This window comes from Helicoverpa armigera, chromosome 19, assembly GCF_030705265.1.
Source record: "Helicoverpa armigera isolate CAAS_96S chromosome 19, ASM3070526v1, whole genome shotgun sequence".
NCBI lineage: Eukaryota > Metazoa > Arthropoda > Insecta > Lepidoptera > Noctuidae > Helicoverpa > Helicoverpa armigera.
In genome coordinates, this window is record NC_087138.1 from 9,316,340 (window position 1) to 9,377,828 (window position 61,489).

Genomic DNA, 61,489 nt, shown 5'->3' on the forward strand with positions numbered 1-61,489 from the left:
ATTCATCGAGTGAGCAGAGCTATAGCCGGACTAAGAACAGACTGGATTGCAATGCCTAAAAATATTGAGGAAATGGAAACTGAGGCCAAAAAATTTTATGAAATATGTGCATTTCCTAAAGTAATAGGAACTATAGACTGCACACATATACCAATCAAATCGCCAGGTGGTGCAGATGCAGAAACATATAGAAATAGAAAACAGGTATTTTCTCTTAATGTGCAAGTAATCACAAATGCTGAGATGTACATTACAAATATAGTTGCTAGATGGCCTGGAAGCTGTCACGACAGCCATATTTTCAACAGCAGTGTCATTAAGGGACGCCTAGAAGATGGAGAATTTGATGGTTTTTGGTTACTAGGAGACAAAGGTTATGCCAATAAACCATATTTGCTAACACCTCTACGTAATCCTGTTACAGAAGCTGAAAAACTGTACAATGAAAGTCATATTCGTACTAGAAATATTGTAGAACGCAGTTTTGGTTGTTGGAAAAAAAGGTTTCCTGCAGTGTCATGGAAACTCAGAACAAATACAGCAAGAGCCCAATGTGCTATAGTGGCAATGGCTGTCCTATATAATATTTGCAAGAAATTGAGAGACCCGATGCCAACATGTTACGACTCTGATAATGAATCATCAGATTCTGATGACAATGACCTGACCTCTGCATATGTTAGCCAGCATGACGAGCATAATAGGAATATGCTAATAAATACTTATTTTGATAGATTACATTAAGATAGACTATGTTTTAAATGAATAAATAAAAAAACTTCAAAAATAAAAATGCATTTTATTTTTTTCTCAGTAGAAAACAAAAGTGCATGGCATTTTCAGATTCCCATAATTCAGAAAGATAAGGATTTTGATGAAATTTCTCCTATACAAAAAGTAAAATGTATCTTAAAATTTATTTTTTCTCCTTAAAATATCTATTTCAAGTTTAAGTTTATCCACTTCAAGCTTATGTTTTTCTTCATTGTGCCTCAGTAACTGGCTGTGTAATTCATTTTGGTGACTAATAGATAACTTTATCTTTTCCATCTCCAACTCATGAAGGCCATCTAAAACTGTCAGTTTCTTTTCCCTTAGTGCTTGTTTTATGATATTTTCACTCTTCCCTTGTTTTTTCTTTATGATACCTAAAATTGAAATAAAATATTAGGCTACACACTCAATAATTAAATGGCCTATTAGCGCAGTCGGTGGTAACCCTGCTGATGTACTAGATGGTGTGGGTTCGATCACCACCAAGGAAAACACTTGTGGTGAACTCTGGTGTTTTGTTATATATTTATCTATGTATGTAAGTACAAAGTTTGGCTATAGATTGTCATTTAAAAATACTTACGACTTAGTTGTGGTGCTACTGGTCTCTTTAGTGATGAATGTGGGGCACTAGCATCAAAAACTTCATCTGGGACAATATTTTCAACATTATCAAAACTTTTGTCTTGATCTGTAATAATTGTGTTGACTACAACATCCTGCAAACAAGTTAATATAATTAATTAATGCATCTAATCCAAATACATATTAAATAATTTGGAATACATAAATACCTTGAGTATATTGGGCATGTCATGTTGAATTTCACTATCAGTATTTGTGTCTAGTTTCACTTTCTGTAAAACATTGCTTTTATTATTAATCTTTTCAATTTATTACTAAATCTAAACAGCAGATTGGTGGCAAATAGTTTTGAATAAATAGTGCAATTTATTTATTTTTTAAATTTTTAAACCTACAAGCTTAGTACTTATAAGTTTTATCACAATCACTAAATATTTGTGATGATATGTAGATAACAGGGTCTAAAAATAATCAAATTATCTTTAACAATTCAAACCCTCATTACTTTTTGTATAGGAGGAATTTCATCAAAATCCTTATCTTTGTGAATTATGGGAATCTGAAAAAAAAGAATATATTTTATAGTATCTCCTTTACACCTTATTTATAATCTGCAATAATTTACTCACTGTAACAATGGAATTTGGGGAAATAATGTCATCATCATATATAGCCTCATTTCCATCAATAGATCCAGACATAATGGATCTTAACCAATCAGTAGCATCTTCTGAATCTGGAGGAAGTGAGGGAGGATTTCCTCCACCTGTGCGTCTCATTTCCTGACGTTCTCTACTTGCTACCTGCAAAATATAATTTCTTTGTTATAACATTAGACATAAATTGATTCATGTTTTAGAAGGTGAGATTAGTTCACTTCCAAGCAGCGGAAAGTAGGTAGAATTACCTTCTTTGCAGATCTTTTCATATTTTCAAATTTATATTTTAGCTGCTTCATGTTTCTAGGTACTTGACCAACAGCATTAAATTCCTTTGCGATGCAGTGCCATGCATGGTCTTTTGTTTTGTACTACTCCCATCAGTTTTTACACATAAGTACATTTTATATTTGTCTACAAGTATCTGCAATCGACTAATCTCTTCCTTAGTAAAATTGACACTTCTTTCCCTGTAAAATAACAAATACTTTATTCAATGTGGTAAATAACAATAGGCAGTAAGGAATATACCATGAATTTTTCATATGGATGTTTAATTATGTTATTTCACATAGTTTTTTTTTATTTATTGTATGAACAATTAAATAAAACATTTTCTAAACAATGTTGTATGAATAAAAAGTGTGGACTGAGATATTATTTTATATAGGACCTAAGTAAAACACGCTTGATTTAACTTGCATAGGCTAAAAGTTATAATGTACTAATGTAGTGGCGCACTTTTTATCAGGTATAATAAATTTAACATAAAATTAAACTCACTTTGTCTTGAAGTCATCCATTATTACTATTACAATATCCGTGCTTGATTCGGCAAACAGACGGACACAACAAAAACACAACAATTATAATAACACAAACCTAACCTCACGAAACGAGATTCGTGAAAATAAATTTGACATAAGGCTCACAGTGTTGTCATAACAAATAATTTTCCCCGTCAGTTTTTAGGGATAATTTATCTTTTTATACTGTCAACCCCATTAGCGTTAACTGTTAACAAAAAAATCATGGTGCAACAAACATTTGTAAAGTTCTGTGGTCATCGTTATAGTTACTGCTAAAATTAATCTTAACTATAGCATTAACTACGCCTGTGGTGCAACTCACTCATAATATTTAAATGTCAAAAGTAACAATACACAGGCATTTAAAAAGATATCACTCACTAAGCGATCAGCTCATTTCCAAGCTTCTTTATCATTTAAATAATCAGATATTTTGTAATATCCTTTTTTCAAAAGTTTTGATTTTATATGATTTTTAAATTTCCTGATAGGTAAGTCACGAACCGCTTTGGTAAGTTTATTGTAAAAGTGGTTTAATTATAATGGTATTCAAGGGCAGCCTGCGTTCAAATCTTAATTTACTTAACATTCCATCAAATGTATTCAATGACGACCTCCCAGCTAGCCCACGAGTTGCCTCAGTTTCTTTTAAATAATTTTCTAATGCTGATGTTGTTTTACCATGCTGCCTGGTGCTAGAGTCATCTGGTAATTCAGAAATTTCGGTTGGAGACTCAGATAATGTGAGAGATTGCAACTGCTGGAAAGTCTGCGTTATTAATGCTTTTGCATTCTTCATCATCTCAGCCATAGGACGTCCACTGCTGAACATAGGCCTCCCCCTTTGATCTCCACAGATACCTGTTGGAGGCGACCTGCATCCAGCGTCTTCCGGCGACCTTTATAAGGTCGTCTGTCCACCTTGTTGGTGGACGTCCTACGCTGCGCATGCCAGTCCGTGGTCTCCATTCCAGCACTTTTCGGCCCCATCGGCCATCTGCTCTGCGAGCAATATGGCCTGCCCATTGCCACTTTAACTTGCTAATCCTGTGGGCTATAGCCGTGACTTTGGTTCGTCTACGGATCTCCTCGTAAGTAGTTCAGAACATTAAAATATTCATCATTTTCCGTTGATGTGTCCGAAGCAGTACTATCGTTTTGTGGCGATGCGACACTAGTCGTTGGAGTTAATGTGCCCTCGTGATATGCTCTAGACCCAGAGCTCCCAGATGGCTCCTGGTTCCTAGTGTAAATAAACCATTTGTTCCCAACGAGTAACACCCTCAAATGTCACACTGTTAGTCGATGGGATTTTTTTCTGAAAAAATTCCCAACCGGTCACACGACCAGTCACACTGTTACTCGATGGGAATTTCTTCAGAAAAAAATCCCAACCAGTCACACTGTTACTCGATGGGAACACACTGTTACAGAACTTAATGAAAATAAGAATTAAATCGGTTTTTTAAATTTTTATTAAAATCAACAAAATAACAACATTGGTAAATACAGTTACTTAATTACGGACGCTAAACGTTAACATTCGTCATATTGCTAGTAATTCTCATTTTAATGTTTTAGTCATAGTAACAATATCTAAACACAATCGGCCTTATATAATACTAGCTGTTGCCCGCGACTTCGTCTGCGTGGGCAATATAGAATTTCCAATTTCGTTTATTTAATCGTTCAACCCCTGTGAGTGATAGCGTGATAATATATAGCCTATGTGTTGAACCGGCCTCCAGGTAATAGTCATGCAAAATTTGATTTAAATCCATGCAGTACTTTTTGAGATTATCCGGGACAAACATACAGACAAACAGATAAACAGACATACAGACAAAAATTCTAAAAACTACATATTTGGGTTCAGAATCGATCATGGATCACCCCCCAAGTATTCTTTTAAAAAAATATTCAATGTACAGTTTTGACTTTCCTATCATTTTATTATATGTATAGATAACAGAGTAAATCATCACATTTTACAATAATTAACAGTCCTTATTTCTAATATTAATTTGAACCTTTAAAGAAGAATTTTCTAAATATAATCAGCCTTATGTTTGTACCTATATGCATGTATCACAGTAAATCATCACATTTTACAACAATTAACAGTTATTAATTCTAATGTTAATTTGAACTTTAAAGAACAATTTTCTAAATATAATCAGCCTTATGTTTGACCTATATGCATGTATCACAGTAAATCATCACATTTTACAACAATTATAGATAGTTCAACTCAGATTTGCGCGCGGCCCTATGTGTGCGTCGGCTTGTAAATATACAACTTTCATTCGTGTGACAGTGACGTCGTCCGAGCATGACGTGTTCTCATCGCTTTTTGTTATGGGTACAGTCGTTTACGAAAATGTCTAGTTCTTCACGGAGAAAATGTTTAAAGGAGTCAGGTAGCGTTTCAAAAAATGAAACAACATTCAAAGCTTTTTATTATTACATTTTACAGTTTATCATTATTTTCTCATACGGCTTTTCAAATTGACATTGACAGTGTCTAAGAAATAAATGAAGTGATATATCTAAGATGAATTAAATACTCCTTACATATTTTCTAGCTCGGGGTACGCGGACAATAAATAAATGTGTGGACTAAGAATGTAAAAATACCTATAATTTAGTATAATAATGGAAACAAAATGTGTGGGGAATTTAAAAAAATTATATTGCTTCGCATAATGTCGACCAAAATAAGACGGAAATAATGAAACTCATAAATGAACGTTTAAGTCAAATTGATGAAGGGATGTTGGGTAATACTTGTCGACATGTACAAAAGAAAAGAATACTATAGACATTTTGACATGGAGTCAGAATTTATAATTAACATTGGTGAAAGTAGCGAATCCGAAAATTCATCATTTGATTTTTCAAGTAGCGATACAGAATCATTATAAATAAATAAAATAAATTACGTAATAACTGTACTTTAAACAGCCGTATACAACCCCTAAATAACTGTATTTGTACCCGACTGTACCTCTTGTCACGCACACAAAGTCACTGTATATGTACAAGGGTTACCCACACATAGGGCCGCGCGCACGACTGAGTTGAACTTACTATAACAGTTATTAATTCTAATGTTAATTTGAACTTTAAAGAACAATTTTCTAAATATAATCAACCTTATGTTTGTACCTATATGTATGTATCACAGTAAATCACCACATTTTACAATAAGTATCAGTTCTTAATTCTAGTGTCGTAAAATCTCCAAAGCATGGCCAACTGAAATAAGACCTTGTGTTAATTCCAGCTGCACTTCCTGAATAAACTCGTCTCTTGATATAGATTTCTTACCCCGTTTTCTTTTTGACGGTTTGCCTTGTTGTTTCAGAACATTTCTGACAGTATTCTGAGAAGATTCTTCTTCAATTGTGTGCAAGAAATGCATAATATTCGGGTGTTTAGTTCCAATGGTCTTATTTAGTTTATTATGCCAAGATTCGAGTGCATTTGTTGTGCGATGGGCGTCACCAAAAACGCACCACACTTTTAAATATTCCTCACGGAGCCACTGTTTTTCCATGTAGTTAATGAATTCTTTTGTGCCTGTACCTTCACTATCTCCGTATCTAGCAATTATGTAAACCCATCCATTAATTATCTCGTTTTCGGGCAATAATGGAAGAATCGCACTAAGTTCAATTATTCGCACCTCCTTCAAATCTTGTGACGTTCGTGAGGTCATATTCAGGCTTTTTCCTTTTTTAAAAATGGCTTTGTTGTAATGATAATAACAACCTTTTATTATGACTGTTGGAAAGACTTTGATGCGACATGATGATTGATTGATTGATTGATGATGAGACAGGCGTGAGTCTATGTATGTATGTATGTATTTAGGTATTGTAATTTTATTTAATTATTTAAGAATAAAACGTTCAAAGGAGAATCACCAGCAATATGACGAATAAATGTTTTTAAAGTAAAAACCGATTTAATTCTTCTTTTCATTAACTACTGTAATATTGTGACTGGTTGGGAAATTATGTTGTTATTATTATGGACCCTAACAGGCACAGCAGGTAGGACTCAGGAGACTTACACTTAGTTTTTCCTGTAAAAACTTGAGATATCAATAGATTATTAAGTTAACTTTAGTTAAACTTTTGCACAGTTTTTGATCTTTATCTCAGAACGGACAAACATTTCAGCAAAGCTGTCATAGTAAATGTTGTTCTACATAAAAAGGCCTATCCAATGATATGTATGACATGGCTATTGGTGGGGTATACCAGGTCCCATATATTTGTGCCCATTGTCCTTTGGGGGCGGATTGGGTGGTGTGTCCGAAGGAAAAATACTAAGTATTACTGGAGTCAGTGGAACCGTATCTTCATCAGATAATGTCGTAAAGGTTTCTTCTTGCACTGGACTATCAAGAATAAGATCCAAGTTTTCTAAAGGCGAACAAAGGGACCTTGGTTCTGAGCTGAAGTCAGAAGATACATCGTCTTGACGTTCGGTGATGTTTTGAATAATAACTTCGTCTTCAGACGAAGAGCTATCGGTAGATGAGGCCGCTTCTGGTGGAACCAAAGCTAAAATTTGTCTTGCTCTCTGCCATTTTAAGCCTCCCTGGTACTAAGCAAAAAAAAAAACAAACATGCAGCAATCACCAATACCTACATAAGTTAACACAAGTTTTAGTAAAAAACGAGCATATTAGTAATAGCGATATTCATTCATTATTCAGTAATCTAGCTTAGTCGTACATTAGCAAACTTTCAGAACAGTCAATATAAAAACATAATACCGTCAACTCCCATAAATGTAAAAAAAATCACAAAACCTATACAAAGAAAATAATAATTATTCAGTGTTAGTAAAAGCGCGACGTGGCACCCGTGCAACGTACGAAATTAAAAGTACTTATGCTAAACCTTCGCAGTGTCGCAAATGTGCAACGTCGGTAAATACCTGCTTATATTTCATAGTAGAATATGAATTTGACATTGGCGTTATATGACACAATTGTAAACACTCATAAACAATAATATTTCAAATAATAGTTGTCAATAAATGCATAAAAACTATATACGAGCGCAATGTCGACGCGAAACCATTTTGGGCACAACTACGTAATGATGGCGTGAGTTGATTCATTTTTTTTTCATAGAAGGCAGCAGTATATCCATTATTAAAATGTATGTAAATAAGAAAAAATAATGATGGTTCTTGCAATATATTTTTTTCTTTGGATAGTTGCATCGGTGCAACGTTGCGAATTAAAGGGTTAAACTCCTGATTCTTGATATAAACTGTAGTTTTAATTTTCCTTTTAAGATCAACGTCTTAGCTCGTCTTTCACACGTCCTTCCGTTCTCTCGTCCTTGTTCCAAATTGTCACTGACAAGGAACCTTGACCTTTTAGGTTATTGGTTGGTAATCGAATCTGCTGTGCCGGTTTACGACTGTTTCACTCGGCTCGTTTATTGGGTTTAGGTGCGCAGTCCTGTTTACTATATTATGTCTATGTGGCTGCCACATTCGTCAGGTTTACCAACCTCGTAATCACACGTAGTGAAGTTAGCCACGCACATCGCCCGGCGATCATCGGAAACTTTCGGTTTTTCACTCCGCCGTTCACCATTCCTGTCACTCGTTCTTAAACGAACTATTTCACCTTGTTGTTAGTATTGCGTTGAGATATGCCCAAACTCGTTGCATTTGAACAATTTCAGCCCCTTCTCTTTATTTGGACACTGATGAGCAGCTTTATCACTATTGTCTGGCTTCTTATTTCTGTTAAGGTGCGTACGAATAGCGCGTTCCTGTGTTACGCGTAGTTGGGAAACACTGTCCACGCGTACATTGGATACGCGTACAGCTCCTGTACGGACCGCCGCGGCGGCGCGCCGCGAACCTGTACGCGAGGTCAATCGACCCAGAGCGCTCCGCGAGCCCCAGTCATTCGCCATGACTCCGACAAACTTAGCGGTTGCGTGCACCACCACTGCTGCGGCGTTAGTCATTATTCAACACATTTTAAATAAAAAAAGAGAAACAAACGGAAACCTAGATGGTGGATGAAAAAATTGTTTCGGGAAAGATTACAGTGTGGAAATAGGCTAATGGAAGATATAAATTATGAAGAAAGTGGGGACAAAATTTTGTGAGAATGAGTTTGCAAGATTTTGAAATAATTCTTGAAAAGGTTGAACCTGAAATAAAAAAATGAATTAATGGAATGTTCAGTTCATTTGAAATTGCCTTCCATGCATCTTGGCGTAAATCGTTATCAGTTAGTGTGCTATCCCACAAGACCTGGTGAAAATCATAAAGTTGAATCAATCTAATAATATTTTCATTATTGAAACTGGAAGAACACGCGTGTTTATTCATTTTGCCGTCCAAATATAGCGTAGCCGGCCGCGTGCGTCCTCTTTAACGTGCGACCAAAAACCGACTGCGTACGCGTACCCCAAGAGTGAACGCGTAGCTGCAGGTATGGACTAGGCGTTCCGGATACGCGTAAACTGAGTACGCGTACCAGGGTACACGCAATCCGTACGCACCTTTAGAACTTGCACACATCTTTTCCCTCATAACATCGTAAATTTTGATTTTTTCCTTAAGTTCAGAGTACGTTGTAGCGCCATATAACACCAATTTGTTCACTTCCGAGTCGACTATGCCGTCAATAATGTATTTTATAGCGACATAATCAGGCATTTTTCCGCGCTTTCCCATCTCCTTTATAACCAGCATATAATCCAAGCACTTTTCATCTTTCTTCTTTTTCCTAGCCGTCATCATTTCGTGAATGGTTTTGCTATCGATGGAATCAGGAAATTCTTTGATAAAAGCGGTCTTGAGGTCGTTCCAACTTTTGAATGGTTTTTCCGACTTTAACCACAGAGCTGCAGTACCAGTTAAAGACTTCCTGCTGACTATCAGCGTCTGCAATGGCGTCCATTGAAATACTTCTGAGTTTTCGTCGATGTCCTGTGCCCATCTAGCAGCAGAATGTGTTTTATCTTGGCCACTGAACTTGAAGACCAGGTGGTCTGTACCAAATGCAGCCCAATCTCTGCAGAACGGAAGTCTGACCGCGTGGTCGTCTTCTCTGTAGTCGGCTTAGCGACTTTGTCTGCGCCGTTCTTCGCCGCGTCCACCCGTTTGGTCTTGTCTTGTCTGTTTAACTAGCGTTACCGTCTTCGGTTAGCGTTTTTCGTCGTATTTTGAAGCGAGATCGCCAGCCACCACACCGTCTTAGGTACAGGTTTTCTCCGCTCCCGACGTAACGTCGTATTTCGGCTCCGAAATAATACCCTATCCCGGACGAGCCCCCAATACATGTGGGGTAGGGGATATTTCGGCCGAATTAAACACCTGATTCTTGATATAAACTGTAGTTTTAATTTTCCTTTTAAGATCAACATCTTGGCTCGTCTTTCGCACGTCCTTCCGTTCTCTCGTCCTTGTTCCAATTCCTTTCATCCTACAATCTTTAACATTACACTCTTGTCCCTTTCACACCCAATACGTGATCACTTTCACTCTTACTTTATCATGCTTCACATCTGTCATTCATCATTACACATTCCATTACACTCATCTCCCTATTACGTTCCTATATAAATGTAAACTTGAAAGAAAAATAGATTTTTTAGAAATCGATCTTTTAGACCACGATTTTTTTGTAAGCCGATACACTTGACTTACGATTCGAATCGATTTAAATTATACTTTAAGGAAATAAAAAAATCAGTCGATCGATTACAATCAATTGGCCATCCCTATTCTTTGTCGTTTGATGATGGCGGCCATCAATGTTATTTACCTCGTGTGTTCATAAGTTTTGAGACAAACTTTTTACTTATAAAAATAAAAAATATGTTATTGGCTGCTATATTTCTTTTCCTAATTTTGAATTTGGAATGTTAAATTGTAATATCTATGATTTCGGATTATTTTATTTAAATTTTCTCATAATGGAGGGAACAAAAGAATTACGTGTGACCGTCATTTCACTATTTAAGGTGAGAAGAAAACCTATGGACATTTTCCGAAAGCTGAAAAGTTTTGGTGAGAGCCGTAACTTCGTGTATTACACTATTAAACGATACAAGGAGACAAGTTCTTTACAAGATCGGCAAAGAAGTGGTCGTCCACGCTCTGTGAGGACGCCTGCGAACATTAAAATCATCCGAGAGTGACTTCGCCGAAATCCATGTTGCACTCAGAAGAAACTCGCTCTGCAGACCAATATTTCGCGCGTTTCAGTCAACAGAATACTGAAATATGATCTCAAGGTTAAGGCGTATAGTCGTAGGAAAGTACACTTTTTAAACGATCGCCTTCGTCAATTGTGACGCGAACGTTGTCCAATACTGCTTAGGAGGCACGATGCGAGGAAGATACTCTTCACCGACGAGAAAATCTTTACCATCGAAGTAAAGTTCAACCGACAAAAGGATGTCCCAGCTTCAGCACGGAATGTCTCGCGTTCTCATCATCCGGCTAGTGTCATGGTATGGTGGGGAGTTTCGTACGAAGCTGTCACTCAGCTTCATTTCTGCCAACAGGGCGTCAAGGCGAAAGCCAAAAATTATGAAAGTGATATTCTAGAGACTGTTGTGAAACCCCTGTCTAATACTCTATTCCACCACAAGTATTGGGTTTTCCAGCAAGACTCGGCGCCATCCCATAAGGCTAAAACCACCCAAGTTTGGTTGAGGGAAAATGTGCCGGCTTTCATTGCGGCGAACGAATGGCCCTCCTCCAGCACCGACCTCAACCCGCTGGATTATTCTCTATGGACCGATTTAGAGCTCAGAGCCTGCCGAAAGTCCCACCCAAACTTGGAGTCACTTAAGCGAGCTCTTGTCCGAGAAGCGAAGCGAATTCCGCTGGAAAAGATTCGTGCCGCCATTGATGACTGGCCAAATCGTCTAATGTATTAAAAACAGGGGTGGTCATTTTGAATAATAATTATATTTAATTCTTACTTACTATCTACTTAATGTTTACTATTTTTTATTATAAATATAAGTTTATTATTTAAAAAGATATCCAACTTTTATTCTGTCTCAAAACTTATGAACACACGAGGTATTTGCGTAAAATACTTTTTATTTTTCATTTTGGCATACAGCTAGCCCGTGTTACAAAAGTATTTGCAACTAACATAACATAATACATTTTGTTGCATAGGGCCACTTGTCCTTTATTCTATAACAACAGACAACGGACGCAATTTTTTTAAAGGATGGCAAAGTTAGTAACTGTTGCTCTACGACAAAAGACGAAATAAATGTTGAAAACTACAATGAGTGTGACGACGAAAACGAAAGTGATGAGGAAGACGACCACAACGATCAGTTCTTCGGTAGCGATATGCACTTAGATTTGGACGTCGATGGCCTTCTTAATACGGTGAGTAGTGAAATATTTAAGCCACGTGCCATGCTCTGTGCGGCACACACATTACAACTAGTAAAGGATGCTATTGCAGGCAATATAGAAGTACAAATTTGCTTGGAACTAACGAGAAAAGCTGTCAAAAGTTTACGCCGACCTAATATGAAGAATTCATATTATAAAGTTATCAAATTTAAACAAACCTTTAATTGATTGTCCAACTAGATGGACTTCTACATATCAAATGTTAGTTCGAATGGTTTCGCTAAGAGATATATGCGAATGCCACTCCGAAGTATTTTTTCGAGTAATTTTTGGGAACAAATCACAGACTTAGTCACTTGCTTTAAGCCCATAAATGATGCTACATTAGCTCTTCAACGAGAACAACTTACTATTAGCGATTTTTATATGGAATGGCTCAATTGCAAAGCGAAAGTGGAATCCACCCGAATCCCATTTGCAAACGAATTGGCTCATAACATGAAAGCAAGGGAAAGAAATTTGTTAAATACCGATTGAGTATTCGAAAATTTGTATTTAGATGGTCGCCTCAATGTGGTATTATCGGATCAAGAAAGCGCGAAGGCACAAATATTATTATGTGAGGCTTTTAGAACATTAATTATTTTTTTAAGACATTGTCATGCAGCAGGCGTTGACGTAGTAAGTTTGACTTTCGATGGTTGTGCGGCTAACTTGTCTACTGCAGCGGTTCTAGGCTGTAAACTGAGCGTTATTGATAACTTAAAAACTACATTTAAACATCCTAAAACCAATAAAGAAGTTGCACTTTTCCTAGATCCATGCCACATGATTAAATTGGTACGCAACACTTTTGAAGCGAAGTCAGTTATTTTTAATAATGAAAATAAAGAGATAAGGTGGCAACTATTAAAAAATCTTAACAAACTGCAGACAAACCAGGGCTTGAATTTTGCCAACCGACTTACACAACGACACTTAAATTTTCGCAATGAAATTATGAAGGTCAAGTTAGCCACACAACTTTTAAGTAGAAGTGTCGCAAATGCTTTGCAGCTTTGCGAAGAGACACTGCGTTCATCAAATTTTAAAGATTCGGGTCCCACTAGAGACTTCATAATATTATTTAATGACTTGTTTGATGTTTTTAATTCGAGAGCTTGTGACAAATTTGGATTCAAAAAACCTGTTAGTTCAGGTAATGCAAAAGAAATATTTGCTTTTCTAGAAAAACCTAAAAAATATATACTTGAATTGCGTATTTACAATAAAAACAGAATTACCCGACGTGGACATGTTTTTATGAAAATATCTAAAAAGAAGCTCGTGCAATGTAAATCTAAAACTACCTCACCTCGTAACTGACTCATAAGTAAACTGTAAGCACCCTCTCTAGATCTTTGGGCCATAAGTGGATGCTGCCAATAACGTCGAATGTTCTTTCTCCGACGATAGTACCAATACAACACGACAGCGTCCATCCTTGTAGAATAGCGGCGGTATACTGCGAGTTTTCTGTTCACACATCGCATCCAGTAATGACGGATTCGTTGAACGTTATACGGTGCCTATGTGTGAACAGCGCATAAATTTATGACGTATCCGTTAAAAACGTACCAGTAAAACGGACTCCCGTCGTCGATCGTGATCGTGCACGACGTCGTCGATCACATCGCGATCGCTCTCGTTCTCAATCTCACTCGTGAAGTAGGTCTGCTTCGGCGGAAGTCGCGTAGCTGCGTCCGGTGTCGGGCGACTCCGTGGATATTCGTGCCGTTCAGTTGTTCGGATTGTTCGCTCACCGCCGCCGCCATCTTTTCTTGATTGCATGAATGTTTTTGAAGGCATTGCATGCTTCTTATTCGGACATTCTACCAAAATATGCCCAAAATCATTACAATGGAAACATTTCTTGCCTTTACTGCTATTCATGCCTGGTCTGACATATGGCTTCGATCGCTGCAGCTGTAACATCTTGGTTGAAATGGCTTGTGTTAATCATTGTGACTCACCGCTTGGGGCTTACTACGCACACTCAATGTTCTCGTTTTCATCTTTTCTTTCACCGGGGTACGTCTTATCCTGCCCGCTGAACGATGGAACGGCGTCCTTGGTGTACCAGAGCTGCTCGTGGTCTGATGAATCACCGGCATCTCCTACGACATCCTCTTGAAATCGTCGTAGTCTTCGTTAGTCGTCGTCGTCGTAATAATATTCGAAGGAAACCGGTGCGGCGTGCAGAGGCGTAATGACGTTCCACGTGGCATCTTTGTTCGTCGGTAAGAATCGTATCCACAGCACTGATCCCGGACGAGCCCCCAAAACAGTGGGAATCAGGGTTCGTGGAATACTGCTCAATAATAATCGTTGAAGTTCAAGCCAAAACTATTTATTAGTGTTTTTTACTTAAAATCGTTACATGATACATCGTCAAATCTGCTAGCTCTTCCATCTTGAAAATTAAAGTTCTAAAATCAATCTCTCACTCTCATTCATTCATTCCCTCTTGCTCCCACTCATTCGTTTAGAAACGTCCATCATCTTACACACATCTCAATCGTTCAGAAACATTCAATCCCACATATACATTTTCTTTAATATCACCATATAGAAAAACCCCAGGGACATTCCACGTGAAGCGGACAGGAAAAAAAAAGTGAGGTTCTGAAAATCGACCACATTCGGCCCATTTGTACTTCTAGTAGGTATGAATGTGTACGCAAAATATTGTTTTTGTATAGTGTATATTTACTAAGTTATAGGTTTCAAAAGAATTATCGTTGATTGGTACTACAATTTTTCGAAAGTAATTTTTCGAATATAACAAATCTACTATAAAATATTTTACATAGCGATACATATTAAAAATATACTGTTCTTTTTGACATAAAAAAAAATTCAAAATAAATTGATGGCCAAAACCGGATGTAAACTTTTCAAACCAGAATTACAGTCACTTCGACCATTTTTTTTTAATTTTTTTTTCTTTCAAAATATAGCTTAATTGATAATAAAAGTACACTAGAAAATTTAAAATGGGCTCTCTATTAGTTTAGGCGATACATTGAATAATATACACCCGCGTCGCAAGGGGCGTCATATGTAGCACTTGCTTAGATCGGTTGGTCTGCGTCAAATAAAATGGCTTGTATAAATTACTGTGATAAAATAGTTCAAACATAATAAAACAACATTGGTACAATACAAGAACTGTTTATTTTGTAATTTTAATAATTTTACCTTGGGAATCTACGGCAGAACAGGTCCTCTTTACAAGAAAGCCAGTGGTTGTTGGAACGAAGCTGTGAAACTTTTTGGTTCCTGAAATGGTGACCGTAGACGCAAACCGGGGCGTATTTCCCTTTCCAACTGGCGACACCGGTCTCGCGAAATCCACACGCTTTTGTTTTACTACGGAATCCTACGATCCCGTGTTCAATTTGCGTCAACTGAGCACGCTTTTGCGATCAAGTGGCGCTGGGTAAGGTTTAACAAAATCGAGTGCAGTTGAACTGGGCCCCGATTCTCCTAAGTTAATAATGTCAAAATCGAATAGAAATCGAATCGCAATATGGTCGAAATAGCAGTTTTAACCATATCGGGCATTCTGCTACTAATAAAAGACCAATCGTATTCGATTGACATTTGATTGGTGTGCGATTGGTCTGCTATTTTGATGATTTTGGTCTATACGGTAGTTTGCTGTACAATCATTTTGCAATCGTAAATCATTTGCAGACAAAATGATTCATTATTGAATGACAGAAAAGGATAAAAACATTTATTTCAAAGAAGAAATAGCGGAATGCCACATACGCTTCAATCGTAATCGAGTCGGGATTGGATCTCAGTCGAATCGAGTCGAACGTCAATCGAATGTCGCTTAAGTAAAATTAGGAGAATCGGGCCCCTGAACACTTTTTTGACTTGACTCATAGACTGTTTGAGTCTTTAAAAGCGTGTTGAATTAACGACGCGACGGTATTATTCTATAATAGACGGTAGGTTGTGTTATTAACTATATGATTTCAATGAAATATGACATACAATACAATTAATGAAACATTTATTATCAGCACAAAAAAACAAAAACGACAACTATTTTGCGGAACGTTCGTTTTGGTCTATGTTCACAGCGATATTATGTGCACCTTTCTTTTTAACAGGACGGCCGGACTGAATTCTACCACTGCTGGGTAATTGTTTTTGATGCAGTCTCGAAATAGATGTAGGTTGGACCTTTATTTTTCGTGAACGTCGTATTTTCTTATCATGCATGTATGAAACAGTAGAGGAAGGAGTCTGCAATCGAGATAGGTCAAATGAATATTTCAGTATTTGTGTGTTAACTAGATTTGGTTCTTCGTTAAGTACTTTGATTATTCTAATAAATTCAGACTGCGTGTACAGTAGGTAATCATATAATTTTCTTGTAACAAATTGCAATGAGAAGCGCGCGAATCCAACTTCGGGCACTCCTCGCCTGCTTCGGCCCGCACGATTTATCCCGAACATAATACGAACGCGCTAAATCAGTACGGATTTGTTTCGAATAGACAGGTTAAAAAACCGTGTTCATTTCAATTACACACTGTTTAGTAAAACTTCTTTTAACGTTGATTGATCGCAAAAGCGTGTTCAGTTGACGCGAATTGAACACGGGATCGTAGGATTCCGTAGGAAAACAAAAGCGTGTGGATTTCGCGAGACCGGTGTCGCCAGTTGAACACGGAAAGGGAAATACGCCAAACCGGGGTTCCAAAAAAAATCTCTGACGCTCTATATCATCTTTAGAACAGAAATAAATGCCGGTTTGTTTTAAAGATGATTTTGCCCATTCATATAATCGCATTGGTGTTATAATTGCTTTACTTGGAGGTAACTGTAAACTTGCACGCGCAGCTAATTGTTTCAGATTCCCCCCCAGACCATCGCATGGCCCCTTTCCGTGAGATGTTGCATGAAAATGCAACTCTGCATCTGCATTAAAATCTTCTTTGTAATAAAACAGATTCACAAAGTTTAATCTATTTTTAAAATGTTGGGAAGCCCCGTCAGTTATGTATATAATTTTTGATCCAACTATCGATTTTTCTAAAAGATGCTTGTGTAGTAGCTTTTGGAAAGCATAAAAGGTGGCTGTGTCATGCTTCAGGTCGTCAGAAATCATAACAATGCTTCCGTGTTTTACTTCATTACCGTCTCTGTAGTAAAAAACTGACGTTAGAAGCGTTGCCTGTGCATTATTACAATGAAAGAATTGAGCAGCATCTTGGACAATAAAACTATAGTTTTCTGCAAAATCACATTGTACGAGAATTTGACCTTCATCGTTAGTCTCCTTTAGAGTTTTAAAATAAACCGCCTGTTGCAATGTAAGCATGAGGTTTCAAAAGGTCCAAAGCGTCACATAACTCATTTACAAAACTGTCGGAAGATAAGTCGAGTAGATATCGTGTAGCGGTCTGTGCCATCCCATTTTTCAAACTGCACTTCTGTGACTTGATTGTTATCAAATTGTATTTTTAAATGTTCTCGAATTGCACTTAAGCCTGGACAAGAATTACAGCGTTCATTTGGCGGTGTCTTAGTAGTCATTAAAGACACGTCAGTGTTGGATTGGGACACATCATCTGGCGAAGGCAATCCTTATAAGATGAAAGTTGCATAGCAGACCCAGCTGTAAGATTAGCAATGTCTCCTCCATTCAACATCAATTTCACGTTTTGATGGTAAGTACAAACACATACCATATGTGTTCCGGAGTCGCCTGCGAGGATACATTGTTTGGGTCTTAGAGTAAAAAACTTTGTTAAGCCTACCTTGATGTTAGGGTATTCATCTTTAAACCTCTGATACAGTTCGTCAATGTTACAGAGAAGGAGCTGTTTCTGTATGTGCGTTCTTCTTCCGTCGTCTAATTTAACAGAAATAAAATCTTTTTTGCCAGGCATTATGCGGCTAATGTCTTCTCTTAGATAAAAATGTTTAACCAAGTTCTCCGTCTCGGCTGGTAGTTTACGACCACCGCGTGGGTTCGGAGAGGATAAGATACCGAACTGATTGACAAGTTGTTTTGCTTTTCTTGCTTGTCGCCTGGACGTTCGAAATTCTTCTGCAAGTTTATTTTCACTCCATGACGTGGGTGCTATTGTTAATATCATAGTCTTCATAGAAGTAGAAGTAGAAGGATGATTGAATTTCTCTTTTAGCTGATTTAAAATTTCTTCGTTTTCTATGGATGTGTCGGTTTGGGTGGAAATATGTTTAAACTTATCTTCGGAAATAAACGGTTCATCGTCAATGTTTTGCGAAGGTTCACTAGATGTTTGACTGCATTGCACAATGTCTTCATTAGGTACTGGAGGAGATTCAGTCAAAAGTCGTTTCCTGCAGGAGGCACATACGTATAGGTCTTGTGAAAAACTCCACTTTTGAGCTAAACATTTAGATATTTTTCTTAAATTTTTATTAAACATTTTCGATGAAGTACCAAGTGAAATGGGTTAAAACATCGATCACCGTACGGCGCCATTAATAATAATAACTGTCACAGATTAAAACGTGCACAAGTCGCTCAGCGGTTAAATAAAGCAACACTAAAGTTTGAATTAGGAAACCGCTAGGCGTCATATTTCTATCTCTTTCTTGTAGATAGGTTTGACCGTTTGACTCTGAGACAATAAAGTACTACACGTTACTAACAGATGGCGCTATTAGTCACGTTTCGCAAATAATAAAACTTTTCTACTGCTCCAAAAATGTTTTTTCTTTACAATATATTATTAAATTGTATTTGTATTATGTAGTTATATTTATATTATGTTAATAAAACTTATTTCATGTATGTAATTAAATGAGGTTAAATATACGCTAAAACGATATAAAATATTAATAAAGTTGCAATATCGCGCAAACTGCTCAACCTTGCAAGCGCTACATATGACGCCCCTTGCGACGCGGGTGTATATTATTCAATGTATCGCCTAAACTAATAGAGATCCCATTTTAAATTTTCTAGTGTACTTTTATTATCAATTAAGCTATATTTTGAAAGAAAAAAAAATAAAAAAAAATGTCTGTAATTCGAAGTGACTGTAATTCTGGTTTGAAAAGTTTACTTCCGGTTTTGGCCATCAATTTATTTTGAATTTTTGAATTTTTTTTTAATGTCAAAAAGAACAGTATATTTTTAATATGTATCGCTATGTGAAATATTTTATAGTAGATTTGTTATATTCGAAAAATTTCTTTCGAAAAATTGTAGTACCAATCAACGACAATTCTTTTGAAACCTTAACTTAGTAAATATACACTATACAAAAACAATATTTTGCGTACACATTCATACCTACTAGAAGTACAAATGGGCCGAATGTGGTCGATTTTCAGAACCTCACTTTTTTTCCCTGTCCGCTTCACGTGAAATGTCCCCCCAGTGACATCCATCTGGTGTATAGGTAATTACATTTTGTTGCAATTATTACAAACAATCTAAAAGTTGCTAGCTTAGCAACTGGGGCATAAATGTCACTTAAGTTGATTATATCTTGTTGTTCAAACCCCCTAGCAACAAGCCTAGCCTTATACCCTTTGACATTATTTACATTTTTTATTTTTAAAAACCCATTTGCTGCTTATAGGCTTATCACCTACAGGTAATTTACAAACTTCCCATTTATTATTGTCCCTCAGAGTCTTAAGTTCCCTAGCAATAGCTGCACTCCACTCACGCTCATCACTTCGGCTCATGGCCTCACTATATGTGATGGGATCACACTCACTTTGGTCCAATTGTACATTATTACATTTGTAGAAATCAGTTTGTTTACGCTCACGCCTACTCCTTTCCCTTTCGTACGCGCGTTTAAAGGCAATAAAATTGCTTTTGCAGCGCCACAGTAGGTATATGAGAATGGATTGATACAAAGCCCAACAGACCTGTCTAATTAATTTAAAATCGGCTATGTTATGTATGTTCTTAAAAAATATATAATTTGCGCACTCGCGTACACAGTAAGTCGATATGTTTACGGAAATTTAGATTTATGTCAATCGTCACGCCGAGGTATTTCATATGGTTAGCTTTAGCTAAAGTGTTACAAGTGCATGCGTTGATAATGTATTGATACTATCATGCCTATATGACAAACACCATTTTTCTGGTAGGGCCCACATATTTGTTAAATAATTTTGCAATTTATAATTTGTCGCGACTTTTACATTTTCATTCACTATTGACATATTTAATTCGATCTCTGCTATAGTATTTGAATACATAGCTTTGCGGAACAGTTTCATTGTGTATTGTTTGTCATCTTATGCTCTGTTTACCAAAGCCAACGCCATATTGCTTGATTAACGTGAAATATGCAAAGCAAAGCCGGGTGTTAGGTAAAACTGACTTCAACGCATTTCTTTCTGCTCTGCTGTCATCGGTCATGGCTACACTTGGCTGAAATAATTTGTTGAATTTATTTTCTTTGAACGCCAAACTGTATTGTTCTTCTGTCTGATTAGCGTGTAAAATTATTGCTACAGGCAACGCACCAATATGAGAAGCTGCAAAAATAAATGTCACACATGTGTTTGATTGATCACATGATCCGCTGGTATCTATAAAAACTATTTCATCGGCTAATCTTTGAGTGAATACTCGCTGCATTATTGGTGTAATAATTACACTAATGATAGGAGTCTCCAGTATGATTAAAAATATACCCAATTTCCCTAACTCGTCTTGTTTTCTTTTCATTTGTAACACAGTCTATTCATTTCTATTTCCATAATTTTGTTTACGCCATTGTTCGTAAAGATACACAACTTGACGATCTAGAGGGTTATGCTGAGCGTTAGCTAAGATTTTGTAGGCATCGCTTTCATAAGTACTTATAAAATGTAATTCTTGGTACATCTTAGCGGCCGCGGCAGTCATACCTCTATCTATCGAAATAAGAAATAAACATTTGTCTTTTAATTTTAAGATCTACATTTATTTTTACCTATGTTTTACAAATAATAAATACTTTGACTTTGTATCGTTCGAACATCAGAGCAAGGATAACGATTGAGCTACATTAACTCTGTGGGAATGATTGAAGTGAATGTCAACTATAACATTATATCCTTTTCTCATCAGGGCTGAACTTCTCAGAGTACTTGGTGTAGTTTTCAAAAATTTTATATTAAGAAACAACGCTCTTTCAGGTGCAGCTGCCATCATTGGCAAACATACAGGAGAAATTCTTTTTTTAGGCGTTAACAATAAGTACTGTTTCATCTGTGCCCGTGCAAAAAAACAAAAGGTTGATCCATCAGAACACAAATGTTTTAAAAATTACAGTGGTCCATCTACAAACATTGAGAGTGAAATAAGTGTAGAGGGATTTAAATAATCTATAAAAATGTACAATTTAATTTACGGTAAACTTATATCTGACGGTGATACTAGCACCTACTCTAAAATATTACAGGCTCGCCCATATTCGGATCTAATTGTTGAAAAAATTGAATGTCGAAACCACATTTTAAGGAATTTGTGCAACAAATTACAAGCACTCACCACAAACACCAAATACAGTATAAAACACCGAAAATTTATAACAAAAAAAGCTTCTTTCTGATGATGTTAAACTTTTGTTTGATGACTTATTAATTAGCCACCTCCACGGCCTCGGGGATCATACTAAGTGCCGATCATACATGTGTGATAGTGTTGGCAAAACGGACCTGCCAAATGATTTTGTTTTAAGCACTTTATGGCAAAGAATATGTTTTATTGTTCAAAATACTGCAGGGCATGCTCGCAGTCTCTAATATGACGTTGACAGTTACGTACGGAAAGATTTCATAGCGGTGGCTAAGTTGGTCGGAGGCAAAAGTATTGAATAATAAATTTATAAGATAGATGTCTTTGTAAACGCTTTTGTTTGATAGTGTCTCCACAAACGTGTGCGATTCTGTTTTAAGAAAAATTGTTATGTCTTGTCATCTGTCTTGTCAAGTTGTGCTCTTAAAATAAAACAACACAAATAGAAATCTAACGACTTTTAATTAAAATATTGCCGAATCCAAATAAAAAGAGTAAATTTTTCATTTAAGAATTCTTATCAAACTAGATGTCATGCCGCTGCTGTAGCTTTTAATGAAAAGAAAACTAAATCTCGGCTATATAAGTCGATCAATAAAGGCAACAGCCCTCAAGGCAAAATAAAACGTCTAGAAAGCAAAAGAATTAATAAAAATCTAAAAAACAAGCAGAATAAGAAACCAAAAAACCGAGGGTTGCACCTACAAAAATCAAAACCGGACCACAATTATGGTCAAGATTGTACTAAACCAGACATGCCAATAGATGTTTTTAATAACCTTAAAGAAAATTTTATTGCAAACTACCGCGGTATTACCCGCGCCCGGTGTAGCTCTGGTACATGGTGAGCAGTAGCGTCTACCTACACTTGGTATTGGTAAACTCATATAAGTTATGCTACCCTGGTACATGGTGAGCAGTTGCATCGAAATTTCGTTATTGGTATACTTTACTAAGGTGAATTACGCTGTCCTAGTACTTTACTTTTGTGGTTCTGCGGCATTCCGTAAGTTGGTTTTTGTCTAATCACTCCCGTCCCGGGAATCTTACTCGCAATTTTTTTTCCTTATTTGCTCACCGTTTAGACCTAACCTGGACTACAACAAACATTTTAAAACTAAAATCAGCTCAATCGGCCCAGCCGTTCTCGAGTTTTAGCGAGACTAACGAACAGCAATTCATTTATATACAGGGTTACTGGTAAGTAGACCGCATCCTTTCATGAGGTGATAGTATAGGTCAATACGGACAAATTTGACCATAGGATACACTGGGCAAAAGTTAACCCGTTTGAAGATTAATATTTCGGTAATAAATTCTTAATATTTGGGTAATAAATTCCCGTATTTAAGTTTTAAAGCCGGTATGTTTTTGTCGTTGAACTTTTACCTACTAAGTATCCGTTTCCCACGGTTGCGCATTCGGGGTGCTGTAAGTACCTATCCCATGGCAGTGTCAGCACCCAAATGCTTTTATGTTATTCTGGTGTATAAGCCAGGTATATATATTGTTGTGAAGTTTCATCAGAATCCAGTAGTTTATCGTGGAAGAGTAGTAACATATGTAACACACCTACACAAAACCTAACTTTCGCGTTTATAGGTGATAGGTATTAGTGCGACGTTTATAGGTGATAGGTATTAGTGCGACGTTTATAGGTGATAGGTATTAGTGCGACGATCCTACTGGAAGTCCTATTTTAATATACCTACATAGATACCTATGTACTTATCACTATCACTACATAGTATAAAACAAAGTCGCTCTCCGCGTCTGTATGCTAAATCTTTAAAACTTCGCAACGGACTTTGATGAGGTTCTCACCATTAGGTAGAGTATTTCGCAGGGAAGATTTATATACATAGTGTTTGTATATTCTTAATTAATAATTTGACTGATAAATACAATAAAAACGCTTAACAGTAACATTCATCATGATTAACTCGTCGATTTGTACCTCCATAAGTTTTTTGCAAAGATACGTGTATCTTATTCAGTATGTATCTTTTAGGGATTCTGAAGAGGGCAGTGACAGTGCGTCCGAAGAAGGCTCATCGCATGAACCAGAGGAAGGAGATTGGAACCTTCATCGGCGCGCACCGCAGCCTCCAGTTTTCACCTCTCAAGAAGAGGTATTGGTAGACTCAAATTATATCACCCCATTTGATTTTTTTAAATTAATATTCGACGATATAATTTTGGAGCAAATTGTCGAAAGCACTAACGCCTATGCCAATCATCTATTACAATTAAATGTTTTACCTCACGCGAGGATTTCTAGGTGGAAACCAATTACGGTTCAAAAATTATTTATATTTTTGGGGATTTTATTTCAAATGGGGCACGTCAAACTGAACCGATACAGTTCCTATTGGAAGAAACATCGGCTTTACAATTTGTTTCCTAACAAATACATGTCAAAAAATGATTTTCTGTTAATATTAAAATGTTTAAGGTTTGGCCAACATAATTTGGACAGTTTGATAGCCTATTTTAATAATAGAATGGCGGAATTATACAACCCCGGCGAGGAATGAATCTATAGTTTTAAGCCGGGGTCGTAGCGGGATCCGCCAATTTCTTAAAGGCAAACGCCACAAATTCGGCATCAAACTGTACATGTTGGCTTCACCTAGTGGCCTTTCCCTCAAAATTCACGTCTACAAGGGTAAACGTGATCAAGATGTAGGAGGGAAAGGCCACACAGATAAGGTAGTCATAAAACTGCTGGAAAACTATTTAGGTTCAGGGCGCCACGTTTACATGGACAATTTTTATAACAGTTTAGCACTCTCAGAGTTCTTGCTACGTAATCAAATGAACGTGACTGGAACTCTGAGAGTAAACCGCAAAGGGAACCCAACAATGGTTGCAACCAAATTGAACAAAGGTGGCAGCCTCTACAGATATAACCGCAACGGTATTTGTGTTTGCAAGTGGCGTGACCAACGCGACGTCTTGACTATCAGCACCACTCATTCACCAGAACTAAAACCTGTAGCCAACAAAAGAGGCCAACTAATCCTTAATCAATTACGAGGGTCACACTGAAAGTTTTTAGAACTGGCCACTTATAAACAATATAATAAAAAAATAATTCTAAAATTCGAAAATAGAACTCTTTACCAATATTACTGAGTATATATTTAATTCATTTGTCATTTGTTTTACGATTTGGCGGCAAATTGAAAATTGTCTGTGTCACGTCAACATGAATTTAACACGAGAAAATTTTCGTGCAATGATTTTTTATGACTTTCGATGTCATTTAAGTCAACAAGAAAGTTATGATAGACTACGATTGGCCTTTCACGATGAAGCCCCATCTCGTGCGACTGTTTACAACTGGTTTAATGAGTTTAAACGTGGTCGCACTAATCTCACTGATGATTTACCTGAGGGACGGCCTTCTACGGCGACGACTGAAGATAACATCTGTGTTGTGCGGCGTATGATAGAGAAGCAAATTAATACAATACTGGAATGAAGCAATAACTGGATGGAATAATACCAATTTACGTTTTCTAATCCGTTATAAACTAAAGCGATGTTTTTTCAATTGATTTCATTTATTTACTTTTGACAACCCTTACAGCTTACTTAGCTATGGACTCGCTATTCGGGTCCTGGGCATGAGCACATGCATCTATAGCTACACATAGCGACGACTCGGTATTCGGGTTGCGGGCATAAGGAATGAACTATGGTTCGACTCGAATCCCGGGTGCTGGGCATCGAAAGTGTCGAGTTATCAACCCGCCGCATTAAGTGCCATTATGGTTAACTCATTCGATTTTCAAGATTTGAAATCACCGCTCCCGTATTTCTCTTTTCTTTATTCATTCAACCTTTTAAATTTATACCAATTAGATTAATTTTATGATTTTTTCCTGTTGAGGCTATTTACACGCCTCATCAATTATTATAATATTGTTTTTCTACTTTTATCAATCACACCTCACACAACAATCACACTTTTACCAATCACATAAATAATAAAAAGGCACAATATTTTTTGTTATAGAGTACCATCATCATCATCATGTCGTCCAAGCCGTATCCGGCGACGGCGACTCCTAAATGTCTAACCCGGGTCGTTGTTATGATAGGCTCTAATGTGGCTAGCAAAACCGAACTTCGATCTAAAGGTCCGGCTACATGGCACACAAAATAACTGACCATCAGAATTAACTGTGTAGTTGTAGGAGGGCTTTGGTCGGGTCTTCCGTATTTGGCGTTTGGCGTCTAGATCTTGTAGACCGGAATAGAGTACCATAACGTGTACTTGTATACGAATAAAAGTTGGAAGTATTTATAAACGTAAGTATAGTCCATTAGTCACTAAATTCATCATTTAACTAACATTATTTTCGCAGACCATTAAACGTTTCATATTCATAGTTTTTTTTTTTAGATGTCTGTGGATTCTTAGGTCTGCGATTTTTACTTATATTCGTAAGATGTACGCTAGATGGCGTTAGTACTGCTTTATGAAGTATTATAGAGGTGGGGTGCGGCGAAGAGGGAACGAATGCTTAAGGTCATTTAGTCTGGGTATCGCCTTAGAGATAAATGTTACACAATAGTCCAAGTTCATTCCATATATGCCGATGAGAAAAATTTACTTTACATGAACTTTTTAAGGAGCATCCTAGATGACGTACAAATTGGAGTAAAGACTTCTGAGAGCGAAAACTCCAATCCTGTTGCCCTACTAAATACATTGATGACTTTGCTTCGTTCTGTTTGTAGTAGAGTGACAATGACTATTTAACCATTAAAATAGAAGCCCATTTAAATCCAGAAGAAAGTTGACAAAACCACTTTAATAAACCACAACACACAAGTTTTTTTAAGTACAAAAATATCCACTAATGTCCCTCTCAATTGTAATAATTTGGCAATATAGGTAACGCGGTGGCGGCGTCCAGAACCTAACTGACTAATTATGGATATTATTCTACTGTATTTTCTAAAAGTGCAGACTGAACCTAAAACTTCTATTGTCACTAAATGCTGAAATTGTCTCTTTACAGGTGAACCCTCAACATCTTCTGTCCGGAAAAGGCGCAAAAGGACAAATAAAATGAGTTATGAAAATCTGTCTCCACGAAAGAAGAAACTTATGAAGAGGGTTGAACTTTTGAAATCAAAAATTATGTAGAAAAGTTCAAGAAAAAGTAAAAATGTTTGATTCATTCAAAAAACGCTAAAGACAATGATGTTTTCGGCAATAAGAAATCAAAATCGCTCTTCTCAGGGCAAACGATGGTCCGATAATGACAAAGCCTTGCCATAGCCATGTACAAGAAGTCCACCAAAGTTATATCGGTATTTAAAGCATTTGTTACCGTTACCTAGCTAGTCCAAGGACTTGACAAAATGTTCTCAGTAAAATGCCCATGAATCCTAGATTCAATAAATCAATAATTGATCATCTTAAAAGAAAGGTCAAGGAATTTTCTTGTAAAGATAAAACTTGCGTCATTTTATTCGATGAGGTGTCTTTAAAGAGTCGCGTCATTTTGAGCGTGCTATAAAAGATGTTGATGGAACATTGAAACGTGATGCTGTTTTACAAACCGCCAATTTAATTCAGCAGTTAGATACTTTATTTGATATTACTAATGGGCCAGCCTCAAAAATAATGTATCGAAAAACAGCATTTATCAAAAATTATGGCCAGAGTTAAAAAAATAGTCAAAACATTGCACTTCTTAAAATCTGACAGTCAATTAAGATTAAGAAACGTCCGGTGTGTAAATGGTTATTATACGACTTTTTGTTCTTTACAAGACATTTGGAACTATGTAATACTAATGAATGTCAATTGGGTTTAAATTCCTCAATCTGCGACAACTCAACCAAGAAACTTTGGAGAATCTTTTTGGGTTGATTAGGCAGCATTCTCCAATGAATCAAAATCCGACATGCCACCATTTTACTGCAGCCCTCAAAACCAGTATACTCACTAAACTTAGTACTTCTATAAGGGGAGTTAATTGTGACCCTGATGATAACCAACTGATGTTAGATTTCTGGACCATCTACCTCGAGTAGTGCACCTACTGAAAAAGAATCACCTCAAATACCGACTGAAGATCCTCCAATACAAATGAGAAATGTTGTGTCTGGTGCAAGTACTTACGCAAACCAAATTGTTCTACCTGACTATGTTAGAGCTATTGAAACAGAGTCGCGATGCTTTATTGAAGGATGTCAGGGCCAAGAAAGGAACAGAATCTCTTTATCAATTAGAAAGGTAATGCTGGAAAAACATAATTATTATATTCCACCAAATAATCGACTCTGTGATTTTCTCAAACATGTAGATTCAGTGCAATTTATTAGTGGAGCCCTTGACAATTAATTAAATGTCTTTAATGCAGCGCATATTCAAGATATGCTAGAGAGTTATTACAAAAAATACAATTTATTACGGACATACAGCGCCATCTATTGTTCAAAGCAAAAATCTGCCGGATGCCACTATTCCACGCGAACGAAGTTGCGGGCAAAAGCTAGTATCATATAAAACAGGCACGGTCGTATTATGGAGAGCATGTAAGGGCAAATGGCAGATTTGAAATAGAAGTATGTAGGAAGGTGGACAGCGACCTACTAAGAGAGTTACAAATAATTTGTACTTAGTCAGAGGCCGCATTCAGTCAAGACATGTGAGTGGAAAAATATATGTCGGAGACTGTCATTAGTACGGACACTAAACCTAACAGACAGACTTGTGTTGCTGGGGAGTTTGTTCCGCCACTTCTTTTCCCCAGCCAAAACACATAGGAGTGGCGTTTTGGGGGCTGTCTTTTGTTCTGACTAATTTGAATAAACGTTTGAGTTTTGAGTTTGTTTGAGTTTCTTTGAGTTATCTCTTTGCTTGATTACCCTAACTGATGTCGGACGATAGTGCCATCCTGATGACGCCTCCGACATATATTTTAGTTGACGAGCTGTCAACAAGTAAAGAAGCCATTTTACAATATTGTTGTAACTGCATTGTCAGGCGAACAGAGGGTTGCTGTGCACATGTAATGGCACCTTAGTTGAGCAAGGTACCAAAATACCATCACACCTCCTGCACCATTCCTCGATGATATTTTAATTGAGTAAGAAAATGAAGGTGAATAAAATATGCTGCGGGTTGTTCGAAAGAGATACCGCAGCCCTGGTACATAAGAGGCCTATGACAGAACACGACGGTTTTTAGTCAGTAAGAGTCTGGCACTCCCTCACCGCTGCTAACCCACAGCGGGAGGGGTCATTTGATGAATCAATATGTTTATTTGACAGTTCGTATTTACTATTTGGGATACTATTTGGGATACCGCCTTTCATTTTAAGGGACTGCCGCGTAGTATTAACGGGACCTTTGCTGCACATATTCAATATTTGCTTATCGGTAGCACACTTTCCGACTCGTTGGAAATTGACTAGGGTCGTACCTATACCTAAAGGTCGAGGTGGCACGGATGTCATTGACTTCAGACCTATTGCGGTGCTCAGCGCACCGGCCAAAGTATTCGAGATGGCTGTTCACAATATCCTTTATGCACAGATCGGGGCTCATTTGTCTGATGCGCAGCATGGATTCCGTCCTGGACGCAGTACAGCGGGAAACTTACTTCACCTGATGACGCAGTTGGTTCCAGCTGTCGACGCCGGGCTTCAGGTTGACGTAGCTTACCTTGACTTCAAGAAGGCGTTCGACACAGTCGACCACGACATACTCTTGTCGAAGCTGGCGGGTATGGGCTGCACATTACATACTGTAAAGTTCTTCGCCAGTTATCTTCGAGATAGGCGTCAGTATGTCGACTGTGGCGGACACTTCTCGGAGCCCTACTACACAAGATCGGGAGTCAGTCAGGGTAGTAATCTAGGACCCTTATTATTTATTATCATGGTAAATGATATAGCGTCGGTAGTCAGGTCAACATCTTTACTGTTTGCTGATGACCTTAAGCTGTCAGCAGTGATTAAAGGTACTGCGGATCGTGACATGCTGCAGCGCGACTTGGATAGTGTCACTGAATGGAGTCGCAGCAATAAGCTGCACTTCAATGTCTCTAAGTGCGCGGTACTTTCGTTCACCCGCGCACGAAACCAACACCACCACCAGTACACCATGAACGGGGAGCTGCTGCAGCGTGTCACGGAGGTGAGGGACCTCGGCATCCACTTCACCAGCGACTTACAGTTTCGCAAACACGTGGTGAATATTTGTAAGAAGGCGTACAGGAATCTGGGATTTATGCTGCGTCAGGCAAATGACTTCACGAACATCAGTGCATTAAGGGCTTTGTACGAGGCTCTTGTGAAGAGTCATCTGGAATACAATGCGGCCATCTGGAGTCCAAGTGAAATAAAGTACAAAAAAATGATTGAGCGTATACATAACAAATATATACGTTTTATGTATATGAAAATGTATAAGATATATCCGGGATATCCATTACTGTACCCCACCTTATTCTGCCTCGGTATGGTAGGTTACTACAGATTGGAAGTCAGACGTGAAGTGGCTTTGGCGACTTACCTGTTAAGAGTTCTGAGAGGTGACATAAAAAATTCGGGTCTTCTAACAGAGATAGGTTTTTGTGTACCGGACGAGTACGTGGGGCGGCGGCGCAGGCCGCGGCTGCTGGTGGTGCCGCGCGCGCGCACTAACCTGCTGCAGCGCGCACCGCTCACCCGCGCGCTGCGCACTCTCAACACGGTGGCTGACCACATCGACATATTTAACTGTACACTGAGCGAGTTCACAAGGGCCACTTACTGTGTAGTATGTAAGGATTAGTAGTTATTTTTTACTGTGTAGTTAAGATATAGTTAAGGAGATATTAATTGTAAGTAGGTACTAAGTCGCATTAGATTTAAGTCTGTAAAGGCATAGTAACTTGGAGATGAATAAATAAAAAATAAAAATAAATAAAAACAATACATTTTGGCATTATAAATACAATTGTTACCATTTGCATAACCTAAAGCATATTAGCATAACCTAAACGGGTATAATTTAGGCGGTCACCAAAAATATTTTTAAGACTCTAGGCTGAGGCACCAAATAAAATAAACAACTCCAAAAAAAATAAATTGACTTTATTAAAAGGGCACTAAAGTATATAATATTATGATCCAAAAAAAATAAAATAACATTAGAAAAATCGCAAATCTCGCACACATATTATTTTTGGTTCCCAAAATGGATTAATGGTCAATTGGTCACCAAATTCTATCCAACTAAAAGATTAATATTACTACCAAAAATCAAAGTTAGTGACGAAAACGAATCGCTGCATAACCGACTCCGCTTAGTCTTGTCTGCCCTACCCCTAGAGTGCAATTCAAAACCGCGTAGGCGCGGAGGGGCGAGGCGGCCTGCGAGCTGAGGCGCAGGTAGTTTTAAGGCTCGCCGCTGCGGCTGAGGCTGGCCGGCGGAGCCGGCCAGCAAGCCGAAGCTGCGGTGGTGAGCGTGAAAACCATCTGCGACGATAAGCTCGCATGGGACCGCCGGAGCCCCGCAGCGCCGGAGCCGTGACAGAAGCCATGCTTGCTGCATGTTGCGTGCTTACATTTTAAACGCACTGAGTTACACACAAATTCATATAACAATAAATAAGCGACGTAAGTTTGGGAACCCTAGTATATTAATTGGCATTTAGGAAATATTCTAGCGATCGTTAGCTTTTTTAGTCTAACAATAATGACCAAATTAGGAGTCGTGGTATTACATAATTGGTAACATCTAAGTAGTGACAATATATAATATTTGGTCTAAAGAGTATTTTAAAGGCGTCCATAATTTTTTTTAGTAGTCAATAATAAGAAAAAATGGTTTTACCTAATAATATTTTTGGAAACGTTATTTGGTGACCATTTATCCATTTTGGTAACCGTTTAGAATTTTTTTGGTAGTAAAATAGATACTTTTTTGGGTGGTGTTTAAACATAAGCCTAACCTAAACCTAGTGAACCAAAAACATATTTTCTTCCTAATTCCCGTAGATTAAAAAAAAAATCTTTCTGATATTGATATGTACGTGTTTCATCTATTAAATAACACATAAATGATTCCTGTTCACACTTTGGCTTAACGATATATGGATTTCTGGCGGTCTCCTTTGAAGAAATTAAAAAGAGAAACTTGGAAAGAACGAAAGCTAAAAAAAGAAAAATAGTCGATATGAGCGAAAATGAAAAACAAGATGTAAGAAAACAATGGAGACATGCTAAACTTAAAAAAGTTAAAGAAAATAAACCAGTGGTATTCGAACCTGAAAAAGCACGTCGTTGCTATCGTAGTCAGGTAGGGCGAGATGTTGGGGCCTAACATGGCTCAAAGGACTATGTTCCAGTTTAGTTTTTTATTTTTCTTATATTGGCATTACGTACTTGATATTTTTTGTTAAGTTTTTCTTCTCTTACTTTTTATACGCCATTACTATATCACGCCACACAGTATTGTAAAAATTCAATTAAAACTTATAAAATATAGAAGCAAATCTATCATTTATGTCAAAATCAGACACGAGAAAATAAAAAACTAATAGAAAAAAATAAAATTCTGCGGCGAAAACGGTGCGTACAAAGACTGACTGTAGAGTTGAAAAGGCTTAAATCACAAAAGGAATGAAGAAAAAACATTGAAATCGAGGAACTTCACTATCCAAATGAACTTACCTACTCCTATGACAAAATCTAATATTTTCATTGAGATAGAACTTCCAGATATTTCAGAGGAAGCTAAAGACCGAGTCGATATGACTAGTTTTTGCTTGTAATTTATCTTGCAAGTAGGTAAATTAAGAAAAAATAAAAAACAAAAGTAAACAGTTATTATATTTAATACGTAAAATCACATGTTACAAATTATTCATCCGACAGTGGTGATCCTTCCATTAATAGGTGGGTCACTGTCATAACCGCTTAAAATTTTGTTACAGACAAAAATCTAAAATTTTTCTATAAAGTTGAGAGCTTATTATTATTTTTTAGTAAAAATAATAATTAATTATTTATTAACGTATACTCATAATTACAGATTCAATAAAAATAAACTTTCCACAACACAATTATTATAGAAAAGTCAGCCTCGGCGGACTGTTACCGCTCACACTCTTCATACAAATTCGACCATTTATAAAAACCTTTCAAGGAAACTTAACGTTCGAGTATGTTTTCCTAAATTAGACATTTTAATCACTTCAATAACTCAATAATAAACATTATGGTTTATAAATAAATCACTTTTAGCGTATATTATAATGTTATTAAAAGCAACAACTATTTGGTGGACAACATTTATTTTTACAAAATATTTGTGAAAACAATAAAATGTTGTGAACGGAACGTTATTCACGCGTCCAATAGTCCAGCGCAGCGCCATTTTGTCGCCGGCCGAACAGGATCGAAATTATTGCCCCTTGTTAAAAAGCGCTAATTATTTTAAAGTTGAGTGTGTCTTTTCGGTTCCTTGTGGATTTTGTAAGTAAAAAAACCTAAGTAATTCATTGTTTATGTTAGAATTGTAAGTAATTAATCTATTTTCAATTGCAACTTCAACATAACCTCAAAATACTGCTTGGCATGAAACAAATTGTCAGAAAAATCCACTCGGTGGACATCTTTTTGGTGGGCCGTGTGTCCACCAAATGGATTTTTTTTTGCTTTGTTCGACCGGGTTCTGCATGTGGGCTTTAACAGTAAAACTAGATATTTCACTGCATAATAAAAATATTGTCTTCAGAAAGTGGTTTGATACATAAAAATATTTACTAGATACTAGTTTGTTTTTTGCAATTTGGGTTTCTAAATTGGCTGATTAAGCAGGTATAAGCGAACACTTTAATCACATTTGGATATCATTATCAGGACGAAACCTGATGACTTTTAACATCTTGTGGTTGACTTCACCGTGAGAAATTCGTGTTTTGCTTTATTAATAAATCTTTATTATTGCTTCGCTCAAGCTCCTTCTCTTTTATACACAGGCAATGGTTAGAACTAGAAATAAATTGAGTGAAGATGAAAATAAAAATAAACGACGCGAGCAAAAGAAGTTAAGTATGAGGAGAGCAAGAGAAAAATTGAAGAAAGACCCAGTAGCGTTAGAAGAAAAGTGGAAGAAAGATAGAGAGTACTACCATAGGAAAAAATCGCAAGAGGAAATGAAGACAATAAATGATTTATCAGAGAGACAGCAGAGACAACTAAGAAACAAATGGAGAAAGGATGCAAAATTACGTAAAGACAGACTGAAGTTACTAAGAGAAACTGCACGATTCATAGATGAAAACCCCTCCAACAAGTTCAGCCAATTCATTATCATCAAAATTTACTTCCCGGGCTGCAGCAGGCCGGGCTGTAGCTGCGAAAATCAAAACTGAAGATTGTTGAAAACAAGCTTTCTAAGTACAAAATGCGCTTAAGTAGATTACAGAAGAAAAACAAAGAAAGAAAAAATAAAATGATGAATTTAGTGAAAAAAGACTTGAGTGATGCAGTTCAAATATTTTTACTGAGTGACGAATCAAGTCGTACCACAGCTGGAAATTCACAATCAACCCATTTTGGTGGATCTAAAGACCAGCTTCATTACACACTGGAGTATTCTATTATGCTGACGAAAATACTGAGGAGAAACGCATCGTTACAAAGTCTTTTTGTACGGTTAGCGAATATCTGAATCTTGTACCATGTTTCAGGAGAAGGACATAAAATACGTAAATAATCGATTGGAATTACAGTAGACGGGAAATAGCTAATATGCACTGTTTTTTTGTCATTGTAATGTCATAGTATTTCAGTAGTAATCCAATTTTATGAATGATCGTTGCGTATGCTTTGTGTTTGCGTTTGTGTGAGGGCGCAGCACGATTTTAAGGCTAGTAATACACGCGCCAAGTTTAAATACGGCTAGATGACATTGAAGGAAATCCGAAAAAAAAAAAAATACGTACCAATTTTTTGTAGATTTGGGACGAGAATCATTAGCGTACGTAATTATTTACGTCCTTGAATATGGCACGGATGCAAATCAACAACTTGTATATTTGTGCTCACTTAAAACCAATTATTGCAATGATAAAAACATTAGTGCCTAATTTAAAACGTCTCCACGTTTTAAGTGATGGTCTCTCGACGCAATACAAAAATAAGACCATGTTTCATTAGATTGCTGCTTACTTGGGTGAAGAAACACAGGCAAATAATATAATGTGGCACTTTAGCGAGAGTGGCATGGGCATGGTAAAGGGGCCCCTGATGGTGTAGGAGGGTGCCTCAAGCGAACGGCTGATAAGCCTTTAGCTAAAGGAAATGATGTAAGCAATATCGATGAATTTATTGAATGTGTACATGAGAGCTGTAAAGGAATTGACGTAATAAATATCGATGATACTACAGCAAAAGAAATTGAATACAAAATTAAAAACTGCAATATTTGGCCTTTTCGTGGAAACTATGCAAGTACATCAAGTGACATGGGACATAACTTTTATTGTATTCTTACAGTACAAACTTCTTCTTCTTCTTAGAGTTTATCCCGTCTTGTGACGGGGTCCGCTTTCCGTATCTTCTTCTTCCACTTCTTACAGTAAAAACTGCTAAAGCGAAGTGGAAAAAATTGCGTGACAATCATCGTGACGCAATTAAAAGACAAAGTTCTACCAGAAGTGGTCAGGCGGCAAAACAAACCTGCCAATGGAAGTATCAAAAAGTAATGGAGTTTTTGCTACCACATATGCAAAATAGAAAACGATACTCTTTCAGGAATGATTCAGAATCGATAAGAAGCCCTAATCAAGACACTGATACACAAATGTCAGCCTCGTCAGTTACTACACACGATCAACTGTAAAATGATTCAGAGCAAATTCAATTAGAAGATCTTCTTTCAAATGCTACACAATCTACCCAATCTTCCGGCCTTTCTTCGAAAGCTAAGAACAGAAATTGGACGATGTCTCCGAACTGCTCAATTACAAAATAATAACCAGAAGCGAACGAAGGAACGAGCCGAGTTAAACAAATTCTTACAGCATCCGATAATTTAGATGACTTGGGTCATTTTTTTCTCTCCATGTCGAAGACATTGAAAAAAAATCCTAATTATTTACAGCTTAAAGCTTATGGCTATAAATAATGACGCTAGTGTTGCTACACCTCTTTCACATGCGACTCCATCTACGTCTCAAGCTCAAGGTGAGTCATCTTCCGCCTGCACCGATGGTTTCACTCAATTTATACCAGCAACTCCTGTTCCGAATAGTCGTCCTCTAGATTGAAATAAAAATAATCAAATCAATCAATATTTTGCAAAACCGCTGTCATTAAATAAAACTGAAACTCTTAATAAGTTGCTCCTACTAATTATTGTCAAAAATTATTTGCCTTTTACAATCGTCGAAAACGAATCGTTTAGAGCATTTATAAAAGAATTGTGTTCTGGAAGAAAAACGCTATGATGAGTTCAAATATTTCTTAACCTATAAATGTTCCCAGGACCATCTAGAGATGTTCTTTTCTTGCGTGAGAGCTCGCGGTGGAGCAAATGATAACCCCAGTGCAATGCAATTTAGATATATTTTGCGAAAGTTATTGTTCAAAAATAGTATTAAGTCCAGCATAAATGCCAATTGCACCACTGATGGTTATGAATAGACTCCTGTACTAGAATTTAGGAACACAAAGAGGGCTGTTGTGGAGGAATGTAATAGAGAGCAGTCAACATCAATAGATGATTTGTTGGATCTCGTAGATAACACAAGGTTTCAGATTTTAAACTGAACATTATTTATTATATTGCTGGATATATCGTGAATGGGATGATTGACAAAATTTCTTGTTCAAATTGTCGGGCGGTGTTATTGAATAACAAGACCATAGATCACAACTACTGTGTCGACATATCACAATTTTCTGCATTTACTGCTTTCATTGATAGAGGAAAACTTAAGCATGTTTCCAGATTTGTATTTGAAATTCTGAAGTACACTGAAAAACTGTTCATTACATTATCAAATCAATCATTAAAAGACAATCCCAAAAATAAAATTATCATGTATGTTGTCCAAGAATTTTATAGCAAACTACATACATTGTTAGATCCACCACATCCTCCTCAATCTATATTTGAAGATCCACATGATATGCAATTGGTGAAGGCGTTAGCGAATTCATATCTCAATTTACGTTTAACTCATTATGCAAAATTAGAATCAATGAAACATATAAGTAAAGCTGGGGTTGCAGCAGAAACTCCACAAAACTGTTTTATTTAGCAATGTTTGATTTAGAATTAAACTTGAATGTAAACTTAACTGTTTTTTTCTTACCTAATACCCTTAAATATACCGCAATAGGTAGCTTATCGTAATTTTATCTCAGTCCAGCTAGATGTCGTGTCCTACAAGACCCATTAGGTAAGTACCAAAGAGAAAGTAAACTCCACTTCTATGAAACGGGACTCCTTGGAACAAAAACGTACTGATATTATATCCAACATCGTATACAGTTTTTAAAGATCTCCATTAAAACGATGCCACATACCATACATTTTCAAAACACAAAAATTACTACGAAGTTGCGGTGGACTGGTAAGTAGCTACCTATATGACGCGAGTGTGAAAAGCAAGCAAAAACAGGAAATGTATAATGCCGCTAAGGGCAAGTTATATTTTTTTTGTTGATTTTTTATCGAAAATGCTTACCTGACGTCAGCAGATCATTGCTTCAGATGGATTTTAATCGAAGCAATGATCTGCTGACGTAAGGTCACAAATCATTTTTTATAATTATTGTCCTTAAATTATCATAAAATATTGTCACCAGTGACAGAAAGGGATAGCAGCACCTCCAAGGTCAACGTAAGTACACTACTAACATTATTTATGTTTATCCATAACGGATTATAGAGTAAATATTTTTAATTCTGCTATTACTACTATGAACTCTAAACACATAACACACAACACAACGAATTAACATTAGGATTAGTAATCAAGTGTCATTGATTTGTGCATTTTTGACCAGCAAAATACACAAATCAATGACACTTGATTACTAATGCTAGCTTATAGATAGCTCAGCAAAATTTTCATCTTGTTATCATCATCATCATGTTTCATGTTGTTATCTTCAGTAACTTTGAGTAGGCTTATTTCAAAAGCTGGTTTGAAGCCAGGATTTAATGAAAACATTTTTAACAAATTGCATGAAAAATGAAAAGGAATGAAAGAACATGAAAAATGATGTACAGTAATATTCGATGAGATGGCTATCACTCCGCACTTCGACTACAACAGAAGAAAAGACCGAATAACGGGATTTGTAATTATAAAGGAGAATCAGTAAGAAAAACTGCAGATCATGTGTTGGTATTCATGATCAGAGGCATTGTAAAAAACTACAAACAGCCGATTTTCTACTCATTTTCTGCTGAGTACACGAAAAGAAGTTTTGGCACGACTGATAAAACAAATAATCCGAAACAGAATAGGATTTACTGTTATGGCTACTGTATGTGACCAGGGAACGTCAAAATTAAGCGCAATCAATTATTTAATTGAAGACACTCGACAGAAGTACTTAAGAAACAATAAAATTTTAAAACACTCAATATTTGAGGTTGAAGGGAAGACTGTGATTCCATTATATGACCTCCCTCATTTATTGAAAGGGTTACGAAATATACTTATAACAAAAAAAATTAAATATTCCATGGATGGCCAAGAAAAAGTAGCAAAGTGGGAACACATACAATTATTATATAGAAACAACCCAACCTACAAAGGACTGAAACTTATAAAAAGTCTTGAGAATCACTGCAATAAAGATAAGATACCTAAAATGAAAGTAAAGCACAATGCTATTCTTTGTATGGAAGTTGGGCTCAAAGATTACCCACAATAACTGCATAGTGTACAATGTTCTATAGGCTTATATTAGTACCCAAACCAAAGTATTTCAAAATCTATCCCAGGAGTCCTGAGAAAAACTTGTTTGACTCTTGTTCAATATTAGGAAAAATATGCTTACGAACTCTTGACTATTCTACTTATAGTGGAATAGTCTACCGCGCACTTGCAGATTTCATCTTTTCCTTGCTTTGCACATTTGTAACATCATTCTTAACCATTTTCATTATCATAAGCAGTCAGAGTTATTCTCATTATTTTGCTTATCCCCGTATCTTATTTGTATACATTTTATATAAAATTTCATTTTCGGCTGTTTACATTCGCCTTGAGCGCACTGCGTTTCTGCTTCCTGCTTCCGCGGCAAACACAGTCGGAGGAGGACATTCAAGCATGGATACTTTATTTGAATGGACGTGAATTCCAGAGTCCCAAAGTTCGTGCTTAAACTCCGGGCCACTGCTGATCCGTTGACCGAACGTCAACAGGCACCGAGAGGCACCGTGCACCCACTACCCTCTACCATACTGCATCACCATCTGCGGGTCGTCCACCCAGAAGCGCCTCCTCGGCTGAGCGTCATCACCGGACATCTCTCCACGTGAAGCCAGGACAGTGCTAGCGCGCTTACCTCCGTAGAGCAATTTAAATTTAACTGACGGGCATCCGGATCGCGACCTTACCAATAAATTTTTATGTACACAATGTGGAGTTTAATTTAAAACTAAACCTACCACACGCTAGACGTGCTACACGTCATTTAAAGGTACGCTCGAAAGTCACCAAATTACATGGCATAAACAAAATCCTCATGTTATCCATGCCAGAAGATTAAGCTGTTTGAATTGTGCAGCTCATGAAATATTAATTTGAAATTGGACACATACAAAAGAAAGAAATTGGATACAGTTTAAAGCTCCTACATAGGCGATGAAGCATTCCCTTTATCAGCTTATATGCAACGACCTTACCCGGGAAAACATTTACCACACCAACAAAGAGTGTACAATTACAGACTAAGCCGTGCAAGAAGGTACATAGAGTGCAGTTTCGGCATCATGCCAAACAAGTGGAGAATTTTTCATAGACCTTTGAATGTGGGATTAGATTTGAGTGAAGAAATAATAAAAACTTGTTGCATACTACATAATTTTGTTAGGTCAAGAAAGATTTAAACAATACGCGCTGAAACCAACATACCATCGAATTCCGCAACAGTGAATAATGAAAATATAGATATACAAGAAATCATACGGCTATCGACCGGATTCGCTGAAAGAAATAAATTTGCTAATTACTTCGTTTCAAGTCTTGGTTCATTAACATGGTAAAGTGACAAAATATAAAAGTTTACACTTACACTCTTCATTTTTTTCTCTTGTTGTTTTTATTTAAAACTCTCGAATAAACAAAGTACACACCTCTTCCCAAGCCTTTCTTTTAAGAATGCGATCACTATATTCTCTTTTTGACATATCCCACAACACAGGCCGATTTTGTATTTCTTGAATAAAAAGTTCAGTATCAAACACATCTTCGAGCGGTGACTGCATTTTGGATATTACGTGTGCACTCTATACTGACGACGTTACAACTGACGCGACGCGTGCGGCGCAAGAGGGCGAGGTACTGGTGGGGAGCGCAAATAGATGGCGTTGAGCATTGTACTTGTTCGCAAAAAACGTTGAATCGCGTCGCCGCGACGTCGACGTCGGGTGGACGTTGCGCGGACGCTGGCACGACGACGACGCTCGAAAGACGCTAGTGTGGGGGTCCCTTATATAACGAATATAGTGTTTTTTTATAGAAATTGTATAAAGCAAATGATTAAAATCGATAGTGGTAGCCCAGAGCTACATAATTTTGTATAAAAAAAAACAACTTCAAAACTGCATAAAAACCTTTTGCTCGACCTAATATAAAAAAATAGCTAGGACCAAACGAAACTGAAGATACAAGGTGGGCCAATAGATGTGTCCAGAAGTGTAGTATTGTTGACATTATTTAAGTGCAATTTATTCAATAGTTTTACTGTAAAATTAATACAATAATAAAAACGGGGTTTGAAACTATTACACATAATACTAGTTTCAAAACCACAAACTGAGACAAAAGGCAATAAATTAGTATTAGCCGAGCATGTAAGAAATGTGGAAGAACTGCGACATAACGGCCAGAGCTACTTAATACGAGCCCACGTAATTCGTCAGACATCTTTGACACTAACACCATACAAAACCAGTTTAAACGTAAGTAATGTTTATGTGATGCCAGAATGCTATTACATGTAAGTCATTTCCAATTTACTAATTGTAAGCTTCTTATCCTTCTTATTATTTTTTACAGATCAATGGTGCTCGTGTCGTCACTGATGTAAAATGTGACTGTGTCTATAATCAGAGCGGCAAGTGCAAGCATTTTAGTGCTTTAATATCCTATGCCACCAGCCTGTCAAAGACCAGTAATGAACAACAGTGGGGCAAACCTAGTATTTGTTTAAAATAAATATTCTAAAGGAAGATACTTTGCTTTGATTTTGTACTGCAATCAACACATTTGACAGCTGATCGTCCGCAATTTCTGCCATGTGCGCTGCGGTCGTTATCTGTCCGCCACTTCTCGCTTTGCACATAGCCAATTGCCTAACTAGAGTTTAATTAATGAGTGCCATAAATATAGCTAGTGAGTTGTAGTTACTTTTTCATATTTTTTTTATTTAGTGTCGTTATTACCTATTATAAGTAATGTGACGAGTCTTTACAAAGTGAAATTAGGAATAGAACTGTTTTTGATTGAACTCAAGTATTTTTTGACATTCACCTACTCATTATGTTCCACAAAGAATGAGACAGCCATTATTCAATATTATGTTTCATTGTTGAATTTGTTGTGTTTCATTGTGTACCCCACATTGAAACATTACCCATTTTAAAGATTTTCTTTTTTGCTGATTGATTACAATTTAATTTCAAAAAACCATCAACGACATCCGGTACCCAATGAAATTTCCTATAAACCTGCAAAAAAATAGAGTTGTATCTGTAGTAACAAAAGGTGTATAAGACTATGAATTTTTAGTGTTTCATTGTTGGACACATGACCTTAGTGTGTATGTTACCGGCAATCTGTATAATCCGGTATTGTATACAATACCTAGGCAATGTATAGAATACCTAAAACGTGTAGGTAATGTATGAAATATTATTTATTTTATACTTTTCCTAGGTATTGTATACAATACCGAAGGCGCAGCCGGTAATGTATGTAAAAGACAAGTGCAGGGAAGGATCGTGCGGGCAGGATCGTGTTGCGACTTGTTTAGAGTACCTAGCGAAATATCTTACTTGCTTGTATTTCATTCTGCTGCGTGCGACGCTGGCGGGAGGACGCGCGTAGCATGTAATGAGTTCATTGAGTAATCCTTACGATACTTTTGTTACTTTTCGTTAGTGAATTTATTTCATTAAAAATGACAGCCGATCAACGAATATCTGGGATGAGAGAAAGGTTTTGTTCACAATTGCGAATTAAAAGACACGCAGCAAGTACTAAAAATCGCACATTTATTGACGATCAACGGTATCAACAATTATTAGAAGAAATAAAAAATGCGAAAACAGCCGAAAAGAAGTCACCCCGGATTACTGGTTATTGAAGCATTATGATTTTATAACTGTTGGTCAAAAACATAAGTTGATATTTCCTGTGAATACACCGAATACCAATATTATATACTACGTCACTGATAGTGAATTATTCCAAGTACTTCACGACGCACATCAGAGTATCGGCCATGGCGGACGAGACCGAATGCTGAAGGAGCTTTCTACACGATACAAGAATATAACTCGCCACGATGTTGAACTATATCTGCAACTTTGCGAACCGTGCCAGCAAAAACAAAGAGGAATAAAAAAAGGGATCGTCGTCAAGCCCATACTTTCATCTGAATTTAATTCTCGCTGTCAAGTAGATTTGATTGACTATCAGTCTCATCCAGACCGGGAATATAAATTTGTTATGGTATATCAGGATCACCTGACGAAGTTTGTAATTTTAAGAGCACTGAAAACAAAACGCGCGGAGGAAGTAGCGTACAATTTACTGGATATTTTTACACTGATTGGTGCACCAGCAATCCTACAATCAGACAACGGTAGAGAATTTTCAAACCAAATTGTAAGCAGTCTTAAAACATACTGGCCAACCTTAAAAATTGTGCATGGCAAGCCTAGACATTCCCAAAGTCAGGGGAGTGTCGAAAGAGCGAACCAGGACATCGAAAACATGCTAACAACTTGGATGCAAGATAATGATAGCGAACGTTGGAGTGATAGTCTGCGATTTGTCCAACTCATGAAGAATAGAGCGTTTCATTCAGGTATAAAAAGAACACCTTATGAAGCTCTTTTTGGATCTAAAATAAAAGTCGGTATATCTTTGCCTCTCGTTGATACTTACAACCTAGAAAGTGAAGAGGATTTAGAAAATGTAATTAATTCATCACCAAGTATACCCATTGCTTCAGAATCTTCAGGACCTGTAATAGTAGATCCAGCTGGGGCACAAAATCAACCTCTACAGGCTCAACACCAACAAAGCCCTGCCATCGAAAGTGCTGAGATCCATAATGAAGCTTTAAATGTTCAAAGTGCGCATGATGAACACATGACTATACCAAGTAACGAGATTTCTGATAAGCCTGCGAATGTTGAAGATGTTCCTTCTGAGGTAAATGATCAACCGTTAAATGATCTGAGTTTTAGAGAGTTAAGTACTCCACTCGTGTGCTGCGTTTGTTCCGAAGAGACAACAGGTGCTCATTCGTGTAGAATGTGCAATAGACCTATTCATGCTATTTGTGCTGCTCCGGAAAAAAATATGGCTGAAGGCTGTGGTTCTAAAGTTGTTTGCCCTTTATGTGCAAAAAACGCTTTAGCTGTAGAAAACCGCATCAGTTCCAAAGATAATTTGACAGAGCAAGCTCAGAAAATGCTTAAAACTTCTGAAAAAAAATTCCCCCCAGTAGCGTTGGGTACCACTGTAAGAATCCCTGTTCCGGAAGTCGACAGAGGTCGCGGTGATGCTCGCAATATACTAGCTGTAGTCCTACAGAAAACAGATGACGAACTTTATCAACTAGGCACAAAGCAAGGCGTTGTTAAGACATTGTATTCAAGACAGCAGTTTACAGTTTGTCATCAAGAATTACTTAAAAAAGAAGACGTACCTAATCTAGAAACGACACTCCGTACAGTTGCGACTCAGCAATCTACGGGGACAGGTCAGGGATTTGTCAAATGTAGTTGCAAAAAACACTGCGATACTAAAAAGTGTTCTTGTCTTAAAAGTAAGATTTTATGCACTTCGAAATGTCATAATAGTTCCTCATGTAAGAACAAATAGTTTTTTAACTTAATTTTTATTAGGCAGAAGACCTACTTATTATGTTTACAGAATTGCTTTGTTTCTTAGTTTTTTATGCTTATTACGTACAAAATGTCATGATAGTTCCTCATGTAAGAACAAATAGTTTTTTAACTTAATTTTTATTAGGCAGAAGACCTACTTATTATGTTTACAGAATTGTTTTGTTTCTTAGTTTTTTATGCTTATTACGTACAAAATGTCATGTAAGAACAAATAGTTTTTTAACTTAATTTTTATTAGGCAGAAGACCTACTTATTATGTTTACAGAATTGTTTTGTTTCTTAGTTTTTTATGCTTATTACGTACAAAATGTCATGATAGTTCCTCATGTAAGAACAAATAGTTTTTTAACTTAATTTTTATTAGGCAGAAAACCTACTTATTATGTTTACAGAATTGTTTTGTTTCTTAGTTTTTTATGCTTATTACGTACAAAATGTCATGATAGTTCCTCATGTAAGAATAAAGATTTTAAGAATAAAGATTTTTTTTATACTTAATTTTGATTAGACATTAGACCTATCTATCCTTGTATAGGGCCTAGTAGGTAAGTTAAGATTAAATAAATCGATACCTCCCACGTAAGTTGTTGTATCTTCAAAATTGTAATTTTACACTACAGCGTTTTAAAGATTGACACTCGCGTCAAATAGTCTTGCTTCAATATATTCTTTTCAAATTTTGCATACACATATATTTTAAAGTGCTTTCAATGTTTGCCTACGATTTTTTTGTTTAATAGTTTTAGTTTTTGAGTTTTTGTTCATACAACATTCTAGACTGTAGTGCTACCTTACAAAAATGTTGTACAGGATACTTACAACCATTTACAGCGGAAAACAATATTTGCATTTAACTGTATGTGCTAAATACTACAGTGTACGTTGATAAAAAATTAATATTTTGTGGCAGTATGTGTAGTTCCATATAATTAGGGCTTAGTAAAAAACCATATTTACATAAGATGTTATTTATTATTAAAATAAAAATTATTATTCTCTAAAGTAACTGAAATAATAACAATTCAACATAATTAAAAAACTTAAAAAAAAAACACTTTCTTCTGAGATCAAATAACAATCAAACTTCTAGATTAATTATTAATAAGATTAATTATTCCAGTCTTTTATTTATTAAAACTTTAATACCTATACAGGGTTAATTTTCAACCACCATCCAAATTTTCAGAAATGATTTAGAATCGGTAACCTAATCAATTAATCAAATAAAAAAATATAAAAAATATTAGATGATTTTCATCATTGTCCGCTACTAAAATCACAACGTGTGGAATACACACAGTTCGGTTGTTGAACATGGCGCGCTTGCCTCAAGATTCGGGAAACGCACACAAAAAACAGCATGCACTACGCCCGACATCGTACTACCGGCACTACGCCCCCCTCCCTCATACCCCGCACCCCGCACAGCCCCCGGTCGGCCAAGCGCCGGTGACTTTTTGTTTAGTTGACCGTGACCTAGTTACGTGCGAACGTGTGCCATATTTTTGTCGCTCTCGCTGCATTTTCGATTCCGAATTCCGGTCGGTTATCATCGCACGACATGGCGACTTTTTATTCTAATGCAGAGTATTTTGAAATGGTCAGGTGCTACATTTTAAGTGGCGAAAGTTTAAATGGTGCGCAAAGAATGTACAGTGCAGAAAGTTTACCGCGTTTACAAAGACGAGGTATTAATTCGCGAGTGCCTAATAGACAAACAATTTTAGCCGCAAACCAAAGGTTGTTAGATTATGGGCAGTTTATCACACCAGCCCATGCAACAAGTCGTGGCGGTCACAACGAAATAACACCAGCAGTCGAAAATTCTGTACTCGAGTTTTTCGAACGTGACCCCTGCGCTAGCACTAACGACGCTGCTCGGCGCTTCGGTGTCAGTCAGTATTACGTGTGGAAGCTGCTGAATTCATCTGGTTATCACCCATACCATTACCAACCAGTGCAATCTCTTCACGATAACGATGGACCCGCTAGAATCGTGTTTTGTGAATGGCTGTTAAGAAACATTAATTGTAACATTTTGTGGACTGATGAAGCATTATTTACGCGAATCGGAATTTATAACAGCCGAAACGAACATTATTGGGCGTTAAGCAACCCCCACGTTATTAGAAATAACTACCATCAAGTGCGTTTTAGTGCGAATGTTTGGGCAGGTATTATCGGTAATGTTATCGTGGGACCGATTTTTATTGAAGGACGCTTGACGGGTACTAATTATTTAAACATGTTACGTGGTGTTATTGAAGACTTAATAGACGAGGTGCCACTTTCATACTACAACAATCATTATTATCAGCATGACGGTGCACCACCTCATTACACAAGTGCAGTGCGTGAGTTTTTAAATAATAAGTATGGCGATAGATGGATTGGTCGCGGAGGGCCTGTCCTATGGCCTGCCAGGTCACCAGATTTAACGCCACTTGATTTTTTTTTATGGGGTGAAGTTAAAAGACGTGTTTACGTTGAAGAAGCACAAAGTGTTGAGGACCTCCGTAGTAAAATAATAAATGCATTTAATGAAATTAAAAATCAAACAGATACTTTAAACTTATTAAAAAATAGTTTAGAAAAACGTGCACGTTTGTGTATTGAGAGAAACGGACTCCATTTTGAACAATTACTGAAGTACACGTAATTTGTAGGTTAATCGAGTTTATTTGGTAAGTTGAATTATTGTAAATAGCTAGTTGATTCCAATTTTTTAAATACGCCATAATAAAAACCAGTGATTTCACATTCATTATTTTATTATGTCGGTCCTAAGCCCGTAAAGTATGAAGGGAAAATTGGAATCAACCCTTTTAAGTAAGACCGCGTAGGTACCTACATCAATCGCAGCGAGCGAGCGAGGTCAATAACCTTGCTGCGTGTCTCTACATTCTGTTTATTTTCGGATATTTTCTTTTGGATGTTTTTTTTTGTTTTTGTTATTATTTGATTATAATGTTTCACATATGAAAATAAATTAATTAAAAGTCCTCGATTTTTAAATTTGGATGGTGAATGAAAAATAACCCTGTATTACGTTAAAGTTACTTAAACGTAAAAAGAAATAAGGTATCGATGAAATACTGTGTGATACCTCCTGTCACAACAGTCTTTAAACAGTCAAAAAAATTAAATTGAAAACAAAGTATTAAAATAAAAATAGTAATAATAATTAAAAAAAAAACTTAAGAAACTCTACTACTCCGAATCAGAAGTTTCACTATCGGAACGCGTTGCTACCACAACTGGCAGACTCCTGAAGAAGTCATGATATGTAGCTGGGATAAGCCCACTGTTACAAAGATCCATTAAGTCGTCGTATTTTGCCTTTGATATGGCTTGATGGGTTAGGTAAGCGGGAGATATCTCGGCCACATTAAAATTTCTTTGGCGCCTTCGAGTATTAGTGTTAATAGCAATCGTCATAGAATTACTGTCGGTTAAATCGTAACGATATTCAATTTTAAAAGGATCTTGTGAACTTATTCGAACTTCTTTTATTTTGTTCCACTTAACTGTACCTCCGTTAATATTTTTTGCCCAGTTCCGTCCAGTCAATAATTGTTTAAAATCAAAGAAATCAGTGTGCTTCATTTCTATGACATTATATGGTTTTCCATCTTGTTTCGCCCATCGAACCAAGCTGAACCACTCAAGAGGGGTATAAATAATTTTATTTTTCGATGAGCGCTCTATTAAAGCATGGACACTGTCGCCCTCTTGCTGTGTATGTCCTTTCTCGAGAAAGGTATGCTTTATGGATACATTAAATTTATGTGCAATGTACATATAAAATGCAAACACTATGCGATTTCTGTTCTGGCCAGCACAGTTGTCAGACCAGAACCTGAAATCATCGACGCCCTTTTCGTGCATTTTTTCAATGAAGTAAGACAAACAACTTGAAACCTCATTGGCACCACGTCTGGCTTCTGCCTCATGCCACATGTAGCAATAAGCCTCTTTGTTTGTGGCGTCAAAAACAGTGAAATTGAATACTGACAACTTACGTTTGTAGTATAAAATACTTAGTTGTCCATGAGGAGCATTAAGTATCTTTTGAAAATCGAAGGTGGCTGTGCAGATTTTACCTCGCGAAGATTTGCTATCGTTCTTGTCCAATTGTTTGAGTTCACGGCATACATTCTTGTTTTTAATATGAAGATTATTATTATTAATTTCTTCCTCAGTGGGATTTGATAAATTTTTAAAAATATGGCATTGATCGCACTGATCTTTTTTGGGAATAAAAAAACTTAATTTGAAATTTTGGTTCACTATATCTCGATACTGACGTTCGGATCTAGCTATCTCATCATATCTATTAGGCTGGAGCCATTCCGTATACATTTCGAATAATCGTTTAAAATTAAGATCGCCATCCAAATATAATCTGTCTGACCTCTTTCTGGTGTAATGTGACTCAACTGGTTGCAAGCTCTTGATGTGGTCACAAACGCTAGTTTTGACAGATTCAGTATTTTTAAGGGGGTGATTTGAATGCCTGCCCCTTTGATCAGGGATCAGTGTTCCCGTTGTAACGTCCATCTTTTCTAGTGCCTTATTAACAACTTGGTCACTGACAGATATAGTGCTTAAAAAATGTTTTTTACATACATCCACATGTTTAATATTTTCGCCGTCAGCTACGGGCAACGAGTACTTTAACGTATATTTACGTCTAGAAACTGTATCTGTGTAAACTCTGCGTTTGTTTTGTTTCTTTACCAAGTTTGCCACATACGTCCACTGTTTCTCTCGATCACCTAAACCCCAAAAGCTTTCAAATATCTTTCTTCTACTTTCTTCACTTAATTTATCATAACATCGAGAACGACAACTACACGGTGGTCCCATTTTTCTTCGTGGCTGTATTTTACCCTTTCTAGCCACATATTCGTGTCCCAAGTTTCGTAAGGTTTTCCTTTTCACGTCTAGCCAGTCTTTTACGTGTCTTCGTCTTATGTTTCCTTTGTCTCTTCTTATACGACGATTGTTTATAGATTGCGGACTATTTGAAATTACGGACAGTGGACTATTTGCTTGTGGAGTTGAACAGCTACTTGCATATGTTGGTGATAGTAGAGGTACAATATCCATCACTGATAAATTTTCTTTTTCTATGTAGTACGGGCAGAAGTTATTGTCGCAATCATAGTCCAAATGATTAATGCTACAGGTAGGTGAAGGATGAGCTGTTTCAATATTTACGGAGTCATTAGAATTTGTTTTTGTTGTGTTTATTATCTCCAGATTTTCAAAAATGTCAACATCTGATATCATATTCGCTAATTCATTCATCTCAGATTCATTAAAAGTAACTGGCAACGGCGAATCTGTAATGAAATGTAATGGTATCAATTTCATAATTATCTATTGATTACTGAACTAAATTCGGCCCATGATCATCAGAACTTTAAATTAAAACTTTTTAGAGCGTGGTAAAATCATCAAAAGCATCCAGAGCAGAGCGGGAGGGACTGTCAGACTTGTACTAACTAAAATACACGGTGTCCTTCAAAAGCCCTTTACCTATATTGTTGTATGTCATTAAAAAAACAAATATCTTCGCAACGTAAAATATAGTATGTCAACATACAATAAATATTTGTGTATGTAATTCAGACGTAAACTGTTGTATGTATTACTTCACATATAATTTATTATTATTCAACAACGTAAACTGTTGTATGTGATTATACAACGCTGATTTGGTATCTTCTAAGCGACGTAAATTGTTGTAAGTAATCTTTAAAACAGTTTAGGTTGTTGTCGTTATAAAACTACATAATTCTAAAATACCGTTATAAATTAAAAATAGAAAATTATACCTGTGATATTATCGACTCTTGTGCTGCAAAAACTATCAATTTCTGTCTGGGTTAAGGAAATATTGTGATCTTCGACCGTTTTTTTCGAATAACTTTCAGCGGGATCCTCGGTATTATTCATGTTAATGACCATATCACATAGTTTTCGGCCTCTACTTTTTTGTTTAAACATGTTGGTAATAAAATATTACACATAAAAATATGAATTACGTAAAAATCGAATCATAGGCGCGCGACATCCACCCTTCATGAAGTCCGGCGTGAACTGTCGCATGTCATACATACGCGGCGCGAGCGCGCAACGCGCCCCGCGCCCCCGCCCGCGTGAACCGTTGCGGAGGTAGATACAATGTTACACGCCGTCGTTGTAATAATGATACAACTTAATACGTCTGGTAAATATAATTTAAAATTTTTTTTTATTTTTTTTTTTACTCTTAACACATATAGTAGACAAAAATAGGTGGTTTGGTTTAAAAAACGTAAAACATGCATATTGTGGGTTACAACAACTTACGTGGGAGGTATCGAAATCTTTTGTAGTAATTCTTAATTCTTCTGAAGAACAATTATTTTAAGGAGCACTTTAATTGTTAATTTTAATAAAGTTGATTTTAAGTAATGGAACATGTTTTATTTGCACGTCATTTTATAGGTAGGCCTGTCAAAATTGATAAATATAGACCAAAATCGATTTATTTTACACATTGCCGATGCACCATCAGGTAATCTATACAATCCCTAGGAATTATATACATTACCTAGGTAAAGTATCTAATGAACAATAATATCCATAATATTTCATACATTGCCTGGACGCCCCAGGTATTATATACATTGCCTGGGTATTGTATAGAATACCTGAATTATACAGATTGCCGGTAACATGTATATGTTTTTGCGATTTACAAAATTAAATTCAATATTTATTTAATTCAAGGCTGACCTGTGTCCGTGTCTGTGCGTTATCGTACGGGATCGGGAATAAGTGAAGCGATAGGATAAGTACCTATTGTTTTGTTCTCGTTGCATCGACAATCAGTGTTAATAATTTTATTTTACTAAACTTTTTTATTGGACTAATTGTACTTTAGTTTAAGTGTAAATTAATTTGTCCAGTTAATGTTAAAAATATCAACAAAAAAATGTCAGGTTCACGAAAACGGAATGCAGTTTGAAACCACTTTGAGGAAGTGGAACCCAAAAAAGCAAAATGCCTATATTTTGCTAACATTCTCTCCGTATCGGCCGGAAATTGTGGCTACCTGGGTAGACATACTTGTTACTGACAGGCAGCCAACGAAGCAGACACCTGAGTCCCCACAGCCTGTGGGCCACAGGCGACACCAGGGGGGGGACAGTTGCCTACATCAAGCTTGACGATTAATGAAGCAGCGCCATCTTCATTCCTTATCGGTGAAACTTATGTTCTGTTTTGTCTAATCAGCAATAGATGTCTCTGTAATAAAATTCTAAAAGTCACGTCTTTTATTTTTATACTTAGTTAATTTTAGTTAAATTAATTTTAAAATATATTAAACTCTTCATATAAGCAGTTAATCATGTTAATTTACAATATCTTTAATTCAATAAATATTATGGAAACAATAGCAACACTGCCCTTATATTCTCCTCTGATTTTAGTGTCAATGACATGTAAAATGGTCGCCGTAGCCTGCGTACACGCTTGATTACGTTTTGCGGTTGTTTTATGTGTAAATTCTAGTTTTTGTGATAATATCTTCGTTATAAACTTCGAGTCGAGTTTACTCCTCCGTTTCGGTAACAAGATAATCTTCCAGAAACTGTGTTTTACTTCACGCTAAGGACGCTTTTGTGTTGTGTTGTATGTGGTCTGCTCATCATTGCAACAATGCCGCACCGATGTACACTCGGATGTAAAAGCACAGGTAAATTATGATTATATTATTAATTTATTACTGAATTCAACTAATTCTTTAATAATACTCCGAAATATTGAGAACCATATTTGGTAATTGTGTCAATTTGTTTATTTTCAGTTGCTTCTGGAAGATCCTTCCACACCAGATCGAATTTAGTGCGACCATTCCAGAAGAAAATTAAGTATCTGCAAACGGAGATAAGTGTTTTGCGCAAAAGGGGCCAGCTGTATAAGGAACGACTGAGTAATGCACAAAAGTTGTCACAAAATATCATATTTAAACAACTCATACAACATATGACTAAACCACCTCAGTTGTTTGTACATATGCAACAACAAGCTAAATATAAACCAAAAGGAAGACGGTTTACAATTGAGGAGAAAATCCTAAGTTTATCTTTATATAAAAAAGCCATAAGTGCTACAGGCTGTTATATAAATATTTTGCTCTCCCTTCATGCAAAGCCATGAAAAGACTACTGAGTCAAATTAAATTAGCACCTGGCATCAATAATATAATTTTTGAAAAAATAAATAAAACTTTGCTAAAAAAACAGATCCCAGATAGGCTGTGTAGTCTAATATTTGATGAAATGTCAATCACGCCGCAAATTTTTTATTCAGTCCAAAAAGATAAGTTAGAAGGTTTTACTTCGGACTCTAAGGAAGTATTCGCTGACCACGTGCTGGTCTTTATGGTGAAGGAAGTGAAAAATAATTTTAAGCAGCCAATTGCATATTATTTTACAAATTGCTTAAGTAAAATCGAGTTAAAAACAAAATTAAAAGCTGTAATCGAACAATGTTTTAAATGTGGTCTCATAATTTAAAACACTGTTTGTGACCAAAGTGCTGTTAATGTCAGCGCTATAACAGAATTGGTCACTGAAACAAAAGCAATTTATTTACGCGAAGGTAAAGAATGGCGTCATGAAGTGATGCGTTTTAAAGGTCACGTCGTATTCCCACTTTATGACACTCCTCATCAAATAAAAGGCATTAGAAACAATTTAATAACAAAGGATCTTAGATATGTTACTAATAATGAGGAGAAAATCATAAAGTGGGACTATTTCAAAATGGTGTATGATGCCGATAAATCGTATGGAGAGCTGAGACTTTTGCATAAGCTCACAGAAGAGCATATTAATCCTGAAAAAATAAAAAAATGAGGGTTAAGTCGGCGACACAATTGTTCAGTCACAGTGTTGCTGTTGTGACTGAACATTTGACTGCAAGGGGCGATCTGCCTATGGAATGCCGACAACTAGTTGACTTGACCCTTCTAATAGACGATTTGTTTGACTCTCTGAATGTGAACAGTTTCTCCATACCAAATGGCAAAGTTTTTAAAGGACCTGTAAAACGTAACTCGCCTCATCATGAGCTGTGGAAAAAAGCCAAAATTGTACTAAAGACAGTTAAATTTATCAAAAAAGTTACTGTTGGGAACAAAGTCCGATTGGTTGAGAAAGTGGTGCCGTCTGTTACGAATTTGATTAAAACGATAGAGGGTATGGAACTTCTTTGGCAAGTTGTTGATCAGCAACATGAAAATGATGCTGGTCAAAGCAACTATGTCTGTGGTTGGGTCTTGACTAAATGTCTTAAAAAGTTGTTAAAGGTTGCAAATATTGTAAGAGTGAATTATTAGACAACTATTCAAATAAAAACAATTCTTTTATTACAGCCAAAGAGTACCAAAAAAAGAATTGGCTTTGCTATCCCAGTGGAAAAACTGAATATTTATTTAAAGAAAAACAAAGCATGCCCTTTTCTTTTCTGAAAAAAAAACGTACCCAAATTGTTTTTAAAGTCAAATATCACTTCGTTAGCAGACTTGCCAATAACAAATTTATTTAAATGTCCCAGTCACAAAGACGAACTTTATAAAATGTTTACCGACACAACATTAAATATAATTATTTACAGTTAGTGTCGGTCTGTCAATCGCATTTTGTCCGGAAAAATAAAATACGAAGGCGATGATGAAATAAAATTAGCTGCTGTTAATTATTATAATGAGCACAAAAAATATAAAAATAGAAAATAAAGAGAATGAACTTAAAGTACTTAGTCGTTTTATTAATTAAAACCCATTTTTTTGCATTTAGCCCGTATTTCCCCGTACAGAACTTTGTTCTTACTTTCTTGGTGTGAATATTTGATTTTATTTTATAATAAAACAAATATTCCGCAAGAAAATTTGAATAAAATAGTTCGGTACTGGGAAATACAAGGCTCACATAAATCTATTATCAATTACCTTAGTGTGTATAGGCGTGTAGGTAAACGTGTGCGTGTGTGAGTGTGTGATTGATCAGTAGTTCTTGTTCTGAAATGCAGAGGGCGCTTCAAACATGTCTTGGTTAAAAGTCACGATAGAGGGCACTCTTTACCTTTTTATTATAGTACTCTGTGGGCGACACTTGCGCCAACGTCAACTGCGACAGAATCTGCCAAGTCCAACGCCCCTGCCCCCAGCCCATCCTCCGTTGGGTTACCTTCTCATCAGCCTTCTACCAGAGATTATGCGCACAGCACTAAATCCATGCCGCCTCGGCGTGCTGAACTTTTGGATGAGCAACTTCTGCGTTTGATTATTTTTTTGATTATCCCTTCAGTATAGTGCAGGACGAAGAATTTAAAAAGTTTGTAAATATGCTGAATCCAGGGTACAAACTGCCAACAACAGAAACACTGTCGCAATCGTTAATTCCCAAAATTTGCACAAAACAAGAAGAGAAGGTGAGGCACAAAATAGAAAATGCCAACGCAGCCTGCCTCACGACTGACTGCTGGACATCAGACAACAATCAAAGTTACATTACATTTTCTCTACATTAGAGACAACAAAATTACATTCCAGAACTTGGATGTGTGGAGTATAAGGAACGGCACACCAGCGAAAATCTAACAGTATATTTTAAAAATATCATGCGGGTACTGAGAATAAAATAACCGCAATGGCCAGCGATAACGCTGCCATTATTACAGCAGCTATAAGAGAGGGTGACTGGCGGCAAATTCCTTGTGTTGCGGCAAAGCGGGCAACACTGGATGCAACAACTTCACTCACTCGCTTGCTAAAAATGGCCGCCTGCTCGGTAGACGCGCGTACATTTTATTACATTAAAAATTCATGTCGACTACGAAAATTGTAACCGTAACCCTGAATACAAACCTTTTATTTATCAAGTGGAGTCAGATTTTCATTTATTAACATCCATAACCAAACACCTTGCTTTGTCCACACTCTGAACCTTTGCGTCCAGTCGGCGTTACAGCATATAGCCCCTAGCCCCAATTATAAATAAGGTTAAAAACATCGTGGAGTTTTGAAAACAAAGGATTCCAGGACTCTAGATTATTCGATAGGGCTTTGAGAGACTTAACTTAGAATTGGACGAAGTTCCTCAAGGACAACAACAACGCCAGCGGTAGAGCCAGTGCAACCAGAACCCGGCCCTAGTCACTCCATTTGGTTTGAGTTTGACCAAGAAGTGGTTAAACAAACACCTGACAACCCAACGGCAGCAGGAATCGTCGAACTAGACAAATACCTTCATGAGCCGCTTTTAAAGCGTACCGAAGACCCATTAAAATGGTGGCACGCTCGGAAGCACATATCCTCTGCTGTTTAATTATATTATAAAAAGGCACATCTTGTTGACACGTCTGTAAACAACTGAAAATAAGTAGGTTTACATGTAAATAATTCTGTAATTAATAACTAATCAAAAGATCACACAAATGCAACTTAATATTCCTAGAAATAACCCTACGTCATAGGTTGCCATTCCTAAGCCTGAAAAGTATGAAGGGAAATCGGTAGTCTATACACATTATTACTACAAATAAATATTTTATTTATTTATCTACCAATGTTGTATCTAGGAGACTCTGGTTACCCCCAACGCTCATGGCTAATGACTCTGATATCCAATGCTAGTCCTGATACTCCAGAAGCCAATTATACTGAAAAGCATATGAGAGCTAGAGTAGTCATCGAAAATACTTTCTCAAGGCTTAAAAATCGATGGCGTTATCTACCCAAGGATTGAGTATTACATTACAAGCCACTTAAATGCTCTCGCATAATTCTGGCATGCTCAGTGCTACATAATATAATGATTAATTTTGGAGTAGAAGACACAAACATTCTGGGTTGGTATTATTCGTTAACTTTATGTTTTCTGTCATGAAAATTAAGCTGATTTTACTTTAAATTATTTCTAGATCCGGAATTACCAGGGATAAGTGGTGGTGAATCTAATCAAAACAGCTACATAGAAAGAGAGGCCACAACGGATTTAATTAGCGGTCGAATATTAAGATATCAAATAATGAGTAGATTACAATATAAATACAATTACATGGTGTACAAAGAGACAAACATCAGTAGGGGTCTCGTCTAATGAATCCGAATATATGGCTTTATATGAAGCTGTTAAAGAAGCATTATGGCTTAAGTCTCTGGCAGAAAGCATAAACTTAAAAATGTATTTATAAGTTGGTATTCACTTTGTAATGTTGAATTGTAGACTAGATACTGAATTGTAAACTAACGAATGACTAAAAGTTAGGGATTAAAATTGTTGAGGGGGCGTGTTGGATTATATAACGCAAAAACTAATACCCCTAACTTTCGATAACATAGTTCTTTGTTCTATCTGTACAATCTACTGTTTATTTAACTCCATACACACTGCGTCACGAGATCATGTTAGTCGGACGTATTGCTTCTAAGTATTTAAAATATGTAATAAATATTTCATTATTAAATTAGTATATTTTTTATTTTTATCTTATACCTCCTATATCAAACCTCTATACTCATTCATAGATTGCAACTAATTCGAGTTATAATTCAAAAGTATTTTGAATGTCCGCTTGCATCATGAACATAAAAATAACACTGCTATACAAAAAAAATAAAAAAATCTGCGGCAGGGATTTTGTTAATGGTTTTTGTTAATACTCATATTAGACCTTCACGCTGCATGCTTATTTATTTTTGATTCACTCTGGTTATTGAGATAAACGGAACTAAGAAATAATTGAAAATTTCAAACTACCCTACAAACATTGTACGAGGGCGGGTCAATAAGTCCGTGACTTTTTGAATTTCTGACCTCTTTACTGAAAAAGCAACACTACTCCTGATAACAGGCATCTATCAGGTGACTCCTGACAAAAATTGAACTTGCTGCGTCAGTTAGATTGTGTTTTACAGCTATCTTTATCAGACTACCCAGTAATCTGAGGAAAAAATGGAACAAAGTGAATTTCGTGTGCTCATTAAGCATTATTTTTAGCGAAAAAAAAACCATTACCGAAACCAAGGCTAAGCTTGATAAATACTATGGGGACTCTGCACCATTGTTTTCAATCGTAAAAAAGTGGTTTACTGAATTTCGTTGTGGCCGTACAAGCACTGAAGATGCCGAACGCCCTGGACGCCCAGTTGAAGTCTCTTCACCCGAAAAAATCCACGGTATGGTGTTGGCCGACCGAAGATTGAAAGTGCAAGAGATTGTTGAAGCCATAGGGATCTCGCATGGCTCAGTGGTTTCAATTTTGAATGATCACTTGGCATGAGAAAGCTTTTCGGAAGATGGGTGCCGCGTTTGCTCACAGTCGACCACAAACGCAATCGTGTAACAACTTCACAGGAAGGTTTGGCGTTGTTTAATCGCAATATAGAGGAGTTTTTGCGCTGTTTTGTAACAGTGGACGAAACATGGATCCATCACAACACACCAGAGACCAAACAACAGTCAAAACAGTGGGTTTCTAATGTGTGTGTTCTAAACAGTGGGCCGATTTTGAGGACCTCGACAAATCCTATTTTTTGGAAGGGATAAAAAAATTTAAGAAGTGTTGGACAAAGTGTATAGAGCTCAAGGGGGACTAAGTTGAAAAATAAAATGATTTATTTATCAAAAAATCTGTGTTTTATTCCAAAAGTCACGGACTTATTGACCCGCCCTCGTAGTTCATTGATTTGTTTTCACTTACGTTTGTTATTTTTTCAGGGATTTATTTGCAACAACTTAACTTTATAGCTATCAGACCCTGAAGTTATCAGTTATAAATCGGTTGTTTTGTGTTAAAGTGCATTTTTCCTTTCAAAACAAAGTAAATAAGAGAAAATCCCAAAGGAAAAGTTTTTCATGATCTTCATTTATTTATTCTAGTTAAAGGTACCCCAAACTATTATTATTTTTGTGTATTTTTGTAAAGGTAAACAATAAAAATAAATTTTAAATACACCTTTTGGCCCATTTATTGAAGCATTTTATGGAAAATGTTAGAAGCGTTTATCTCAAAAACTGGAGTCAATTTGACCATTCTGGTATTTTTCCCGTTATCAGCACACTCGTCTTATACAAAATCTACTTCAAGTATGCCTTCCGCGAAATGACTGTATACCAGTGTAATCCATTGTAGTGCGGACCTAACAGATTACCCCTCCGCGCCCCTCTAGGGTAAGAAGCGCGCCAACGCGCTACCAAAAGAAAAAAAAGACAAAATTCCTAGTGAAAAAGTTCTGCGGTATCATTATTCTATTTTTTTAATTTTAAGCAGTGCGCAAAAAAAAACTAGTGGTCCAGAATCGTTAACAGAACATATCTGCATTATCAATAAAAACAATTTTTTCATGTAAAAATATGACGGATAAAAATCCGTCCTAAAAACAGCAAAATATGGACACTAACTATTCTTACGCGCTCCGAGTTGTGTTCGCGTTAGTAGTAACAGCGGGGGTAGAATCCGCAAGGGGCGAGGGCGGCAGGGAGGGTGCAAGCGCCGGACGGGGTGGCACCGCACTCGACAGTGACTCAGCGCACGCGCTATCGTGACGTCGTCGCTTATTTCCGGTATCCCGCGCAAACGCCGGCGCCGCGGTCACTGGGGCGCTCCGTATCGTTAATTATGTCGGACTACACAAATAGCGATTTTTTTTCAAATGGTGCGATTGACCTGCAAAGTGCGAAAATTTACGCGCTGCTCGTAGACTGTACGCGTTGGAGAGCATACCCAGACTTCGAACACAAAGAATAACAAATCCCAGGGTCCCCAATACAAAGACTATTTAAGCAGCTACCCAAAGGTTGCTCGACCATGGGCAGTTTCGTGTCCCGAGCCACGCGCAAGGGTCTGGCAGACCACGAATGGCGGTCGAGATGGAAGACCAAATTTTGGCTTTTTTCAAGCGAGATCCCAGAGCCAGTACCCACGATGCAGCACGTCGCTTTGGTGTCAGCCATTATGCAGTATGGAAGCTGCTTAACACTTCCGGACTCCACCCATACCACTTTCAACCCGTCCAGTAAATCCATGACCCAGACCCAGCATCACATCGAGACTTATGCGAGTAGCTTCTAAGTCACGCCAACATCTTGTGGACGGATGAAGCACTCTTCACACATGTAGGACTGTACAACGTGCACAACGAGCATTGGTGGTCGTTTAATAACCCACATTTGGTGCGAGAGACGTATCACCAAGTGCGTTTTAGTGCCAAAGTGTGGGGCGGCATAATTAAAAATACAATACACAAAATACAACAAAATTATTTGTTCGAATGACAAATTCAGTGAAATTAATACGAGTTTGCCAAAAATTTTATTGGATATATCGGATTTGCTTTTATACCCCTCAAATTTAGTTTATCAGAACTTACCATCGGTCTAACCGATCGTGTGTGAAAAGGTGTCCCGAGGTTTTTCAATAAAATCAATTCTTATGTCGCAGACAATCCTCCTTGCACAGCTAAATTTAGCGTGTGTGCGCAACAACCTAAATGTTTCCAACATAAATCTATTGTTGAAGGACGTCACAAGTCCCGAGAACCATATATTACTTAACTGTATAGAACCGAAAGGGATTGAAATTTATAACAGTTTTGGAGAACATGAAAATGAGACGTTAGAAGAAGTTATAAAAAAATCTCAGAATACTTTGCGCCGAGAAAATCATTAATCATTGTATGAAACGAGTTCTTTACAGCTACGCAAGGGACGCGGACAAGTGCCACAGGACCGCACAGTGACATAATGCATAAATGAAGTGCTACTAACATAGTTTTAAGTTTTTATTTACTAACAATTTTGTATTAATATATGTATGCCAGTTTTAAGGTATTTATCTATGGGCCTTTGATGCCTGACAATAAAGATGATTTGATTTGATAAAATGAATAAAATAAAATATCTAATCTGTTGATTAAATGACTTTTTATCTTTTTTATTTACCTAAAAAAGCGTCTTTTTCTTCTAGAAATAGTTGTGACAGCGATGATGAAATCGATTTATTCACAAGACAAGCAAATAGTATTCTCAAAAAACTTCCCTCTTATTTACAAATTAAAGCTATGAAGGAGCTCTTTGAAACACTTAAAAAATATAGATGATTGCAGAATCCTCATTGTGGGATAATGTATGCATTCTCCAAATAGTCCATCATCGTTTACTGCAGAAACCAGAAAGTACTGAATTGCCGTACCTCGTAATGAATCTAACTGCAGCCAATACTAAAAAATCCAAGTGGAAAAGGAAAACGACTCATCATCGTTCACATAGGTAATGTTTAATTTTAATACAATACTAACATAACATTCCGCCTGGATTCTCTTGGTTAGGGCAGTGGTATTTAAAAGTATACATAATTAATTTGTTCACAGGCTCAAACACAGGCTTTCTGGAAGGAGGCGAATTTATTTTTGAAGCAAAGAAGAGCGATGAGGACTGTCATTCTGAGATGGATTCATACAACTTAGAGAAATGGTTTAGTCAAATTCTATTGAAATTAGATGCTAACTCTGTTATTTGTCATGGACAATGCATCAAACCACTCAAGGAGAAAAGAAAAGATTCCTACATCATCAAAAAAAAAAGTGAATTGCAGGCATGGCAGAAAGAGAAAAACATTTTGATGAATCAAAGTAAAAGCACAGCTACTTTTAAAAATAAAACAAGTAAAAGATATGTACCAAACATATATTGTTGATGAAATGGCCCACGAAAAGGGTCATACAGTGATGATGCTTCCACCACTGTGCATTTAAATCCTATTGAATTAATATGGGCCCAAGTCAAAGAATATGTTGCTCAGAATAATAAAAGCTTTAAGTTAAATGACACTAAAAATTTGTTAGCCAATGCAATTCAAAATATAACAGAAGAGGCTTGGCCAAAATGCATTGACTATCTGATAAAAGAAGAGCAAAAGATGCTAAAATTTGATGGCATAATTGATGATTTAGTAGACCGTTTCATTATCCATGTTGGTGAAGGTTCGTCAGAATCGTCAGAATTCTCAGAATAAATAATTAAATAAGAGAGATCGTTGGTTTTATTATCCTCATAGTTTAGTAACTTGTAACCAAACTTAAACAATTATTTCCATGCATAGTTTGATTATAATTCAGTCACGTTTTCAGGCAAAATAACAAAAGAACAGTACAGCTAACTACTAGCTACACAAATGGGAAACACAAATTAAATTAAATGATAAAAAAAAATACATAAAAGTTTGAGTAACATTGATTTCTTTGTTTACCTTTTGGCTCATGCC

General features: G+C 36.6%; 2 protein-coding genes and 1 long non-coding RNA gene across 3 annotated transcripts in view; 2 read left to right on the forward strand and 1 right to left on the reverse strand.

The window, feature by feature from the left end:
• LOC126056804 (uncharacterized) overlaps positions 1–793 on the forward strand; it is a 1,497-nt gene extending 704 nt beyond the window's left edge. Inside the window, exon 2 of the long non-coding RNA XR_010277443.1 lies at positions 1–793. This exon is cut by the window's left edge and continues 121 nt beyond it. This is a non-coding gene — a long non-coding RNA (uncharacterized LOC126056804).
• Positions 794–909: 116 nt separating this feature from the next.
• On the reverse strand, positions 910–2,375 carry LOC135118254 (uncharacterized). Its single transcript, XM_064039582.1, has 6 exons — positions 2,267–2,375; positions 1,989–2,162; positions 1,865–1,918; positions 1,569–1,631; positions 1,358–1,493; positions 910–1,148 (listed from the first exon to the last, which is right to left on the reverse strand). The coding sequence occupies exons 1-6, from the start codon at positions 2,315–2,317 to the stop codon at positions 910–912; spliced, it is 717 nt and encodes a 238-aa protein (XP_063895652.1). The 5' UTR covers positions 2,318–2,375.
• A 31,502-nt stretch (positions 2,376–33,877) lies between these two features.
• On the forward strand, positions 33,878–36,080 carry LOC135118255 (uncharacterized). Its single transcript, XM_064039583.1, has 3 exons — positions 33,878–34,175; positions 35,312–35,666; positions 35,829–36,080. The coding sequence occupies exons 1-3, from the start codon at positions 33,878–33,880 to the stop codon at positions 35,953–35,955; spliced, it is 780 nt and encodes a 259-aa protein (XP_063895653.1). The 3' UTR covers positions 35,956–36,080.
• Positions 36,081–61,489: the final 25,409 nt, after the last annotated feature.

Coding starts and splice junctions, on each gene's coding strand:
- LOC135118255 (XM_064039583.1), top strand. CDS start 33,878: ATGAGGAGAGCAAGAGAAAAATTGAAGAAAGACCCAGTAGCGTTAGAA. Junction 34,176..35,311: donor GGGCTGCAGCAGGCCGGGCT/GTAGCTGCGAAA, acceptor CATAACTTTTAT/TGTATTCTTACAGTACAAAC. Junction 35,667..35,828: donor GTTACTACACACGATCAACT/GTAAAATGATTC, acceptor CGAAGGAACGAG/CCGAGTTAAACAAATTCTTA.
- LOC135118254 (XM_064039582.1), bottom strand. CDS start 2,317: ATGAAGCAGCTAAAATATAAATTTGAAAATATGAAAAGATCTGCAAAG. Junction 1,919..1,988: donor CCCCAAATTCCATTGTTACA/GTGAGTAAATTA, acceptor CTTTTTTTTCAG/ATTCCCATAATTCACAAAGA. Junction 1,632..1,864: donor AAATTCCTCCTATACAAAAA/GTAATGAGGGTT, acceptor AATGTTTTACAG/AAAGTGAAACTAGACACAAA.